General features: G+C 44.9%; 1 protein-coding gene across 7 annotated transcripts; it reads left to right on the forward strand.

Annotated features, from left to right (window-relative positions):
* The first annotated feature begins 1,493 nt into the window (after positions 1 to 1,493).
* Positions 1,494 to 57,686, forward strand: ACCS (1-aminocyclopropane-1-carboxylate synthase homolog (inactive)). Of its 7 annotated transcripts, XM_030200812.1 has the most exons (16): positions 1,516 to 1,576; positions 26,904 to 27,020; positions 33,565 to 34,154; positions 34,775 to 34,834; positions 35,441 to 35,511; positions 36,320 to 36,389; positions 38,183 to 38,249; positions 41,601 to 41,698; positions 42,314 to 42,391; positions 45,298 to 45,398; positions 47,749 to 47,838; positions 49,365 to 49,410; positions 51,370 to 51,511; positions 52,097 to 52,239; positions 54,091 to 54,244; positions 57,127 to 57,684. In XM_030200812.1, the coding sequence occupies exons 2-16, from the start codon at positions 26,945 to 26,947 to the stop codon at positions 57,402 to 57,404; spliced, it is 2,064 nt and encodes a 687-aa protein (XP_030056672.1). In that variant the 5' UTR covers positions 1,516 to 1,576; positions 26,904 to 26,944; the 3' UTR covers positions 57,405 to 57,684. The 7 variants fall into 7 exon arrangements, with proteins under 7 accessions (XP_030056673.1, XP_030056672.1, XP_030056675.1 ...); XM_030200813.1 differs by lacking the exon at positions 26,904 to 27,020 and having other exon boundaries at positions 1,494 to 1,576; XM_030200815.1 differs by lacking the exons at positions 1,516 to 1,576; positions 26,904 to 27,020 and adding an exon at positions 1,734 to 1,784 and having other exon boundaries at positions 57,127 to 57,683.
* Positions 57,687 to 72,089: the final 14,403 nt, after the last annotated feature.

The raw sequence follows: 72,089 nt of genomic DNA on the forward strand, positions 1-72,089 counted from the left end.
AACCCTCCATTATCTCAGGTGTAAATTTAAATTGTGAGCCCTCCTGGGACAGAGAAATATCCAGAATGCCTGAATGTAACTCACCTTGAGCTACTACTGAAAAAGGTGTGAGCAAAATCTAAATAAATAAAATTACCCAGCTCCAGGCTGGAGATTTTGGGACAGCCTTGGTTTTGAACTTACATCCCAAAGCAGTGTGGGATTTGTAATATCTGATCCTGCCCATTGAAATCAGTGCTGCAAGTCCCATAATGCACCAGGATGGTGTGGCCAGAAATCCAGGACTGTCCCAAAATCTCCAGCCTGGAACTGGGTAGCTTGGCATCTCTGACACACAATATTAAACAAATATCCAAAGTGAGTAACCTGGAACTGGCTACACCCTCCATCCATGAAACTGGAATATAAAGAAAGCCTTTGGAAACTCCTGTCTCCCCCCTCCCCCCCCCCCCAATATTCAGCACTTGGCTGATGGTGTTTTTTTTAAATATCAAATGCAAAAAATGTCCAGATATTCAGCAGCAGTATCCGGATAGCAGCTGCCACTGAATATCCAGATATTGCAGTGAGGGCCGGCACGATCCAGGTAGCGGATGATATCCAGCTGCTTTCTGGATACTTATCCGGAAACACTTGGGTCAGCTTTTTTTCTGTCTTCAGTTATTTGGATAGCGATCCGGGATGGGTAGTGGTGCTGAAAATGAAAATTGCCCTACCTTTGCTCTCCATTCTGAATCCGCCTCCAGACCACTCCAGTGCTTTCCAGACATAAATGCTTTTGAATATTGAACCCTTGGTGGATGCCAAAGAAAACACCTTTCATATTTTATTTTCTTTCTTTCTGTCTATCCTCTCTGTCTCTGTTCATTATATTTGACACCTTCGGTGCTGTTTTCATGTTTTATAAACACAATATAAAATGCTTTCTTTATAGTTAACTTGAAGTTTTCTTTAATTTGCTAATGTGGTGGTTGTTGTTCATTATTTCATAGAGTCTACTTTTTGAAGAAAAAAAAGGCTTATGAGATGATTATATTTGTGTGGATTCCTAATAGCATTTTGTTTGAGGACTTATTCATGCCCAAATTTCACGACATTTTGCAGGGGGGAGGGAGAGACACACATGAGGTCTCTGACAAGCATTCAGATTTACTAATCAATGAACACATCCTAGAAAGTCATTCTGTATGGAATTTCTTAATTTTCTCTTCTCACCCCCACTCTTTCTTTCTTTCTTTTTCCTCTGAAATTCTGGATCAATCTATTTCCTCTGTTCTTCATTAATAGGTACTAGGTTTCAGCATACTGAACATTTTATGCCTGATAAAAACATCCCATCGCAGCCTCCTCCTAGTGCATGTGATGCAGATGATAATCAAGTAGCAGAGTGCCCTCTCCTGACAGAATCCTGCCATGACAGCTGGTGTCTCCTCACTTCACCCCGGATACTGTGACAGGTGAAAGGATCCTGCCTCTTGCTCTCATCTTGCTAGAAGCAGTAAGAGTTGCAAGGTCTCAAGCTGCAGCATGCTGCCACTGGGAGAGTTACTTAATGCTATTGAATCAACTAAACCAGGTACTAATCACTAGCTATCAGAATATGTATACCTCTTTAGTCTGGAGCACTGGACCTGCTCTGGGGTGCCCTCCCCCCACCCCCAGTGCAAAACACTATCTCTCCATTCCAGGACAAGGTAATTTTTTTAACAAGTCTTTCTTCTGTAAATTGATGGATGCCACACTTTCAGCTGCCTTCTAATACCCATGCTGGAACTGCCAAAAAGGTAAGATACATCTCAGTTAACTATTGTGACATATTCACCTGCCTTGACTGCAGGCTAGATACTTTAAAGCTTCTTGGAGGTGAGATGAGGGATGGATTGGGAGGGGGGGGATTTATCTGATTGTTAGATGTTATATTTAAAAATGTACAAAACTGACCATCTCCTACCATGTATTAATGCACCCAAAGTTAAACTCACACATTATGGAGAAGTAACAGTGCATAACACCAGCAAAGGTTTTCAACCTCGCTAACTCTTTTGAGAAAAGGGGTGATTTAAATGATTTTATTCTGATGACCTCCAGTGCAAATCTACCTTCTATTGTTGTCAGAGCATTTTCTTCCCCCACCCCACACATTCTTCCAGTAACAGCTAGGACCCCTTATACATACAAAACAGAGCAAATAGCAGATAAAACCATCTACTCCAACTACTAATCATTGCTATCACTCTTTTTTTTTTTGGTTACATTTGTACCCTGTGCTTTCCCACTCATGGTAGGCTCAATGCGGCATACATGGGGCAATGGAGGGTTAAGTGACTTGCCCAGAGTCACAAGGAGCTGCCTGTGCCTGAAGTGGGAATTGAACTCAGTTCCTCAGGACCACAGTCCACCACCCTAACCACTAGGTCCTTACAGATCTGCAGTTGTCCCATGCTTTCTTGAATTCAGATACAGCATCTCCACCAGGTGGCCATTCCTCAAATTCACCACCTTTTCCAAGAACAACTATTTACTCCTGAGTCTATCCCCTTTCACCTCCATCCTATGACCCCTCATTCTAGAGCTTCCTTTTAATTGAACGAGACTTGTCTTGTGTATTTATGCCCATAGGCGCCGACTCCGTGGGTGCTGTGGGTGCTCGAGCACCCCCCAATATTTTCACCTGCCGGAAGTCGGAAGTTGTCAGCCCCGACCTGCTCGGTGCCCGCCCTCTTCTCCCTCAACAGTCCTCCACCAGTCCACCCTTGCCTTCCTGCGTGCTGCCCAGAATTTTAAAAGCCATCTTATTTCGGGGTCTCAGTGGCAGCAGTGAAAGGCAAGCAGGCTCGGCGCTTCAGCCTTCCCTTCTCTCGTCTCAGCTCTGGTCCCGCCCTTATTTCCTGTTTCTGCAAGGGCAGGACCAGAGCTGAGAGAGAAGGGAAGGCTGAAGCGCCGAGCCTGCTCACCTTTCACTGCTGGCGCCAGGAACCCAAGGTAAGACGACTTTTAAAATTCTGGGCAGCATGCAGGAAGGCGAGGGCGGACCAGCGGAGGACTGTTGTGGAAGAAGTGGTCGGGCTGGGGTCGGACTGGCACTCGGAGGAGGGGGGGGGCCTGGAACTTTGAGGAGAGGAAGGGGGGCCTGGAACTTTGAGGAGAAGGAGGGGGAGGGGGAATGCACCACTTGTAAAAAAAAAAAAAAAATTCAGCACCTCCAATCATTTTGAAAAGTTGGCTCCTTTGTTTATGCCGTGTAGGTATTTAAACTTTTCAATCATATCTCCCCTCTCCTGCCTGTCAGGTTCTCAGGTTCAGAGCCCGCGGGGCCGGGCTCTGGAGCAAACGTGAGCCCTTGGGCTGCTGACGAGGAGCGACAGCAGCAGGCAAAACCCACCAACCAACACTGGGTAAGCACACCGGCAGGGACTGCAGGCACTGCCCAGCGAACCGGAACACCTGGATTGGAATCCCCCGGACTGGAGGACACAGGACTGGAACACTGGACTGCAATCCCCCGGACTGGAACACACACCGGACCGGAACACACTGGACTGGAGCTCACCAGACTGGAACACACACCGGACTGGAGCACACTGGACTGGTCCCTCGGACTGGAGGACACAGGACTGGAACACAGGACTGGAGCACGCTGGACTGGTCCGCACAGCTTCACCTGTACTTAGCTACTAAGCCCCCCAGGAGTTGAGCTTCTGGGTTCGAGTAGCCGACAGGACTTACTGGATACCGGGTGACATAGGGACCAGGACTGGAAACAGAAGTGCTCCTAACCCTAAACTGATCTACGTGCTCCCAAGCCCTAAACCAGCAGGAGTGTTCCTAACAGTAAACTGACAAAAGGACTTCCTAAGCCCTATACTAAACAGGAGCTCCTAATCCCTGCTCAAGAAAGGAACTTCCTAAGCCCTAAACTAACAGAGCAGGGAACTAAACACAAAGCTAACACAGGTGCTACTAAGCACCAAGCTACAAGCAGAGCTTTACACTAATAAGCTGAACACAGAACTAACCAGCTACCTAAGCACTGCTCTAGCAAGCTAGATACAACTAACAAGGTGCTTCCCAAGCACTACTCTGGCAAGCAACCAGAAGAGCTCCTAGCACTAAAAGGGAAGACAGGGGAGCCACAAGGAGGGAAGCTAACACATAAGCCAAAAGTGCTTCTAAAGCACCAAACACCAACAGCAAAGACTGCAATGCTCCTAATAGCACAAACACCAGAAGTACTTCTAACAGCAAACTCTGCAGTGTTCCTAACAACACCAAACCCTGAAGTACTTCTATCAACAACAGAGCTTCCAAAGCCCTACACACAGCAATGCTACCAAAACCAAGAGGGAACAGAAGGGAACCAAAAGGGAAAAGCAGGAAAGCTAAACACACAGTCACCAGTGCACACTGCACTAACACTAACCTGGCCCTTAGCAAAAGCAAGCAGGGAAACTAGACACAACGTCAGAAGTGCACACTGCACCACCCTACCCACAGCAAACACCACTGTTGCAAAGGCCCTGAAGGAAACAACACCACTTCCTTATCAAGGCCCTCCCTGATGATGTCACACTCCCTAGACCTAGGCAAAAGCACACTGACCCAGAGAGGCCCAACCCACACCAATGCAAAACCGTGAAACCCTTGAAGCCAGTACACCCAAAGAGAGTTAGAGCAACTCAGGCAACACACAGCTGTAGTAAAGTAAAACAATTAACCCCATGCTGCTGGAAGCTGCCAGCACAGAGAGACAGAGCCAGCTCAGAAAGGACAGAGAAAAGAAACAGAAGCCAGCTAAGAAGCTGACCCCCAGGAAAGAGGTAAGTTTGAGAGGGGTTCAGACCCCAATCATAACAGCACCTCCCCCTCAAGGCTCCCGTGTCCCCACGGGAGCCCCAGGTCTCAAAAGACAATTTAGGTCTCCATGGGTAGCTGTGATGAAATCTCCCAATGGGTTTCACAACATAAATCTGGGCGGCTGGGCAGGACGTGACAAGTACATCTGGAACTAGGAAACCAGAATGGCTTTGGCCGCCACGAGGCTCTTTAGAACGGCTGCTAGGCAGGATCAGAGTCTTGGATGCAACAAGTGGAGTTCTATTCAACAGGAACCATCTCCTGAAGGAGTCCACAACTTCCTTGACTTCCTGGCACTCCACTGTAGCAGCCAGAACTGGGCTAGAGCCCACACCCATCCTGGAATCTGAAGCCAGACAGGAACTTGAACTGGACTTCAGACTAGACCTTGCCCCTTGGCTGGAGCTGGAACTCAGAAGGAGTTCAACATCTTGGCTGAAATGGGAACTCGGAGTAGACTCAGCATCTTGCCTGAGACTGCAATCTGATCCGGCCTCAGCATCTTGGCAGGAACTGCCACTCAACTCGGACTCAGCATCTTGACCGGAGTTGCAACTTGACCCGGACTCAGCCTCTTGCCTGGGACTGGAACAACTTGACCTGGACTCAGCATCTTGACCGGGACGGCAACTCTCACCGGACTCAGCATCTTGGCCAGGACTGTAACTTGACCCGGACTCAGCATCTTGCCCGGGACTGTAACTCAATTCTGATTCGGCATCTCGGCTGAACTCTGCACTCGGTGCAGACTCAGCACTCATCGTGGACTCGTCATCTTGGCTGGGCTCTGCACTCGGTGTAGACTCAGCACTCATCGTGGACTCATTATCTTGGCTGGACTCTGTACTCAGTGCAGACTCAGCACTCATCGTGGACTCATTGTCTTGGCTGGGCTCTGTACTCAGTGCAGACTCAGCACTCATCGTGGACTCAGTACCTCGGCTGGCCTCTACACTCAGTGCAGACTCAGCACTCATCGTGGACTCATCACTCGGTGTAGACTCAGCATCCCGGCTGGGACTGCAACTCGCTCCAGACTCAGCATCTTGACTGGAACCACCACTCGCTCCAGACTCAGCATCTTGACTGGAACTACCACTCGCTCCAGACTCAGCATCTTGACTGGAACTGCAACTCGCTCCAGACTCAGCATCTTGACTGGAACTGCAACTCAATCCAGACTCAGCATCTTGACTGGAACTGCAACTCGATCCAGACTCAGCATCTTGACTGGAACTACAACTCAATCCAGACTCAGCATCTTGACTGGGACTACAACTCGCTCCAGCCTCAGCATCTTGACTGGAACTACAACTCAATCCAGACTCAGCATCTTGACTGGAACTGCAACTCAATCCAGACTCAGCATCTTGACTGGAACTACAACTCGATCCAGACTCAGCATTTTGGCTGGAACTCCAACTCGATCCAGACTCAGCATCTTGACTGTCAATGCTGCAACTCACTCCAGACTCAGCATCTTGACTGGAACTACAACTCGATCCAGACTCAGCATCTTGACTGGAACTGCAACTCGATCCAGACTCAGCATCTTGACTGTCAATGCTGCAACTCACTCCAGACTCAGCATCTCGGCTGCCACTGCTGCCACTCGATCCAGACTCAGCATCTTGGCAGGCAAAGCCCTTCAGGCTGGACTCAGAAGTTTGGCGGGAAAAATCAGGAAGCCACCTTCTTTCAGCTTGGGCTTCCGGAGTATCTCGTAGGGTTGGCTCCGAGAGGAGTTGGAAGCGGTAAAAGAACAGCTTGGTAGAGGGATCAATAGCAGAAACTGGGTTTTCTTCGAACCCTAGCCAGGAGACACGCCTTCTTTCCGCTGCAGCTTCAGGAGTATTCTTCAGGGCTGGATCAGACAAAAGTGCAACCCGGTAATCCTGGAGTGTCAGAAACGGATCCAGATCAAAAATGGGGTTGGAACCGGGATCCAAACTTGTACTAGGAGGCTTGGTTTGAAGCGCCACTTGAACTGGACTCCGAGGCTTGCGTGGAGGCTGGACTGGCACCGGAGGCTCGGTGAGAAGCCCCTCTCGGACTGGAATCGGAGGCTCGGCCAGCAGCTTCCCACGGACTGCACTCTGAAGCTTGAGTGGAAGCGCCACTTGAACTGGCATCGGAGGCTCGGTCAGAAGCGTCCCTCGGACCGGACTCTGAAGCTTCGCTGGACGTGCTGCTCGGACTGGATTCAGAGGCTTGTCTGGGCGCGCTGCTGGGACTGGACTGGACTCCAGCTGAGCCCATAGCGTAGAATTCCCCAGACGTCTCCTCTCAGCGACCGCTTCAGGAGTATCCCACAAAGCTGGATTCAAGACAAGGCTGCGGCGATACTCAGCGAGCGTGATAAAAGGGTCCATATCTGAAACTGGGTTTTCAGTGATTCCAAGCCACCGGACACGTTTTCTCTCAGCTGCCGCTTCAGGGGTCTTCTTCAAAACAGGATGAGACAAAAGCTTCCCACGATACTGACGAAGAGTCATAGAAGGATCAAGAACAACGATGGAGCTGGACCCCAGCTGGGTCAGCTGGGCGGGGGTTCTTGCCGGGCTCATGGCCTTTGCAATCTGTCAGGTTCTCAGGTTCAGAGCCCGCGGGGCCGGGCTCTGGAGCAAACGTGAGCCCTTGGGCTGCTGACGAGGAGCGACAGCAGCAGGCAAAACCCACCAACCAACACTGGGTAAGCACACCGGCAGGGACTGCAGGCACTGCCCAGCGAACCGGAACACCTGGATTGGAATCCCCCGGACTGGAGGACACAGGACTGGAACACTGGACTGCAATCCCCCGGACTGGAACACACACCGGACCGGAACACACTGGACTGGAGCTCACCAGACTGGAACACACACCGGACTGGAGCACACTGGACTGGTCCCCCGGACTGGAGGACACAGGACTGGAACACAGGACTGGAGCACGCTGGACTGGTCCGCACAGCTTCACCTGTACTTAGCTACTAAGCCCCCCAGGAGTTGAGCTTCTGGGTTCGAGTAGCCGACAGGACTTACTGGATACCGGGTGACATAGGGACCAGGACTGGAAACAGAAGTGCTCCTAACCCTAAACTGATCTACGTGCTCCCAAGCCCTAAACCAGCAGGAGTGTTCCTAACAGTAAACTGACAAAAGGACTTCCTAAGCCCTATACTAAACAGGAGCTCCTAATCCCTGCTCAAGAAAGGAACTTCCTAAGCCCTAAACTAACAGAGCAGGGAACTAAACACAAAGCTAACACAGGTGCTACTAAGCACCAAGCTACAAGCAGAGCTTTACACTAATAAGCTGAACACAGAACTAACCAGCTACCTAAGCACTGCTCTAGCAAGCTAGATACAACTAACAAGGTGCTTCCCAAGCACTACTCTGGCAAGCAACCAGAAGAGCTCCTAGCACTAAAAGGGAAGACAGGGGAGCCACAAGGAGGGAAGCTAACACATAAGCCAAAAGTGCTTCTAAAGCACCAAACACCAACAGCAAAGACTGCAATGCTCCTAATAGCACAAACACCAGAAGTACTTCTAACAGCAAACTCTGCAGTGTTCCTAACAACACCAAACCCTGAAGTACTTCTATCAACAACAGAGCTTCCAAAGCCCTACACACAGCAATGCTACCAAAACCAAGAGGGAACAGAAGGGAACCAAAAGGGAAAAGCAGGAAAGCTAAACACACAGTCACCAGTGCACACTGCACTAACACTAACCTGGCCCTTAGCAAAAGCAAGCAGGGAAACTAGACACAACGTCAGAAGTGCACACTGCACCACCCTACCCACAGCAAACACCACTGTTGCAAAGGCCCTGAAGGAAACAACACCACTTCCTTATCAAGGCCCTCCCTGATGATGTCACACTCCCTAGACCTAGGCAAAAGCACACTGACCCAGAGAGGCCCAACCCACACCAATGCAAAACCGTGAAACCCTTGAAGCCAGTACACCCAAAGAGAGTTAGAGCAACTCAGGCAACACACAGCTGTAGTAAAGTAAAACAATTAACCCCATGCTGCTGGAAGCTGCCAGCACAGAGAGACAGAGCCAGCTCAGAAAGGACAGAGAAAAGAAACAGAAGCCAGCTAAGAAGCTGACCCCCAGGAAAGAGGTAAGTTTGAGAGGGGTTCAGACCCCAATCATAACACTGCCTTTCTATCAACATGCAGCGGCTGCATCTTTAAGCACCTAATAGGACATCACGTGACCTTATCCAGCATGGATGCGTAGGGCTTTCTCTGTCGCCAGCTTCACTACTAAGCAATTCATAGTAGCCTGCACTATCATTTTTTTCTCACCTTAATCGCCACGATTTTTATGCCTTAGCACGATTGTCGTCAAAAACCAACAGAAATGACGGTTTATACCCACTTCATTCAGCTTCCAAGCGAAACAAGTCTGATGTCTCCACCCCTGAGAAGGCTCTTCAGGGGCCATTGCCTCATTGTAAAGCGGAGTCTCTCGCTGATGATATTAAGGCGCTACATATTCTTATGCAGCAGAATCTCACTACTACTTCTGAAATCAAATCGGAATTAGTTACTATTTCTACTCAACTCACCCAGTTTAATGCGCGAATTGAATTCTTCGAAGATCGTATGTCAGCTTATGACGCACTTCATCTGGAGACAAGTCGTAAGTTAAATAAAAATGATCTCCTGCAGCGGGAAATAGAAGATAAGAAGGAATATAAGAAGGAATAATATACGAATACTAGGGCTTCCTGAACAATCTGAGGGTAAGGACATGATTCAATTTTTTAAAACACTCTTCATAAAAATCGCAGTACTTCCAACTGACTCCACTATTGATATAGAACGTGCTCACCATATTGCACTGAGGCCAATCCCTGGGAAAAACTACCCGAACCCTATAATTGTTAAATTTTTGCGTCATGATAAGCTGATGTTAATTTTAAACACTATTTGGTCTAAGTCTCCTGTGCTTTATGGCGGGGCAAAACTCCTTCTAGTTCCTGACTTCTCCAAAACCACTACTAAAAAGAGGAAAATGTTCTTGTCAATGCGCCCCAAGTTGAAAGCCATAGGAGCTCAGTATGGTCTTCTATACCCTGCAACCATGCGTGTAACCTTTCAAAATACTACTAAACACTATAGCGACCCTGCTGACTTACAGAGATTTCTTGAAAGTGATACTTTTGCTGCAAGTTGATATTTTGAAGTTGACTATATTTACAAATGTTTATAATTCTTTTCTTTTTCAAAAAGATATATTTACATTGCAGTTATGAGATTCTTTGTTATCATAATATTAAGTGCTGGCTTAAGCTCTCATCTGGTGTCTATACTGGACTCATGTGCCCCATAATGGATTATCTTATTTCCATTCTTTCTTCTCCTCATTGGAACATGTTTTTTCTCCAGCATTGTTGCTTATTGAAATTTTCATCTTATTATCTTTGTCACCTTTTTTTCTCCTTTTTTGAGGATTTTATGCTTGCTAATTATCTCCAATTTTTTGTCTCATGCATATGCTATTTGGTTTGGCATGATATGGTTGGTTACATATTTCAAAAATTCTATGATGAATCTACAAATACTTTCGCTTAACACTATAATTGGAGGTGATTTCAATTTTCCAATAGATCCTTATCTAGATACATCTTCAAATTGTAGACCTGCTAAACTCAAAGTCAGAAACGCACTAAACAATCTTATACAATCCAATGGCTGGTCTGATCTATGGAGATTACTTCGTCCAACATCTAGAGACTATTCCTTCTTCTCTGCCCCTCATCGTACATATTCAAGAATAGATTATTTTCTGGGCACCAAGGACTTGATTCCTATGTTATCCAATGCAACGATTCATGAAATATCAATCTCTGACCATGCAGCAATATCGTGTGACTTTAATTGGTCTCCTAATAAAATCAAATACCACCTTACTATCGGATACTCTGTTTTTACAACATATCTCTCAAAAATCTACTGAATTTTTTGACAATAACAAGGACTGTATCTTCTTTTGTAACAGTCTGGGAAACATTTAAAGCCTAGTTGAGAGATGAAATAATTAGTTATGCATCTCATCTTCATAAAGCTAATAATGCTAAAATATCTACTCTTGAAAAGGAAATTCGTCAACTTGAAACAACTTTGTATACATCCTCGCCTAAATTTACACTTCAAAAACTCAGATTGCTCAAAATGCAATATAATTTTCTATTATCAAACTTCTCTAATGTAATTACTTTTAGCAAAATGCCGTATATTATTCAGAAGCTAATGAAGCTGGTAAACTACTTGCATCTTATCTTAAAGGCAAGAGAACAAAACAGCATATAACTGTTATCCAGTCATCTACAGGATCCTCCTTGACCTTCTCTTCTCAAATTCTTGAGGCTTTTGAATCCTTTTATACACCACTCTATTCTTCAGAAACCATAGCTCAAGATTTTGAAATCTCCAATTTTCTTTCATCATTGCATTTACCTCACCTCTCGGAGCAACATATCAACCAACTTAATCAACCTATTTCTCATGACGAGATTGTCTCTGTAATCAAAAAGCTACCTTTAGCCAAAGCACCGGGTCCAGATGGTCTACCAGCGGAGTTTTACAAATCCTTCTCATCTTCTAAATCAATTCATTTAATGACCTATTTCCAAGCTTTACTTGAATCATCCTCTTCAGGTCATTTTTTGGACGCTAACATTGTAGTGTTACCTAAGCCCAATAGAGACTGTACCCTTGTACAAAATTATAGGCCAATCTCACTTTTAAACACAGACTATAAAATCTCTGCAAAACTTCTGTGTTGTAGAATAGAGAATATTATTCATTCACTCATTCACAGAGATCAGTCTGGCTTCATTAAATCCAGATAAGGTGCTGATAATACTAGATTATTGCGTCATATCACTCACTTTGCCTGGTCCAAGGACTACCCTGTATTATCTGTTTCTCTGGATGCTGAAAAAGCCTTTGACCGGGTAGAGTGGAAATACTTGTTTAACATTCTTGAGCAGTTTGGTTTTCCTGAACTCTTCATTCATATGCTGCATTTATTATAGTCATCACCTTCTGCACGAATTGTAACAAATGGAGAATTTTCTAATTCATTTGTTTTGCACAGAGGCACCGGACAAGGTTGCCTTATTTCTCCATTATTATTCAATCTGGCTCTTGAACCCCTTTTAGTGGCTATTCGTAAATCAAAAAATATAACTGGAGTTTCTTTGGGTAAAGAGGAGTTCAAACTCTCAGCATATGCAAATGATATACTGTTATACCTCACTAGCCCACAATCATAATTGAAATCCCTCATTTAGTTAATTTCTCAATTTTCAAAAATTTCAGGTTATAAATTTAATTGGGACAAAACAGAATTGATGCCTTTGAATGATGTTTGTGCTCCCTTTTCTATTCAAGGCTTTCCTCTTAAATGGGTAGTTTCCTCTATTAAATATCTTGGTGTCTTCTTTGATAGAGATCTATTAACTACTTTACAAAACCAGAACACTGTACCAGTGACGTCATGGTAAGAATCTTCAAAAGGAACTTGGAGGAGTGGCCTAGTGGTTAGGGTGGTGGACTTTGGTCCTGAGGAACTGAGTTTGATTCCTGGCACAGGCAGCTCCTTGTGACTCTGGGCAAGTCACTTAACCCTCTGTTGCCTGCCGCATTGAGCCTGCCATGAGTGGGAAAGCGTGGGGTACAAATGTAACAAAAAAAAATAATACAGGAACATAAGACCTTTGAAGTCAGAATAATTAAATATTTTGACACCCACTAGACAGGACTTAACAAAGATCTGGGTTTTCTAGCCCACTATAAACCATAAAATTGTACTGCTTTGAAAATTGTACTGCTTTGTCACCCTCCTGTCTCCATGCATATCCCCCCCCCCCCCCCCCCCGTCCCTCTTCCTATCTCTCACCTATCCACCCCCATCCTGTTAGACTGTCACTGGAATGCTTTGATGTTTCACTTATATATACTGTCATCTACCAACATTTGCTTATTTCCGATCTGATGAAGGAGGGCAACCTTCGAAAGCTAATCAAGAAATGTATTAAGTTAGGTCCAAAAAAAAAGGTATCATCTTATTTTCTTTTCCATGTTTTATTTTGTTTTATTTCTATTGATTACCTTTAAAAGTGGACTAACACGGCTACCACACCTCTTAACTACTATCAAAATTAATTCTGACAACATTTTTACAAAAATTGAGACCTCCTTAACATCTTGGTCCCCACTAAATTTAACTTGGTGGGGAAGACTGGATACTATCAAAATGATGATAATACCCAAGATCACGTATGTTCTGAGTATGATTCCTCTTCTTTTTCCTTGTTTTTTCTATAGAAAGTTGGAGAAACTAATCTTTAATTTTTTATGGAATCTTAAGTTACCCAGAATCTCCTTATGTAAGTTAAAACTGCCTAAATTGCAAGGTGGATTTAGATTCCCTGATCTTCTATTATATCATAAAGCTTTTATTATACGTCAGGGTATGGAATGGATTACTCCTCTGAATGCTGCTTCTCTTCCCAGATGGCTAATATTTGAACAATCCATTATAGATCCATTATTACATTCTCATCTAATTGGCGCCTTCCTAAAAATATTAGCTCCAATCCGATCATGAATATTACTCATAAATTATTGTCATCTTTTGATAAATCACTAGACACTCCTTGGTCCATTACAACATTAGCGCCTATATGGAACAACTCTAAATTTAAATTGACAAAAACAAGTTTCTTGGTCTCATTGGCAGCACATAGGAATATGGGCCCTCAAGGATTTTATTGACTTAAAAAAAACAAACATGGAAATCTTTCTCAGATATGAAAACTGAATTTTCATTATTAGATTCTCAAGTTTATCAATGGTTACAGATTAGCTCTATGCTGAAAAAAAGTAATTCACAAATTCAACAAATATCTCAAAACCCAGAGCTTATTGATATAAATTTGCGACTCCACCGTACAGGTCATGCTGCTTCTCGCATATCTACTATAATAAAACTCACCCTCAATGTTCTGAAGACAACGTTCTGAAGTCACTCAGTCACTCACTGAAGGGTTCATGGATTCATGGTGGTGAAGCCACAACACTGACCATGTCTCTCTGCCCCGCCCTCGCATGACGGACCAATCAGAAAAAACACCCTCAACATTCTGAAACACAAAGGACCATCACAACACCGTTCCCAGGCAACACTAGGCAACGTAAGACAGACCAATCATAGGAAACTACGTGACAATAAGGGAGGAGCATTCCCCAGCAGAATGGCTCATTATCTGTGCAGCACGGAGAGCACAGAACCACTGCTGGAACGAGAGAAGAATATTCCTGCTGTGGGTATGTGCAAAAATAGACCGGAGGGGGGGGGGGGGAGAAATTTTTAAATGCCTAATGCCAGTACTGAAGAGTGCCAGAGGGCCTATAGCACAGACTATATTTGGGATCGCTTGACATGGAGTCAGAGGAGCCGGAAAACAACGTGCCCGTCACCATCTGGGACGTGCGCGAACAGGACAAGCTGCGGCCCAGCTGGAAGGATTACCCGCGACCCAGCCAGCAGCAAACAGCGACCAAGGAAGGGGGAGGAGTACTCCTTCCGTGCCTAGGAATCGCTGGAGACTGGCTGCCAAACTAACAAAACAACCGCACACCGACGCACCACCTCCATCATTCGAAAGGCATCCACTCTTTCTTCAACAGAAATGCAAACTAATAATACAAAACAAACAAAGAATACATGGTTTCTCAGGCGGCTGCAGGTAACTCCCCACCCCCTTCCTCTTCCCCTTTTGCCAAAGCGGCCAAGGACGTGCCCAACCATCCCCAGCCTCAGGCAAGCTGTCTCCCACCTCGGGGATTCCCCGAGCACCCGGAAAAAGACGGCGCTGATTCCTGCAGTGCATAAATGTTCCAGCATTCCCCTGCAGCCAGCCTGAAATGAACCAAACATACCGGATCACCCCCCGACGGCCCGAGACCGTGCTCTTCTCCCTTCCGCCAACTTAAAACAACCATCCCCGTCCTCAGGCAAGCCGTCACTCACCTCCAGGATGCCCAGAACCCCAGCCCAATGGAAAAAGATGGCGCTGCTTCTAACAGCACATTTCTCTTCCAGCATTCCCCTACAGCAGCCCTGAAACGGCCAAAAAAAACCGACAGACAAAGAACGTGCTCCTCTACCTTCCGCCCATCTAAAACAACACTGCTGCCTCAGCACAACACAAAAAAAAAAACATGGAAAAAAAACAACAACACTCAACAAAGGCTGACCCCCCTATAACCACATTTACCTTTCACCAACAGAAAGACCCCCCTCCACAAACCTCCTTGACAGACAAAACCACACACACACAATACAAGAGAAACACACCCTCAAAGCCACACACCAATCCAATCCACTTTGCCAGCACAGCACAGCACATCCCCCAACCCCCAAGCAAAAAACAAAACAAAACAAAAAAAGACACACATCAACAACCTGCACACACACCGCACCCTCACACACACACAAAATAACTCTGTGACACATACACACACACAAAAAAACCCCACATGCTAGCGCCCGTTTCATTGGTTTCGGAAACGGGCCTTTTTTACTAGTATAAATATATTCTAAGTAAATTCCCTATTAAATGCATAGGTTTACGTAAATGTTGGGAGGAAGACATTCAGCAGTCTATTTCAGATACGTTATGGGAGCAGATATGGAGTTCCTAATTTAAGAGTTCCAAATCTTCATCAACATTGCAATCTTTGTACTTCTTTATGCATAGATCTATATGGACACCTCTTAAATTGCATATAATTGATCCCTCTAATTCTAATCTTCGTTGGTCAACAAGGCAATATTAAGCATCTTATATTTGATTGTGTACATATTCAAAAATATTGGAAGGATATATGGTTATTAATGGTTGATATATTCCATCTTCCTGGTTCAATAACTTATAAGTATGTGATACTTAAAGACCAATGTTTTAAAAACATTCTAAAATCTAACGAATACTAGCCGTTGAGCCCGTTAAAATGGGCTAGTGGGTCGCCGCTACCCCCTCCCCCCGAGGTCACCGCTGGCCCCTCCCCCCGAGTTCACCGCTGCCGGTACCCCCCAAGTCGCCGCCACCCCTCCACCCGGCCCGTCTCTTTGCTATTCAACTTACATCTCCGCAGCAGGCAGATCAGCTGAGCTCCTGTCGGCCTTCCTTCTCTGCCTGTGTCCCGCCCTTGTGTGACGTAACGTCGGCGAGGGCGGGACACAGGCAGGGAAGGAAGGCCAACGGCAGCTCAGCTGATCTGCCTGCTGCGAAGATGTAAGTTGAATAGCGAAGAGACGGGCCGGGTGGAGGGGTGGAGGGGTGGTGGCAGCAGCGACTCCGGGGGGGGGGGGGGGGGTACCAGGGGTGGCGACCTCGGGGAGGAGGGGGAGCGGTGGCGACCTCGGTGGTTCCTCCCCTTCGCGCAGTTTCCCTCTCTGTCCTGCCCCCCCATCGTCACGTATTGACGCGGGAGCAGGACAGAGAGGGAAGGCTCTACTGCGCAATTGCGAGTGAGTACAGTCACTCGCCGTTTATATGTTTGATATCCTTGTTAATACCATGCTGATCCTAGCTCTGAAAGTAACTTTTTCACATTGGAAGACCTTATATCAGGTTACCTACCAAGAATGGTGGAATTTATTGTTTCAAACATAAATATGAAACATATCTTGCTTAAAAATCACTTCATTTTGCTTTACATGAGGAAAAATGGTTTCCACTTCCATCTTATTTTTAAAATGTCTAATGTAAAATGCTATATCTATTTATCTACTGTATTTCGTGTAACTTATGGCTCATGCATGAACCATGATTAGCTATATATCCACCCCCCCCCCTTTTTTTTCTCTCTCTCTTTTTCTTCTCTTTTTAGATTCGCAATCAAATTTGTTCAATGCTTCTTGTTTCATGCCTGTTAATTTCTTGTCTTTCCCTTGTAATGAAAATTAATAAAAATACTAAGACATAAACCTAATAAAGGGGGGCAGACTCAAAAAGATGTCAGGAAGTATTTTTCACGGAGAGGGTGGTGGATGCTTGGAATGCCCTCCCGCGGGAGGTGGTGGAGATGAAAACGGTAACGGAATTCAAACATGCGTGGGATATGCATAAAGGAATCCTGTGCAGCAGGAATGGATCCTCAGAAGCTTAGCTGAAATTGGGTGGCGGAGCAGGTGGGGGGAAGAGGGGTTGGTGGTTGGGAGGCTAGGATAGGGGAGGGCAGACTTATACGGTCTGTACCAGAGCCGGTGATGGGAGACGGGACTGGTGGTTGGGAGGCGGGAAATACTGCTGGGCAGACTTATACGGTCTGTGCCCTGAAAGACAGGTACAAATTCAAGATATGAGTTTATCTTGGGCAGACTAGATGGATCATGCAGGTCTTTTTCTGCCGTCATCTACTATGTTACTATAAAGGTATTTTTCAAGACCAAAACGCCACTCACAAGAGAGTCTTGAGCGCTTTGTCCATTAACTTTTCAAGAGAAAGCATTCAGACTCCTGAAGAAGGCACCTCCCATGCTGAAACAGGGTGCCTTGTAGAGTCTTCTCTCAAATAAATTTTATTTCAAATACTGGACATCTCTGGTCTGCTTTTTGAAGAGCCTGGTTCTGTTCCCACTCCTGTTCTTGTTCCTTTCTTCCAAAGTATACATATTGAGTTCTTTAAGTCTGTCCCCATACGCTTTATGATGAAGACCACTGACCATTTTAGTAGCTGCTCTCTGGACCGACTCCATCCTGTTTATGTCTTTTGAAGGTGTAGTCTCCAGAATTGTAGACAATACTCACCAGAGACTCATATAAAAAGGCACTATCACCTCCTTTTTCCTGCTGGCCGTTCCTCTCCCTATGCACCCAATCATCCTTCTGACTTTTGCCATTGCTTTTGTCTTATCTGCAAGGTAGGTGAGCCCTTAGGTCCCGCAAGGCCCTGAGGGACCTCAAAGGACAGCCGTGTAAACCCCAAGTCTTCACCCGCGGCGACCGCCGTTCACCAAGGGTTGCGCCCCCAGCTGCAGGCGGTCAACAGGACTTCAGGAACCGCGGGGTGCCGAACTGACCCAGACAGGGACCAGGAGAGCAGAGGGCATGTGGAGAATGAGGACATCCAATAACAGGCAATAGTTCAGGGCCGGCAGCTAACAGCGTAGTCAAGGTCAGGCAAGAGGTCGAGGCAGGCGGCTAGCAGGGAAAACCAGGAACAGTCCAAAAGTCAAAACCGGAAGTACAAGGAAAACAACGGAGCACAGGAACCAACGAAGACTGGCCTCGGGAACAGAACCTGAAGCAATGTTCTAGCTCAGTCCCCTTCCTTAAATACTGTACAGCATCAGCCGCCCCGCCCCCGTAGGTATAGCCGACCAATCCGAACCTGGTTACCGACAGAGCCCTTCTGATTGGCTCTGTCCGATTCCCCAGACGGGACCACCAACCTGGCCTCCCAATCCAGCACCTCAGAGGCGGAGCTCCGGTCCCCCGCGCCCGGGAGAGAAAAATACGCCGGCCATCACGCCTCGGCGCCGCCTCCTTCAGTGGCGTAAACACAGCCCCCACTGCCGGTGACTGAGAGACCGGTGGCCGCAATCGCCGGCCTCTGGCCTCGGCCCCGGACGGAACGGCCATCACCGCGGCGGGCCCCAGCTCCCCGCCGTGGCCTCCGGACCGCCGACCCTCGCCGAGGTGGACGCTGGCTCCCGTCCCCCGCAGCGGAGGAGCCAGAGGGAGCGACGGACGCGACAGATTTTACTACCTGTTTGGCCACCTTTAAATCATCAGATACCAGCGCCCCCATCCCACTTTTTTCTGGGGACAGGCTTACGGCTCTTAATATGCATACTTTGGAAGAAAGGCGGAAGAGAGGGGATATAATAGAGATATTTAAATACATTGGTGGCATTAATGTACAGGAGGTGAGCCTCTTTCAAATGAAAGAAAACTCTGGAACGACAGGGCATAAAATTAAGAGGTTATTGGCTCAGAAGTTATCTAAGGAAATACTTTTTCATGGAAAGGGTGATGGACACGTGGAATTGGCTCCCAGTGGAGGTGGTAGAGTCGAGGACTGTGTCTGAATTTAAGAAAGTGTGGGATAGGCATATGGGATCTCATAGGGAAAGGAGGAGATAGTGGTTGCTGTGGATGGGAAGACTGGATGGACCATTTGGCTCTTATCTGCCATCATGTTTCTATGTTTCTGCCCCCTATACTATACTGCTCCCTTGCATTTTTGCAGCCGAAACGCATGACCCTACATTTTTTAGCATTCAATCTTAGCTGCCAAATTCTACACCATTCTTCAAGCTTTGCTAGATCCCTCCTCCTGTTATTCACCCCATTTGGAGTGTGTACCTAGTTGCAGATTTTGGTATCATCCCGAAAGAGGCATATTTTATCAGAAAGCCCTTCTGCAATATCATTTACAAAAATGTTACAAAGAACTAGACTACGAATTGATGCCTGTGGTATACCACTGGTAATGCCCTTATCCACAGAGTGAACTCCATTTATCACTACCCTTTGTCGTTTTCCACTCACTAGTTTCTAATCCAGTTAGTCACTTTAGGACCCACAGAAAAGATGTACTATTTACTAAGAGGGGCATAATTGAACGGCACCAGCCAAGTAGATGGCCGGCCATCTATTTTGGCGGCGCCGCAAAGAGCTGTCCAGAACCATATTATCGAAAGAGATAGCCGGCCATCTTTTGTTTCGATAATACGGTTGGGGCCGGCCAAATGCCATAGATCGCCGGGTTTGAGATGGCCGACTTTGTTTTTCAGCAATAATGGAAACTGGAACCGGCCATCTCAAACCCGGCCAAATCCAAGGCATTTGGCCGTGGGAGGGGCCAGCATTCCTAGTGCACTGGTACTTCTGGATATTTAGATCTTGCTGATCAGTTATGTTAAAATTTACTTGTTCTGGAGTGCTGTATTTTGTGATACTGTTTTGAGAAATGTTCAATAAAGACCATACAAATTTAAAAAGTCCCTGACGTGCACTTCCCTTAATGGCCGTCGTTCTCTTGATGGCTGTCTTTCTCCCTGAATGGGAACATCAAAACTGTTTTTGCTCAAAGCTTTTTTAGTAATAACACTAAGATTTGAACCGGCCACCTCTGCATTACAAGACCAGTGATGTAACCACTTGGCCACAGCTCCACTTACTTGGATGTCCCTCCCTTTTGATTATGCCCCTCCAGGTCTCTCTCAGCCACTCACAAACAGCTAAATGTGCTGTGATTGGCCGAGAGAAACCTGAAGGGGTATAATCAAAAGGGATGGACAGCCAACTAAGTGGAGCTGTGGCCAAGTGGTTACATCACTGGTCTTGTAATGCAGAGGTGGCTAGTTCAAATCATACTGTTACTACTAAAAAAGCTATGAGCAAAAACAGTTTTGATTTCCCCATTTGGGGAGAAAGACAACCATCAACAAAATGACGGCAAAGTGCACGTCAGGGACGGCCATCAAGGGAAAATGCATGGCAGGGACTTTTTTAATTTGTATGAAGTCTTTATTGAACATTTCTCAAAACAGTATCACAAAATACAGCACTCCAGAACAAGTAAGCCATAACATAACTGATCAGCAAGATCCTTTTTTTTTTTACGAGCTGACTGACTGGCTTCCCCTCCTAGGGAAGGAAATTTGCGTGCAAATGAGCAGCTCATTTGCATGCGATTTCCTTCATGCATGCCCTTCCCTTACCGATTTGCTAAGGGATCGGTAAGGGAAGGACTCTTCCGTGCAGTTTAGTGCACCTGGCTTTAAATCTGCTCCAGGGACCTGCATACTGCTGTCATGGAGCTGGCTGGCATAGAGGCTGGCAAAAAAATGTTTTAAAGGTTTTTTTGGGGGTGGGAGGGGGTTGGTGACCACTGGGGGAGTATGGGGAGGTCATCCCTGATTCCTTCCGGTGGTCATCTGGTCAGTTTGGGCACCTTTTTGAGACTTGGTCGTGAAAATAAACAGACCAAGTAAAACCGGCCAAATGCTCGTCATCGCCGGTTTTCTTTTTTCCATTATCAGCTGAAGCCGGCCATCTCGTAAGCACGCCCATGTCCCGCCTTCGCTCCCTGCCGACACGCCCCCTTGAAGTTTGGCCACCTCCGCGACGGAATGCCAGCGAGTGTGTCCAAAAATCGGCTTTCGATTATACTGATTTGGCCGGTTTTAGGATTTGTGTCGGAAGATCGCTGGCGATCTCTTTCGAAAATAAGCCTGTAAGTCACCTATGTGGAACCGTGGCAAAGGCTTTGCTGAAATCTAGCGCTCTTCCTCAATCCAAGTCTCTGCTCACCTAGTCAAAGAAATTAATCAGCTTCCTCTGCCTCGGGTTCTGCAAATCTGCTGGATTCCGAAAACAGTGCTGTCCTCCGTTTTAGAAACATTTTACAGAGGTCAGACTAACCAGCCTCCTTGCTTCCAATTTTGTGGAAAGAGACCATATCTGCATGGACATGGGGGAAACCACTGTTTGCCCTGGGACTGGTAGCACGGAATGTTGCTACTATTTGGGTTTCTGCCAGGTACTTGTGACCTGGATTGGCCACTGCTGGAAGCAGGATACTGGGCTTGATGGACCATTGCTCTGACCCAGTATGGCTATTCTTATGCCCTTCTGCAGTGTTCTGGGACCACTTCCGACATTTAAGAATGGAAATCAATATATGGTTGTTCACTTTTGTACTTCAGCACTCTTTGCGTATTTGGATCTGTTAATGCTGTTAGTATGCCTGGAGGCTTATATTAGCAGCTCTTTATGTATAATTTATTTCTAGAAGGCCTGAATTGCCTTCAGCTCTTGAATGTATAATCTGCACGTACTCTGGTTCTGACTACCTCACGAGCATCCAACTGTTCAAAATCTTTGTGGGCAGTCCACAAAACCATAGGAGAGTGTGGGGATTGCAAATTGATTGATAACCTATATCGTGTTCAGTGCAATTAAAGCACTTTTCAGGCAATTAATTAAGCAAATAAATTAAACAAATACTCGTTTGTGTTTCACTCTCTCGGGGGGGGGGGGGGTGCATGGTCCAGGGCTGCCAAGAGACTGAGCAGTGTAGGTATGCTGGGCCCCCTCCCAGGATCGTCGCCACCACTGCCGGGCCTCCCCTCCAAGATCATCACCACCGCTGGATCCCCCCCCCAGGATTGTCACCGCCGCCATGTCCTCCCCCCCCAGGATCATTGCTGCTGCCACCACAGCTGAGTCCTCCCCCATGATTGTCGCCGCCACCAGGTCCTCCCTCCCCAGGATCATTGCCGCTGCCGCCACTGCTGGGTCCCCCCCAGGATTGTCATTGCCGCTACCACTGCTGGGTCCCCCCCCAGGATTGTCATCATTGCTGCCAGGCCCACACAGGATTGCTGCCGTCACTGCTGGGTCCCCCCCTAGGATCATCGATGCAGCGGCTGTGGCGCCCCCCAGGATCGTTGCCGCTGCCGGCCCACCCTCCCTGATCTCTGCTTCCACCAGCCCTAGGTACCTTGGCTGGCGGGGATCCCAAGGCCCTGCCATCAGAAGGGTTCGTCCTGCAGCGCTGCTCTTCCTCCTTCTGCCGCATTGCCTTCCCCTGTGGCTGCTTTTTCTCTCAGGTCACGCATGCGCGTCCTGAGGGGAAAAGCAGCTGCAGGGGAAGGCAATGTGGCAGACTGTGAGAAGAGCAGCCTGCTGTGTCTGTTACCCCAGGTCCTCCCCAGCCTCCAAGGGTGGCCTGGTGCCGGAGTTTTCTCTCTCCTGCTCCTGTCGGGACACGATCACCTGAGTCCCATCAGGAGCAGGACAGAGAGAGAGACCCCGGGGCCGGGCCCCCCTTGGAGGCCTGGGCCAAGGGAATTTTGCCCCCCCCCCCCGCCTCCCTCTCGTCAGCCCTGGCATTGTCTCCAAATGAGTGATTTTTGCACATACTATGAGAATATCAAACCTCACTCCTATGCCAGGGTATGTGGAGTATGATTTCTGTCTCTCAATTTACTTTTAATGCTCACCATAGTATTTACATTGAGCCAAAGAAAATTTCCTTCTGAAGTTCTGTATAATAAGCAGTCAGCGAAACAAAATGTGATCGTTTAAATAAATGATACCTTCGTCATTTCAAATGTCGATGCACAACCCCTGAAGAAGCCATTAGAGTGAAATGGTTCTGGCCGTCGTCGGGTGTCAGTTAAGTGCTGGGCTTTTTCTGCTATTTTTAGAGACAAGTACATAGTTGCTATTATATTGTTAAAGGAGAATGATTTTTGTGCCAAAATTGAAATAAGAATGAAGAAAATTATTTCAACAATGGACTAGTAAATAATAAATTAAATAAAGCAATTAAAAAAAAAATAGAGTGCTACGAGGATTTTTAGACCTGTGATGAATACCACAACCTCAGTGAAAGACGCTGAAATTGTAGTAGGTGTGTGGGTGTTTTGAGGTCTTTTCCTCATTTTACTTTAAATAATACCATATATCTAATACATACAGAGGCAAAGAAATCATGGGCTTATTATAAATTTCAGTTTTATAAGTTTGCAAATAAGGGTAGCGCTCTCCTGGCTAGATTAGCGAAGGGTAGTACGGGTCGGAGTAAGATGGCCACACTGGTGGATTCTAGAGGGAAGCGAGTGAATGACGACAAGGCAATCAATAAAGTGCTTCGGGACTTTTTTACTAAACTATATGAGTCACAGCAATCTCAGTTGGTAGATAGTGACATTTATTTGAATAGCATAGAGCTTCCTAGAATAACGAGTGAAGAATTATCACAGTTGAGTGCCCCAATAGACACAGAGGAAGTGGCAGGGGTAATCAAACAAAGTGCTCTTGGGAAGGCGCCTGGTCCCGACGGGCTCCGCAATGAGTTTTATAAACTATTACAGGACGACATTGGTCCGGTCCTGACAGAAGTCTTTCAGAAATCTGTCCAACAAAGAGCTCTCCTGAGGCACTTGAACACAGCACAGATTATAGTATTAAGGAAACCTGGTAAACCTGAGGATCAACCAGAATCTTACCGTCCCATATCCCTACTTAACACCGAGGTCAAGCTCTTGGCCAAGATACTGGCAAACAGACTGGCAAGAGTATTACCATCCTTAGTAGCTGAGCCCCAAGTAGGGTTTACACGGGGAAGGGTTATAGCCAAAAACATAAGACGGATCCTGGCGGCTTTGGAGACAATCAGATTGGAAGGACACCCAGCACTACTTATCAGTTTCGACGCAGAAAAAAGCGTTTGATAGAGTAGACTGGGGCTTCCTGTTTGGTATATTAAAGGCTTATGGGATAGAAGGCTGGTTTAATGAGGCTGTGCGAACATTGTATGAAGACCCTGAGGCATGTGTGTACGCAAATGGTATAACTTCAGATAGATTTAAGATTAGAAGAGGGACTAGACAGGGATGCCCTCTCTCCCCATTACTGTTTGTTTTAACTTTGGACCCGCTGTTGCGGGAGCTGCAGCTTAATTCCGATGTGAAAAGGGTGCATGTAGGGGATTTTCTCTTTAAAACAGCTGCTTTTGCAGATGACTTATTGGTATTAATAACTGAACCTAGAGATTCCCTGCCTTACCTGATGGAGAGTCTGGCGGAGTATGGGGCCTTCTCTGGTTTCCGATTAAATCTTTTAAAATCGGAAGCGTTGGCTAGTTCAGACGATTTGCGGAGGTCGTGGGGAGCGGGGTTCCCATTACAGTGGGCAAACGAATCATTTAAATATCTGGGGATCCAATTGGCAATGAACCCGATGAAGATATATGAAATTAATGTGCAAAGGTTCCTCCGGGAGACAAAGGAGCAACTGATGAATTGGGCTAATTGCCATTAACTTTATTGGGACGATTACATTTGTTCAGAATGATGGTTTTCCCTAGATGGCTTTATCTTCTACAGACCCTTCCTCTGTGGTTACTCAAAAAAGACTTAGAAGTCCTTAGGAAATTAGTGATGAAATTCTGTTGGGGGGGGGTGGAAAATCTAAAGTGAGGTGGAAATATTTATTAGGGGCACAAAAGATGGGTGGCTTAGGACTCCCAGACATTCGGAAGTACAACCAGGCGTGCCTGTTAAGGCATTTGAGAGATTGGTTGATGGATTCAGATATCTATACACATGTGGAACTTGAGCGAGACCTCTTCAGGCCTTGGCACCTGGTTTCCCTAGTGCATTCTCCAAGGAGAGATTTGCCAGAAAAAGTAAAAGGAAGTATACTGTTAAAGTCAATGAGACATGTGTGGAAAACAGTGCTCATGTATTGGGGGCAGGATAGTAGAGGAAGTGTATGGTTACCTTTGAGGGGAAATGTGTCATTTAGGCCGGGAGATGAAAATAGGATTTTCCGACTATTAGAGAATAAGGGAATCCATTCGATGGATGAGCTGGTAATGGAAGACGAATCCTTGCTCTCGTATACTGACTTTTTGAAGAAGTGTGGGCAGGCGACGGCTGTCTGGTTGGCATACAGGCAGTTGTCTCATTATGTGAATACCCTCCCATCGGATAGCCTGCACCCACGGTTTGGGAGGCAATTAAGAGAATTATTAGAAGGAGATGCAGCGGGGCAAATCTCAGTGTCCTGGTTTTATGGTAAATTGGGTAGACTCGCAATGGAACGGGACCTGACAGAGGTAGCAAATAGATGGAGCATAGAGTTGGGCAAAAACATCTCTACACAGCTAATATCGTCAGCTCTTCAGAGTGGGGTAGCCATAGTACACAATGCAGAATTACAGGAGTGTCACTTTCGCACTATCCATCGGGCGTATTTCTCTCAGAGACAAGCTTTTAGAGCAGGAGTATCGACTACACAGCACTGTAGGAAATGCTTTAGGTTGGAGACAAACTTCTTTCATGGGATCTGGCAATGTAGGTCGCTATTTTGGTCGGCAATTGGCAATTACTTGACCAAAGTGTTGGGGCGCACAATAACTTTAACTTTTGAAAGAGCTGTATTCAGTGTGCCTAGACTCTGGATGGGAACCACAAAGGGGGAGAAATTGTTTCTTAGCAAGGCCTGCATCTTGGGGAAAAAATGCATCCTACTTCATTGGACCAATGATTGCCCACCCTCCTTTTGGCACTGGAGGAATCGACTTCAGGAATTGCTGACATGGGAGTCTAGAGGGGCAGGACTGTCGCCGGGAAGGCAGCGGAGGTTCCTAGGAATATGGGGGGCATACATAAACACTATATCACCTAAGGCGAGAAGTCATATCTTGAATAGACTTCCCTGGAACCAGTAAAGAGAACTTGCCTGTAAGCAATGCATGGGGAGGGGAGGGGAGGGGGAGGGGGAAGTTTGGGGAGATAAGGAAGAAGAGATTTGGGTTAGGAAGATTAAAGACTAGTTTTGGCCCTGTTTATCAGGATCTCTTATTGTATATGTTAACTGAGTTTCAATATGTATAATGGTTAACTTTTGTTACAGGGAAGTGTCTGGATGATATAGGCTAATATCATTATGAAGTTAGTAAAGCATACCAACCTGAGAAGGGGGGGACGGGGGGTAAAGGGGAATAGGGGGGAGAAAAGTTACTAAACCATAAATCTGATAGCTGTTTTGCACTGTCTTTAACCCTGCTACGTGAGAGGTTATTGCCGCAATGTTAAGTTTACACTTATATGGTTTACTGTCTTTGTATTATGTTCTTAATAAAAATATTGAAATATAAATAATACCATATATCTTTGTATTATTACTCGACTCTTCATTTACTTTATTATATCTAACAGAAATTTAGAGCCTCAGTTGTTTTCATCAATTTTTATCCCAATACAAAGTATTTCTGAATCTTTCTGCCACTTTTTCTTAGTCTCGGACTGCGTTTCTTGGTACTTCAGGTTCTTCTCTCTCTCTCTCCACACAATTAACCGCTTGGGACCGACAGCTCTATGATCAATGTTGTTCTAGTGTTTTTCTGTTATACCACTATGTCCCATTTCCTGGCATCCAGCTTTTAGCAGTTGGGTTGGGGATGTCTCAAGTTATCATAACTTTTCATTCTCCACATTTCTCTTAGGGTCATGATCTCAGTGGCTTTGCAGTACAGCAATTTTAGTAATGTTTACAAAGTTTCCAATGGATGAGACATGCCACCCTTTTGTGCCTTTCTATATAAAACGAAGCTTGCAGCCAGGTATGACTTTTTCCAGATCTTTCTTAGACAAAGATATTTGTTTCATTTATCCATCTCCTGTGTAGATTCTTTGCTAATCTTTTCTCTCAGTAATTTGTGTTGGATTGTACCTTCCTTTACTGCTACTTCATTTTATACATCTTTCTGTGCAAGTTCTTTTATACTGAAATCTTCAGTCAGGGAAACGTTTTCAGGTTGCTTAGTTTTCTTTTAAGAAAGGGGGAAAGGGAAATGGGACTTGATATACTGCCTTTCTGAGGTTTTTGCAACTACATTCAAAGCGGTTTTTACATATATTCAGGTACTTATTTTGTACCAGGGGCAATGGAGGGTTAAGTGACTTGGCCAGAGTCACAAGGAGCTGCAGTGGGAATTGAACTCCCTTCCCCAGGATCAAAGTCCACTGCACTAACCACTAGGCTACTCCTCTGCTAGGTTGCTTTAGTGCATTTGTCAGTGCCCTAATGTCATCTTGAGTCTCTTCAATACTTAATAGTTGTGCTGCTAAGAAAAAAAAAAATGAAGGGTAACTGCCTGAGAAAGCCAATGAGCCTCATCAGGGGACAGGTAAGGCAGGGGCTTAGCCAGACAACTGATTTTGGGTGAGCCTAGACAAGAAGTGGGTGGGCACCAAGTGTTCTCCCCCTCCACCACCACAAAAATATCCCAGCTGGTGGGAAAACGCTTCTTTCCACCTTGGCAGTCTGCAGCAGACATACGCTGAAAACCGAGCATGTGCAGGTGCCGGTATCATGGAGAATAACGTTTTCGTTACCATCAGGGGGAAGTCTTCAGCTGGCAGAGCCTGGGATCCCCAGCAGCTACTGCTAAACATGTGCTACTGTTGGGTGGGCCTGAGCCCTAAGTGGGTGGGCCCTGGCCCACCTGTGGCTACGCCACTGGACTGCTCTACACTTGAGCATCGTTCAATCCCTAGCAAGTCACTGGGGGAGGGGGGCTGTCTTGTGGGTGCTGAGGATGGGCATCCAGTGTATCTGTGCACTGGTAGACCCTCCTTTATCTTCAACTGCTCTGTCCTATCAACTGTTGGGAGTTCATTTGCAGCTCATTATATTTTGTTTTGTAAACGTCTTGACATTGTGTTATGAAAGGTGGTAAAGCAAGCGCCAGAATAAACAGACACATTTCTGGCAGGCCAGGGGCATCACTGGAGGGGGTTCCCTCCCCCATCCCCCAGTGATTGGTCTGGTCCTCCATCCCCCTTGGACCGTTTGTGGCAGCTCTTGGTCTGATTATCTGTGCTTCATGAGTGTGTCTAGGATACGACTAGAGCCCCAGGATTTATTATTTTCAGCACTTGATATATCGCAAGTGATCCTTGAGGCAACTATGAGGTTTACGACTACTTTTAATAAGAATACTCAGAGTGAGGGATCCAGAAATGCACTCGGGCTCCCCTGCCCTAAGCCCTTTCACTTGCAGGATCCCCCCGATTCTCCCTGTATCTGGAGACACTCACCCCTTCCTCCGTGGTGACAGAGCGCAGGGTCCTCGGCTTGGGCCGGCAGAGGGCGCTGCGGAACCTGCTGCAGGGGGGAGGGGGAGGGAGGACTGGCCCAGCCCGGCCGCGAGCGATGACTGACACGGACCAAAGTTATCCCGGAATAGGGATAGCACGCATGTGCCGTCAACCCGGATGTGAAAGGCAAGAAATGCCGCGGCGCTGGCCCGAGACGGCTCTTTCTTCAGCTGAGCCGAGCCGTTCCGTGCCGAGCCGGGCTGGGAAAGGAGGGTGGCGGAACCGGGCCGGCCCGGGACGCAGCAGGGCTAGTGTGCTGTGCACGAAGCCTTATTAATAAACTCCGAGCAAATAGTATCAGTTCTCGGTTAAACATGTAGCTGAGGATTATTCACTGTGCAACATTAAATAAAATTGGATAAGCAAGAAAATTTGTGCAGGATAGTGCAGTAAATTTTCTTTTGCCCCAGCTCTGCATTGTCCCAGCCCCAGCATTTCTTTTGTATATGGGTATTAATAACTTTTCAGTCAGAAAACAGCAAAACCCATTTTTACAGTGAAACGGTGCAGTTTTTGCATATAGTTAACTTCTTGTGATGGAGAATCTGGAATTTTGGCATTGGTGAAGTAACTCTTCAGCCTTCACCTCCTCCCTGGCATGGATTTCCGGGGTAAGAAGTATGAGAGGGGCAGCAACTGGTCAGATCCAGAGGTTGTGGAGCTCCTCCAGCTTTGGGCAGATGATTCTGTGCAGATGGAGCTGGAGAGCTGCCTGAGGAACCAACATGTCTTCAACCGCATCGCTGAGGTACTACGGGAGAAGGGCATTCACCGCACAGGCGACCAATGCCGGGAGAAGATCAAGAAGATGAAGCTGGAATATCGGCGGATCAAGGACAATCACAAGACGTTGAGAGGGGGTCGCACCTGGAAGTTCTTTGATGTGATGGACAGGGTGCTGACTAACCGGCCCTCCATGTCATACAGTGCCCTGGGTGGAGGTGTGGTCCCACAATCAGCTCTGGTGGCAGGCGGTATGGTGGATAGTGTCTTCCACCACCACTTTACTCCCTCAGCTCTTCCTTTTGGGCACTCCCAGCATCCAGAGCTCATGGAGATTAAGTGCGAGGAGGTGGAGTCTGATGGGCAGCGCCTGACTCCTGAGTTGCTGCCAGCCATGACCTACCAGCAGTGTTCTGTTGATGAGGAGGAAGAGGAGGAGGAGGTGGAGAGGACCTTCCAGGATGGAGGTGAAAACGACTCTCCTGGCTCCAGGGTAGATATCGGCATCGATACCAGTGTCTCTCCTTCAGGTATGCCATGGCAGGTGTGGAGGGGAGTAGGTGGCAAACACAGCTATGGTGAGGAGGAGGAGGGGGGAAGGTTTGGGAGTCCAGCAGAACACTTACCATAGGACCCAGAACATGACATTGGGCAAGGATGGCGTAGGGAACTGGCAAAAGGTTTCAGAGCCTTTCATGTGGCACAAGCACATAGGATATCCAAAGGAGAAGAAGAGATGATAGACACTATGGATAGGCAGACTTGGGTCATATAATCTTTGTTGACATCATTTTATATGTCTCCTTGGCTTTGTCACTGATTCACATCCAGTTCAGGCTGGCAGTGACCAAAATTTTATTTCCATCAGATATCTGTTTGGTGGCCTATATAAAATGAGTTTGTGGCCTCAGTTCAGGTTCAAGTGCATAGATTCTACTTTGCTGGAAGCACAAATACGGTTTAGCACCAGCTTTTTGTTGAGACATAGGAAGAGTACATTAAATATGGAATTTTGCATTCTGGTTTGGTACAAAGGGGGAAGATGAAAAATAAAACTGCTCTGGATAGGAAGTGATGTTCTCCAGGTAGTCACACTCCATGGCATGTGGCTGGTATAAATCCTTAGTGGGGTGGACAGGAGTAATGAGGCAAATGGGCTTTTTTTTTCTCCTATCATCTATTGTGGTACAGAGTTTGGCACAAACTGGTGCGATTGTGAAAGTATTGAGCCCACAGATTGCACATCTAGGGGGCTGAATTACCTTCAGTAGTGGAGTGGAGGAGTAGCCTAGTGGTTAGTGCAGTGGACTTTGATTCTGGGGAACGGAGTTCAATTCCCACTGCAGCTCCTTGTGACTCTGGGCATGTCACTTAACCCTCCATTGCCCCTGGTACAAAATAAGTACCTGAATATATGTAAACTGCTTTGAATGTAGTTGCAAAAACCTCAGAAAGGCAGTATATCAAGTCCCATTTCTCCTTCCCTTTCTCCTGGGGCAATTCTGCACACAATATTTTAAACATCTGCACAATTCTGCATAGTTTGTATTCTAATTTTTTATGTTCGGAATTTCTATATCATAAGGCCTGACTTTTCATATGAATAGCCATACTGGTACAGACCAATGGTCCTTCTAGCCCAGTATCCTGCTTCCAGCAGTGACTAGTCCAGGTCACAAGTACATGGCAGAAACCCAAAGAGTAGCAACATTCCGGAATCTCAAAGAATAGCAAGATTCTGTACAGAATCCCAAAGAGTAGCAACATTCCGGAATCCCAAACAATAGCAAAATTCCATACAGAATCCCAAGGAGTAGCAAGATTCTATATAAGAAAGGTAAGGTTCTCTTGAAAGCTTATTTTTTAAAAGCAGGCTTATAATCTATGATCCAGGAGTGTAAAGCCTGGACTGTTTCTAGAATATACTTTTTTGTTTTTCTCTTCTTTTAAACTCAATTATTGTATGTCTTTTATGTGCATGAGTGTTTGAGTTCTTGGATGTATGTGGCTAGGTCTGTCCTATTGATTTTATGGTGTTCCTTTCTTGTAAACCACTCTGGTCTGGTAATGGTGAATGGTATATCAAGTTTTTGATATAAACAAACATACCAATCCCAGGGCAAGCAGTGGCTCCCCGTATGTCTATCTCAATGATCTTTTTATTAATTATCACCAAAAATATACATAGTGGATCATCAGCAAGACATATAACAAACGATGACAACAGGATCAGAAGTATGTAAACCCTAGTAAACCCCCCCCCCCCCCGCCCCTCATCCCCCATACAAAACTGTGGCTAACTAGTAGAAAGAATACTTCCCCATGTCGATCTCAATAGCACACAATGGACTTTTCTTCCAGGAGCTTGTCCAAACCTTTTTTAAAATCCATCCTCTGGTTACGAGTTCTGGGGCTTAACTTATTCAGTGAGTGAAAAAATATTTTCTCCTATTCGTTTTAGATAACTTTATGAGTGTCCTCTAGTCTTTAGTACTTTTTGAAATAATAATCTTGAAACCCCCTACCCCCACCTTTTCCCTCCTCAGCTTCCTCACCCACCTTTATCCCTTTAACTCCCAGCAAGGCCCCTCTTCTCTCTGTCCACGGGGTCTCTTCGTCCTACACATATATGCTCCGCCCCCGATCTTTCTCCTACTTGGCATGTACTCCCACAGTGCCTTCTCTCTCTCTGCTCCTGATGCACAAACCTCCACCTCTCCTTCTTCCCTCCCTTCCAAGTGCACCCTCAAACTGGTTCCCCACAGCACACTGTCAAATAAGTTCAATGTGAGAGCCAAGACCATCACCAGACGATGCAGCCCACAACCTGTCAACCTCCTCCATCCTTCTCCACCCCCATCTCTTTCATGCCAGCTCTCCCCCCTCTCCAGTTTTTATGTTTATGCTTATTAAAACTTAATATACAGCTCAGCTTGTAGAGTTTGTGTTTCTCTCTGGAGGTGCTGTGTTGGCGTTTGTGACCTCTGACCTTGTTGAGACAGTGGAGCCCAGGTAAACCATGGGTTTGGTGAAGGAACTGGACTATTCCTTCACTCTATAAACCCCCTATGGAGAGGGAGGTGTCCTTGGAACACAAGAAATTCTGACTTAAAGAGATAAAATTACAGAGTGCTTTTCTCATGTGTTGTGTCTGTGAGCTCAGCGCAGGCAGTGTTCAGGTAGATAAGGCTGGTGCTGGATTCAGAAGGGCACTCCTTATCTTAAAGTTAGTCATTTAAGAATCCAGCTAGAATCAAGTGAGTCCCAACCCATTTGTACTCTCCTAATGCACTGCAGAGCTGGATTTTTCCAAAGTCTCCCAGCACCAGCCAAAATGAAGTGTTGAGTAATAAGTAGAAAAGCTGCCTTCACCATTCCAGGTCAGTCAATAATTTCATTTTCTGCATGACAGTTTTCTTCTTCTGACCCTTTTGGGTTTTGGGCTCAATCAGAGCCAGTTCCAGAGAACAAGCAGCAGTAGTCAGAACAGTGTCATTTAGGGGTGAATTCATCAAGCAGCGTTAGGGCTTTTGCTCGGGCATTAGAGTCTTAAGCGCATATTAAGGGAATTAACGTGCGCTAAATACCAAGAAGTCTTAGCATTTAGCACACATTAATTCTCTTAAGTAAAGCTCTGCAAACCACACTCATAATAATTTAAAAATTTCCTTGAAATAATTCCTGAAGTTTTTACCTCATGGTGGCACAGAGTAAACTGGAGCACTGCACCCTGAGAGTTTCTGGTTAATCCAGTAGCGTGAGGTTGCAGTTAAAGGCGGTGTCAGTTTACTTCTAGAAATGTGGAAGGTCAGAGTGAGTTGCCTACCTGGCAGCATCTGTGTCGCACAGTGTGTCAGAGTTCACATGCAGCTCTGGCCACCAGCATCGAGTGATACCTCAGAAGTTAATCTCACAATAATCAACCGAGGCATTAATTCCCTATCCAAGTGGAAAGAAGACTATTTATGTATCTCCTGGACCTTTCTGCTGTGGTAAGTGCTTTCTAGCAGACTACAGAAGGAATCAGGAGCCTAAACTTTTGTCTGTTTTCTGTTTCAACAAGTCTCTGTCATACAAACTCAAGATCTGTGTGCCATTGATCAGTCTGTGTGCAACCTGCTGACCAGCTGTCTACCAGAGGTGTCAGCTGCGTGGTCCTATGGTATTTCAGGAAATACTGGCTTTCCATATTGCAACAAAAAACATACAGTCGGAATGCAGTTAATTTTCTGGTGAATTCTTCTGCGGAGTGTTTATTGTGTGACTCTTCAATCCCTACAGGTTTCAGCGAGCCCACATTGGCCTCTTCCTCAAGGGTTCAAGCCATAGGTTCGCGCTCTGGGTTTCCCACCTTTCACCGACTGCGGAAGAAGCGAAAATTGCCGAGGGCCCAGGACCCGCTGGATGAGGTGCTGTGGAAGATGTTGAACTCGCAGCGGGCAATGGAAGAGCGCTTCCTGCAGTTGGAAGAGCAGCGGCTACAGCGGGATGCGGAGATGGAGGAGCGGCGGCTGCAGCTTGAGCAGCGCCGCTTTGAACTGGAGCGGGAACACGAGTTCCGCATGTTCAGCGTCTTCTCTCAGATGCTTGGTGTTCTCCGGCAGGGGGGCAGCGTCCTTGCTCCTCCGCTTCATGACCTGCACCTTGCCCAGTCCTTCCCAGATACAGCTCATTTAGGGTCACAGGAAGTCAGGGGGGTGCCAGTGCCGAGGCAGAAGCAGGACATGACCAGCGTTTACTCCTGCAACCAGTTCCAGAGCAGTCCCTACCTGTCCTCTAGGGGGAGCTTCCTGTCCAACTTTCGAGGATCATCCGAGAAGGGTTATGGAGCATACCACGAGGATAAGTATGATGAAGATAAGAACCCGAATGTGAGTTCCAGTCTTGCATTTGCCAGTGGCACCAGTAGCTTTGCAGACTGCGAGTGTATTTTAGGCCATCCTCAAATACGTCTAGTTCACACATAGTTACTGCAGAGAGTCCATGGATTAAGATGATCAGGATGTGGTGTTCCGATTGCCTGAATTTGTTCCTTCTCAACAGACTGAGCCAGAGCTTTGCATCTCATGTCAGGGATATTTATGAGGACAGGAGATAATTAAAGTGAGCTTCCAGGAGCAGTGGCATAGTTCAGGCAAATAAATAATGCCACATTTAACAGGGGCAGAATGGTGCAGCCACCAGTGGACTAGAAGGGAAGCAGCTGTTTGTACACCAGCATTCTCCAGTGGTGCTTATGATGGGGATGACAGCAGGTGGCATAAGGGTTTAGCTGTAAGAACTGAATGGTAGTTAAAAGTTCCTCGGGACAAGGATCCCAGAATACAGTGTCCCCTTTTCTTGTTGTCATCTTGTGTCCCTGCAGTCCAGTGCTGGAAAATCAGAAAGGATACAGAGAAAATCATATTTGAGCCTTGTCAGTGAAGTAGCTTTCCCTTTGGCAGCTGGTAAACCTTTTCCCTCACTTTTTTACTGTTTCCCTTTTCTGTAGGGGATCATTAACTTTGGCACTAGCGAGAACAAGCTCTGCTTCGATCTGATGTCCAAAAGGGTAAGTGCAGTGGGGTTGGGTCAGGTTGCATTGTTTTTTCCAGACTTGGCAATTTCCTTTTGCCATGGGATTCAATTCTAAATGTTACGGAAAGGGATAGGGATTTTGGATTTAGCTCATGCCTTTCTCAGTAGTTATTTTCCTGTCCCTGGAGGGATTACAATATAAGCTTGTTCTGGGGGAGGGGGTTTAAGTGACTTGTCCAAGATTACAATGAGCATCAGTGGGATTTGAATCCTGGTCTCCCTGGCTCTCAGCTCATTGCTCTAACCACTAGGCTATTCCTCCACTGAAGCCCAGAAGAACAAAGAGATGGTTGTTCCATTAAGTCCCTGAGTGTTTATCCACTGTAAGAGCGATGCCATATACTGTCTTTGCATTCAGCAGCTCCCAGCACTCACACTGCCAGGAATTTGTCACTTTGTTGACGGGCCTTATCCAGATTCATTCTGGAGAATATCTGTCTTGCAATGGCTCCATAAGTGCATTAATTCACAGACTTAAAGCCTTCCCCTAAAAACAAATAACCCAAAATTCCTGGCTGAGGATCTCCTGTTAGCTCTGGAGTTTAATAGATGCTCTTTCTCCCTTTGCCTTTGCTGACAGCTGACTCAGAGTGACATGAATCACGTTGATCCTCCAATGCTGCAGTATCCTGACTGGAAGGGACACCCATTGTAAGTAACTGTTCTCCTAAAGAAAACCCACAAAAATGTCCTGATCTAGAAGCTGCACTGCCTGTGATGCTTCTGTGGGTATGGAGTTGCCCTCATGCAATTTGGGGAAGAGAACAGAAGAGCGGCGCTCCACCCTGGCCTGGATCTCCTCCCCCCCACCTCTTCCTTTGCAGTGCCATTTACCATGCCATACAGCTCCTGCCATTTCTGATTGCCTTATTTAATTTTATTTGGGTGCTGGTGAGAGATTGACAGCATAGGATTCTCAAATGCTATTTGTCATAGACAAGATAAGTACTGCAGAGCATGGGCCTTGCTCTTCAACAGGAGTTTTCAACCCACTTTTTGGGACACACCCAGCCAGTCAGAATATCCAGAATGAAAATGCAGGAGATGAATTTGCATGCACTGCCTCCTTGGTATGCAGATCTCACTCATGTTTATTCATTGTGGATATCCTGAAAACCTGAGTGGCTGGGTGTGTCCCAAGGTGTGGGTTGAGAACTTCTGCTCCTTAACCAAAGGATTTGACTTCACATGTCCAGTTAATTCCTGGCGCTTCTTCCAAGACAACTTTCAAGACTGTCTATGCCATTTCTAATGGAGCATGTGGTAGTTTTGTGGAGAGCCACCCACAGGAAACTGGATTGAAGCTGCTGACTTCAGAGAGACCACTAAGTGGGCCATAATTGGAGCTAAGCTTGAAGCAGCCCTTAGTTGAGAAAGATGCAGTATGTCACTGTACCATTTCCCTGTACTGCCTTGCATCCACCCATGTACTCATTGCATGCTTGCTTTCTCTCCACAGCCTACGGGAGGAAGTGGCCCGGTTCCTGACGTATTACTGCAAGGCTCCCACCCCATTGAAGGCAGATAATGTAAGTAGCCCCCACTCCGGGATCCTTCCTCAATTTTGTCAGTCTAATGTCCAGGAGAATGCTGGGTTTCTCTGTTTAACTGTGGTAGGCTGGGGAGAAGTCCTCTCCAACAGAGGTAGCCTCCCAGATTATAGATAGTTTATAACAAAAGCATCAGCAATAACGAGACAGGTGCCCTACCCTTGGGGATGTGGTTCTTCCATTCCATGGCTTTTCAGGCAGTACAGTCAAATGGGGCAGAGCCTTGTATTCAAAGCATAATTTGGGGAAGAGAACAGTAGAGCAGTGATCCACCCTGGCCTGAACAGTAGAATTCTGCCTTCCTCTCTCCCCCCCCCCCCCCCCCCCCCCCCCCCCCCAATGGAGAGGAGAATTTTGGTCTGTCATAGGTTCTGTGGCCTGTGTTGGACACTGGGATTAATAACCCTATTCTGGCGAAAAGTGAGATATTTACCCCTGGATTCTGTGTAGGTTGTTCAGATTTGGACATGGATCCCAGATTCGTACATACACTAGTCAGTCAGGTACTAACAATCGATTATTGACATTATCAAGCAGTATTGGCACTAATTAGGAGTAACGTGTGGCTCTGCCCTATGCCCTATTCTGTAACATGCATTACTAAATTTCATAGTGCAGAACTCTAAAGGAGGTTTGGCCATGGGAGGGGCATGGGTGGGTTAGGGGTGTTCCTAGAAATTAGGCACAATGTTTTAGAATACCTGCACGTGTGCACCTGCCATCAGTTGAGCAACAGCATTTACTCCAGCCTTTGACAGGCATAAATGCTCGCGCCCAAAGTTAAGCACGAAATGCACGCTAAGCTAGTATTCTATCAAGGATGCTCTGCATGGAGCATCCTTTATTGAATGGCTCATTTATTGAATCTAGCCCTTAATGTCCACAGGACAAACAGGACCTTCACTTAATGATTTTTGCAGTCTCAGTAGAATAATGCTCTGTTGCAGTATGCTGGGGTGGAGCTTTAGTGCTGGCCCAGTGAGTTTCTGCGCAGGGGTGTATCCACGGGTGGGCCTAGGCCCATCCAGTTTCCGCTCAGACCCTCTGAAAATTCTGATACCCATATGGCTTGCAGGGATCCCCAAGCCCCTTCGGCTGAAGATGTCCTTCGGCTGCCAGAACAAGTGATTTTCCTACCTGCTATGGCTGACGGAGCTTTCCACCTGTTGCCGCAGCACCAAACTCCCCTCCCCACCTCATGCGCATGCTTTTTTTGTTTTTTTGCACATGCCTGAAAACTGAGCATGTGCAGGCAGGGAGAGACCAGAACGGCGGCAACAGGTGGAAAGTGCTGCCAACTGTAGCAGATAGGAAAATCACTTGTTCTGGCCGCCGAAGGATATCTTTCGGCTGGCAGGGCTTGGGAATCCCCGCCTGCTCAGGTACTTATTTAAATCTTTGGGGTTGGTGGTGCTGGGCACAGGCAGAATGCACATGTGGGGGGGAGGGGGGGAGAGGGGATTGTTTGCCTACCCTGAATACTGTGTCTGACTATGCTACTGCTGCTGAGTCATCAGTGCCCAGTGCATCCTGAAGTTTACTGCAAATTTCTGAGCCTCTGCATTCTCATTGGATGAAAAGGGATTATTGCGGGTTAAGCCACCTTGGGCAATTTGTTATCTGATAAGGTGATTTGTTATCAGTGGGAGCTAATAAAAGGATATATAAATCAAGGTTGAAGCAAAGTCTTATATTAGACATGAGTTTGTTCCTGATATCTAACTTTTACCTTCCATTGCTGTTCTGTCTCTCTGGTCCATGCACCCTTGTAGGTTGTCATCCTGAATGGTTGTGGCTCACTCTTTTCAGCATTAGCTGCTGTTCTCTGTGATCCAGATGGTAAGAGGACATTACAAGACTTCCTTATTCTTTTCATTGTAAACTTGTTGACGTTGTATGTGTTTTATGTGTGGATGCCGGGTGTCTCTGGTTGGTGTTGGCCACAGAGTGCTCTACAGATGGATGACCATGGGTCGTTTGTTGGTAGGTAAGTGGGAAGGTTGTGCTAGTGGATGGATGTAGGGCTTGACAATTGGAAGTAGAGGCAACAGATGCCCTGTTAAGAGAAAAGGAGTTTTCCATTGGTTCATGGGTTAAGGCTTCCCTGTTAGTGCTGGAATGTGTAATTCTGGTCACTGGTTAGACGAATACAGGATTTTTATTAATGAATACAGACAGGGCTTCTCTGATGATGGAGGAGTAGCCTAATGGTTAGTGCAGTGGGCTGTGAATCAGGGGAACCAGGTTCAATTCTCACTGCAGTTCCTTGTGCCCCTGGGTAAGTCACCTAACCCTCCACTTCCCCAAAAACGTAGCTTGTGAGCTTTAGTTGTACCACAGAAAGGTGGTATATCAGATGCATTACCCCATTTCCATCCTTTCTGGTGGATAGGATTCTTCTCTGTTGGATGGCAGTAGGGTAAGCTGCTCACTGGGTGGTTTGGTGCAAATGCTGTCTTGGGCATTGTACCATGAAAATGTTGTTGCTTCCTGCCCCAAGCGACTACAGGAAAAGCAGACCTATTACCTGCGTTATTACATGTGTGCAGTTCAGTTCCCCTTGGATGCTAACACTTAAAAGGGCAGTTTTTGAGCTGTCAACTTTAGGACAAAGACCAGGTGCACTTTTAACCTGCAGGCTTTACACAAATTCTCAAAGTGAAAGGATCCCTGCATTTTCTTCTCTTTGTGGATTGCCATGTATAGAGAGTACACTTGGTTGCTTGTGGTGGGAGGCGGGGACAGTGCTGGGCAGACTGATATAGTCTGTGCCAGAGCCGGTGGTGGGAGGCAGGGATAGTGCTGGGCAGACTTATACGGTCTGTGGCAGAGCCGGTGGTTGGGAGGCGGGGCTGGTGGTTGGGAGGCGGGGATAGTGCTGGGCAGACTTATACGGTCTGTGCCAGAGCAGGTGGTGGGAGGCGGGGATAGTGCTGGGCAGACTTATACGGTCTGTGCCAGAGCCGGTGGTTGGGAGGTGGGGCTGGTGGTTGGGAGGCGGGGATAGTGCTGGGCAGACTTATACGGTCTGTGCCCTGAAGAGCACAGGTACAAATCAAAGTAGAGTACACACAAAAAGTAGCACACATGAGTTGTCTTGTTGGGCAGACTGGATGGACTGTGCAGGTCTTTTTTCTGCCGTCATCTACTATGTTACTATGTTACCTGTCTGTTCTGTGGGTAAACTTCAGCTTGAACAGATACAGATTTGAAAATGTAGTCTGTATGAGGGCTCTTCCTCCCACAGCCTGAAAACAGACTTCAGCCATATTAATAATTCAATTATTTAATTTAATTTTAATCATTATTTATATCCTGCTCCATACCAATAAGGATCTTGGTGGGTAAGGGAAACTAAAGTAAAACACAACTAAAAAATCCTAATAATCTATATCTTATAATTACAAAAATAAAACTGATTAAAATATGTATTTGATTGACTCCGGAGTCTATCAACACCTCTCCGGTACCATGTAAGCCACATTGAGCTTGCAAATAGGTGGGAAAATGTGGGGTACAAATGTAACAAATAATAATAATAATAATAATATAAAAACATCAAAATCACCATATGCAACAGTTCAAAAATAAAATGTCATAATCTATGATTAGAAATTACAAAACAAACTAAGATATTAAAAAAAAACCCCACAAAACAAAACATTCATGGCACCATTTAATCACAAAAGCAAAACAAAACCATCCACTCCTAATTCAGTCAAAAAATATAAAAAAAAATAGTCCCGTATAGCAACATCAAATACTCGCACAGTCCATCCTAATTATTATAATTACTGTAACAGTTGCTTGAACAAGTTTTTAATTTCCTCCTGAATAAAGATAACTAGGTTCAAGCTTCATCTCAGTTGGATGTTTATTCCAAACTAAAGGGGCAACCTAAATTCCTTAACCACAAAGTGTATTTTCAAAACACTTAGACTTACAAAGTTACTTGGAGTGGCATAATCGAAAGGGACGCCCAAGTTTTTCTGAGGACATCCTCGCAAAACGTCCCAGTGGAGGGGCGGGGAAAACCGTATTATTGAAACAAGATGGACGTCCATCTTTCGTTTTGATAATATGGTCGGGGACGCCCAAATCTTGACATTGAGGTCGTCCTTAGAGATGGTCGTCCTTAGACTTGGTTGTTTCTGATTTTCGGTGATAATGGAAACTGAGGACGTCCATCTCAGAAACGACCAAATGCAAGCCCTTTGGTCATGGGAGAAGCCAGCATTTGTAGTGCACTGGTCCCCCTCACATGTCAGGACACCAACCGGGCAACCTAGGGGGCACTGCTGTGGACTTCAGAAATTACACCCAGGTACATAGCTCCCTTACCTTGTGTGCTGAGCCCCCAAAACCCACTGCCCACACCTGTACACCACTACCATAGGCCTTACGGGTGAAGGGGGGCACCTAGATGTGGGTACAGTGGGTTTGTGGTGGGTTTTGGAGGGCTCACATTTACCACCACAAGTGTAACAGGAAGGGGGGGATGGGCCTGGATCCGCCTGCCTGAAGTGCACTGCACCCACTAAAACTGCTCCAGGGACCTGCATACTGCAGTGATGGACCTGAGTATGACATTTGAGGCTGGCACAAAATATTTTTAAAGATGTTTTTTGAGGGTGGGTGGAGGTTAATGAGCACTGGGGAGTAAGGGAAGGTCATCCCCAATTCTCTCCGGTGGTCATCTGGTCATTTAGAGCACCTTTTTGTGCCTTAGTCGTAAGAAAAACACGATCAGGTAAAGTCATCCAAGTGTTCGTCAGAGACGTCCTTGTTTCTTTCGATTATGGGTCAAGGACGTCCAAGTGTTAGGCATGCCCAAGTCCCGCCTTTGCTACGCCTCCGACACGCCCCTGTGAACTTTGGTCGTCCCCGCGACGGAAAGCAGTTGGGGACACCCAAAATCAGCTTTCGATTATACTGATTTGGGCGACCCTGTGAGGACGCCCATCTTCCAATTTGTGTCGAAAGATGGGCGTCCTTCTCTTTTGAAAATGAGCCTGATATTCACCTTGAAAATTGCTCCCAAAACTCCTAGTAAGACCTGGAATAGTTTAAACAGTAGGTACTGCAGGTTTCAGCTTCTTCTTGCATAGGGCGGAATTGGACATTGAAATGCCCTTCACACTTTTGAGAACTTTAAACTGTGTTGTGGCCTTTTCTCTTTGTATGTTTCAGATGCCATCCTGATAGCTACCCCGTTCTATGGTGGCATCACTCAAAGTGTATTCCTCTATAGTAACGTCAAACTGGAGTATATACACCTAGACAGCAAGGTAAGCATGTAAACCTTCTGTAGACAGTCTCAGCAGAGGAGATCCTGCAGCTCTCACTGGCATGGAAGATCAGTGCACAAAGCTAAGATGTACAGAGAAGGGTGACCTGAAGTACGTCACTTAAACTCCCTTTGTTCAAAACATGGTTGTAAGAGCTCTGAGGCAGTGAACTCATTGCCATAGGACTTATGCTGTAAAGTGCTATGGAAATGATTGACTGTCATTAGCAAGTTGGCACGGCAGCCAATACATTGAAAATCTGGCATGAGCAGTGAAGAGAACTTCCAAAATTGCCTTTCTCCAGACTGGCTGATTTTGCAGGTTGGTGTTACAGATGTAGAATGAGTGGGACTCCTGTCACCCTGTGGGATAGTCACAGCCTGACATGCCACCTCTGCCTTCTGCAGTAGAGAACTGGTAACTGGGATGTGAGTCTCGAGTCCGCCTCTGAAAACCGAGGGAGAGGGGTGCCTTATTATGTGTGAACACTGGGGCAGAGTCTTCTGGAATGACAGAGTTATGTTGGATGCGCTCTACCCTGCACCTTGCAGACTTCTGCTGCTGTACGAATGCTGGTGGTCACGTTGTAAAACTTTGTTGTTTTCTCACTATTAGGTCACTGGCAGCAGCAAACGACCCTTCCAGCTCACCGTGGAGAAGATGGAGCGGACTCTCCAGAATGCAAAGTCTGAGGTGAGAGGTCTTTATCTGTGGTAGCAGCAGACAGACTGAAGCAGATGACAGAAGCAGTGAAATGCTCACCCTCCTACTGAATAGGACACTGTGATCCAAAGTGGCAGTTTTCTTGCAGTAGCATACCAAGGGCGGGGTGGTGGGGGTGTTCCGCCTTGAGTGCAGGCAGCAAGAGGGTGCACGGAGCAGGCGTGCAGCTGTCGGCTCCGCTAGTCCCCTGCCCCCTCTGACGTTGCTTCGTGCTCCAGGACAGGGGTCTAGCACAGCCGACAGCTGAATGCCTGCTCCATTCACCCCCTTACTAGGAGGAAAGGTGGTGGGGTGATTCGCTTTGGGGGCAGGGTGACGTGTCTGGGGGTGGGGGAGTGGCAAAAAAGCTAGGTATGCCGTTGTTTATTGTATTTCAGGTAGCAGAGTAAAACCTGTTTCCAAATGCTCCTGTATCCCACTGTTGAGAAAGGTAATGTCTGCTTCTCAATGTTGTTCTTTAGTTCATTGAGTTCAGATCACTTGGTGGTTAAAGAGATGAGAATTAGATTAGTTGGCATTTTCCCAGAGTCCAGAATCTGTGTACTTAATGAGAAACAACCTCCCCTATATACTACCAGGGCTTAAAAACACATAGCAGTGCTATAGCATGGAGACTGGTGATCTGCACTCTGTCCAACTAATTCAGCTGTTCCTTGCCTCCTAGCAATGCCCAGGAAATCTAGGTGCAGGGTAGGTCCCATCCTTTAGTTATGTGAAAGCCAATTCTGTAACTGCGTGCGTGTAGTTATGCACGCCTTGTGCGAGTAAGTGCACTGTTTTGTAAGGCGGTGCATAACTGCATTGGGGAGTGTGGACATAGGCGGGACATGGGTGTGTCCCCCACTTATGTGCAGACCTTACAATAGACTCTGAGTTATGTGCGTGACATTTTTCACTTAGGAACGCTTCTAGTTGGGATACGTGCAAGGGGAGGGGGGGAGAGCGGAGGACTTCTGTTCAACTGTGGCGGAATTCAAAAAGGCGTGGGATGCAGGGCCACTGACAGACTGAACCGTGCCTGTGGCAGGGCCGCTACCACCCCACGATCGCTGCCGCTACCCCCCCCCCCCCCATCGTTGCCACAACAGGATTGAAATACCTTGGCTGGTGGGGATCCCAAGGCACTGCCAGAGAAGACATCTTTCTCCAGCACTGACTGCCTGCCCGTGTGGCTGCTTTTCCTCTCACGGCATGCTTGGTTTCAAAACCAAGTATGCGCACCTGAGAGGAAAAGCAGCCGCTTAGCAAGCAATGTGCAGAAGAGCAGCGCTGGAGGAAGCTCTGGGTCCTCCCCAGCCTCGAAGGGGGGCCCAACACCGGAGTTTTCTCTCTCCTCCTGTCGGGACGCAATCACTCGGTCCCGTCAGGAGAGAAAGACCCCGGCGTCGGGTCCCCCTTGGAAGTTCAGGCCCGGGGAATTTTGCCCCCACTGCCCCCTACTCTCGGCGGCTCTGGAGGGATGAACACAGAGGATCTCTAATTAGAAAATAAATTAAATAAAAAACTTAAAGGGTTGCATATGTGTTTGCATGTGGAGTGGTGCTTAGATGGCAACTCTGGCTGCATCAAGTAAGGCCTGTGCTGGGCTGGCTTGTACGGTCTGAGTCCCGTATATGGCAATCTGGTTTAGGATAGGCTGGAGAGAGCTTTGACAGAAACTCCAGTGGTTTGGAACGAGAAGATAGTGCCGGGCAGACTTTTAAGATGTTTGTCCCACAAATGACAAAATGGATTTGGATAGGCTGGAGTGAGCTTTGACGGCAACTCCAGTAGATGGAACATAAGGACAGAACCAGGCAGATTTCTACGGTCTATGTCCCAGAAACACCAAAGAAAGACTATGATCAAGTAAATAACATCACACATTGTTGATTTAAATCTTGAATTGATAATGAGTGTGACTATTGGGCAGACTGGATGGACCGTTCAGGCCTTTATCTGCCATCACTTACTATGTTACTGTGTAAATACTGTTTTTGACATGCTGAACAGTTTTGTATTTAGCTTGGTATGTTGAACAAAGATTTAAAATTGAAAAAAAAAAAAGGAACGCTCATTTAACCCTGCCATAAATCTGGTGTAAGTGAGCGTTCCTAACTTTAGGTGCGCCAGTGCGGTTTTACGCCAATGGCATACATGTGTGCATAAGCAGTTACAGAATAGGGGCTCGCTGCACAGTATTGGGTTGCCTGACAGAGTGCCCAGTTATAGACTTGCCTCCTTAGGTTGTAAGCTCTTTGGGGACAGAATATGGCTAACCCTCTCTTCCCATGTTTTTGCTAGTTGGGCCATTGGTTCCCTTAGTCTTGGTTCTTTAGTGGTTCACTGATCTTTTCTGGGTGTTGGGCTGCTGTCCAGTGGCATAGCTATGGGGGCCTGGGCCCCCCCCCAATTGGCTCTGGTGCCCCCAGCTTAGCTGGCGAGGGTCCCCGACACCAAACCCCGCCAGCTGAAGTGTTTATCTGTCCCGCGCTGGTCTCGCACGTGCCTCATCTCCTGTTTCCAGTCGCGCTGTGCATGCTCTCGTTTTAATGAAACTGAGCATGCTTGCGCATGCTCAGTTTCATTAACACGAGCATGTAGTGCATGGCATGCTGAAAACAGGAGAGGAAGTAAGTACGGGACCAGCAGGGGACAGATAAATGCTTCAGCTGGCGGGGTTGGGGACCCCCACCAGCAAAGGTACCTTGCAGCGGCGGCAGCAGGCGGGGGGGGTCGGAAGCGGTGGGGGAGGTGGGCTAAAATGTGCCCCCCCACATTGGGCTCTGGACCCCCCTCCCGCTGAGGTCTGGCTACGCCCCTGCTGCTGTCCCCAGCAGTGTAGTATCAAACTCAGATAATTAACTGACTGTGTGTTACTGGTTTTCTATTTTTAGGGAAGAAATGTGAAGGCATTGCTACTGATTAATCCTCATAACCCCTTAGGGGATGTTTACTCCCTGTCAGAGATGAAGGAGTTCCTTGAATTTGCTAAAAGGTAGGTGATGTGTATGGGATTCAGAAGGGCACTCCTTATCTTAAAGTTAGTCATATAAGAATCCAGCTAGAATCAAATGAGTCCCAACCCATTTGTACTCCCCTAATGCACCTCAGAGCTGGAGCATACCAAAGACTCCCAGCACCAGCCAAAACGAAGCGTTGAGTAATAAGACTCAACATTAAGGGGCCCTTTTACTAACTGCGTAGGCCCCTATGTGTGCCCAACGCACGCCAGATTGGAGTTACTGCCCGGTTACCGCGTGGCCCTTACGGTAATTTTAATTTTGGCGCGCGCCTGCTACATGCGTCTGAAAAATATTTTTTTATTTTCTGGTGCAAGGTGGCTATGCACGTAGACCATTACCACGCGAGACCTTACCGCTAGGTCAATGGCTTGTGGTAAGGTCTCCGACCCAAAATGGACGCACAGCAATTTTCATTTTGCTGGATGTCTGTTTTCGGCAAAAAAAAAAAAAAAGCATTTTTTGTAGGTGTGCTAAAATAATTCTTTGCACGCCCAAAGCATGTGTGTACACTACTGCAGGCCATTTTTCAGCGCACCTTAGTAAAAGGACCCCTAAATTACAGCGCTCCCAACCATTATCTAGTGCACAGTGTGAAGACCTGGTAATATTCATTTTTGGAAGGATCGCTTTATCAGGGCCGTGCCAACACAGTAAGCGCCGCAGGGGGGCGCCTGCCTTCAAGGGCGCCGCGCCGTTGAGCTGTATTTTTTAAAAAAACTTACTCCTCCGCTCCATCCCCGATTCCCCCTGCGCTTTAAATTTACCTCGCTCCGCCTCCGACGTCTGCGCAGCGTCAGTGAAAGTGCTGCCTGTCTGACATCTCTCCACCAGCCTTCCCTTTGCTCGTTCGTTCCCTCTGAGTCCCGCCCTCAAGGAAATGACGTCAGAAGAAGGCGGGACACAGAGGGAACGAACGAGCGAAGGGAAGGCTGGTGGAGAGATGTCAGACAGGCAGCGCTTTCACTGACGCTGCGCAGATGTCGGAGGTGGAGAGAGGTAAATTTAAAGCGCTGGGGAATTGGGGATGGAGCGGAGGAGGCTCAGGCCAAACCCAGCCATTTCCTCCATCGCACCCCAGACGGCAGCTTGGGGGAGCAGCGCTCGGCTCTTTGGCACCGCCCAGCTCTTCACGCGCCTTGGAGCCAGGCAGGTCCGGGGGGGGGGGGGGGGGGGGCGCACGCACCAACTGATAGTCTGCAGGGGGGCGCCAAAGACCCTAGGCACGGCCCTGGCTTTTATTGTTCAGCACTCTGTAAAATGATTTGCCACATGTGGGATACATTTTTTACTTAAAAAAAATAATTTAAATGGAGATTTGAAGATCCCATATCAGAAAACCATTTTAACTAAGGGTCCTTCCTCCCTTTTAAATTTTGCCATTACTCTTTTCAAGTTCAAAATTAGCACAGCTCACTTCAGAACCATCAGTGTGGATCATGTTCAGATCACCTCGGAGAGCAGTACATGACTTTTTGGAGCCCTCCCTGACATTCAGGAGCTACTTGTAGTTCTCTGGAACCCTCTAATCTTCCTTTTCATTTCATAAAGCATAGAAAGAAATTTTGTTTATAGTTGGGGAAACTGTCAGGGTTATTCAAATAGGATTTTGAAAATCATCCAAATCTTATCATCCCAGGGTTATGTGTTGCTTATCTGGCATTTGTTTTAGCTTTGTTGTTGTTTTTAAATCCTGTTGTGGGACACACAGCATCATTCTGGCTCCTTTGGGTGTCTAAGTCCTGTCAGAACTCTGGGACTCCAATTCCGCACGTCCTTCATTCCAGCTACCAGGAAACTGTCTCACATTTGTGTTCAATCAATCTCCCTTTGTGATAGCCCAGTTATGGCTTCATCAGCTCTTCACAGGGGAAATACAAACAGCTGCTTCTTGTGCCACCCTGAATCCCACACAGGTGTTAATGGTGTGCAATGACTGGGATGTTCTCTTCTCCAGAGGTTGTGATTATGTCACCTCTGTGTTTAACCTGTTATATCTTTTTTTATTTCCTGCAGTATCTCTTTCAAGGTCCCAGTGCATCTCATCTTGTTTTGATTGACTTGCAGCCATGGTGTATCACCAAAGATTTGCAAAACTGAGGCAAGAGAGACTCAGCAGGAACTGCCTCAGTGGCCATTTTGCATATCTTTGCAGTTGCACCAGACCTGTAAACAAGCGTCAAATTCTCATCCAGCCTTCAAGATCCATGTTCTAAATGACTTAGTGGAGGGCATTTGAGCACCATTAAAAGGAGCTGTCACTGAAAAGCAAGTTCACAGAGATGCTGATTTTGGTTTTGAAGTCTTTTTCTGTCTTGATTTCAGACATGAGTTGCATGTGATAGTGGACGAAATCTACATGCTCTCTGTGTTTGATGAGTCTGTCACTTTCCAGAGCGTCCTGAGTTTAGATAGGTGAGTGACCTCTCCTTCCTGATCAGCAGCACGGTACACCCTCAGGTGTCCTAGCTGCCACATGACAGTATTCACCCTCCTGATTGGTGGGAAGACTTTCATGTGCTTATATGTTACCCTACTAGACCAGGATACAACTGCTCATACTTGGTTATTGTTTTCCTAGGGGGTCTCTCTCTCTTTCTATATATGTATATTTTCTCCCTCTTTAGAAACATCCCCAGAATTAGATGCAGCCCTCCTGTGAAGTTTGACATGGAGTACTGTGTGTAGTTTAGGAGGCCATGTTTCCAGAAGGGTTGAACAGTTTTGGGCTGCAGACAGTGTACCAATTGCAATGAGGGGTTTTTCCCCATTTGGTATCTATGGGGAAAAAATGCTTACTACATTAGGCCCAGCATGTGGAATACTGGGGTCTTTTTATCTAAAATCATGGTTCTTTTCACAAATGTCTGGTACCCTACATCTAAAAAACAAAACACACAAACTCTTAGCCAGAACTCAGTATAATAACTCAATTTGATAACACTCTCCTCTAGTTACCCCTTGAGACAGCCTTAGCAAGCAAGCAGTGCATTCCCTGACTTCAAGCTGAAGTTTCAGTTGGGGAATCATTTATGTTGTTAAGCTAAGTGCTATAATTTTTGTGCCTTAGTATTATTTTAAGATTGCTACAGAATATTTTGGACACTGTACACTATTTTAATTGGCACTATTTGCAATGGTATGGGTCAGTGATGGCTTGGAGGTCGGATTTGTCACTTAGCAGTTTATGTAATGCTTGCAACCTGCATGGTGATAAATATTACAGATGTGACCCGTATTTCTGAGATTCATCCCTCTTACATTATAATTTGATGTGTAGAAAAAGGAAAGCAAGCTATTTAATTTTTTAAATAAATTTATACCCTGCTTAACACTAAGCAGCTTACAATAAAAACATAAATAACACAGGATCCTGTTTACTAAGTAGCGTTATAGGCTCGTTAATGTTTATAATGCGTGTTAACCATGAATGTGCCTACAGTATTACTATAGGCGCCTACATGGTAAAGGTGCACTAAAAACACTAATTCACCTTAGTAAACAGCAAATAGTGTCCACATCACAAAGAAACCTGTAACTGAAAACTACCAAGCCATTCCATTAATCCTTCGACTAAGTATTAACAAAAGCTTGCAAAAAGAAATTAATTTTACAAACGTTCTTAAACTGTTGCACAGTAATACAACATCGAATGTGCCCTGGGAGTCTATTCCACAACATTGGATATAGAAAAGGCACATGAAGATGTCTGTGCATAATGAATTGTGTTCAGTCCGGGTACACAAAGTTTCCTCTCATTCTCTGATCTTAATTGGTGCAGTGGTAAATTCCATTGTATCTTTTGTTTTAAATAACATGGTGCCCCCTGATACAGACTTATATTTATAAATGTGTTATTATATTGAGTTCTGGTTATCAGAGTTGTTGAGATATTTTGACTATTGGCACCCTACATCTTAAAGTTCTCCTGTCTTCTCTAGAATGCCAGACCCCCAGAGGACTCACGTGATGTGGGGAATCAGCAAGGTGAGTGAATGAGACCTGGATATGCAGTGCCTGAGCGCACCTGAACATATTGCTGAGAAAGAACATCCTGCCCTGGATGAGAATGACACGGGGACAAAGTTTGTCACGGTCCCCGCCCCGTCCCCATGGGCTCTGTCCTTATCTGCAGAAGCCTCAAACAATTATGATTTTATATTTAAATCTTTTTATTAAAGTATAAAAAGGAACAACATGCTGTGCAACTGTTGTGTTTGAATTACAAATAAAAACAATAATAACAGCGAGCAGCTATAACCTTCCTCATCACCACCCTCTACCCTTCCAACCCCAACAATAGTTAATTTCTACTACTCCAAGGAATCCTAATCCACCCTATTAAAATGTCCAGGGGTACAAAATACAACCTGTTCTGTATGCCCTAGAGGGGAGAAATATGCCCTATGAAGCACTGTTATGATTTTTTAATCTGTGGATGAATAAGAAGTCATCAATAATCTCAGGATTCAGTTTAGCTCTCCTGTCTTCCACAGTCCTTCCTGCAATAGAAGATGTCTTCTTAGAAGATGTGCTGGTAGCAGGATGTACAGGATCCCCTATGCAGATTTTGCTAGTTGTGGCTAGCATGTTTGCTTGTTTTTCCAAAAAATCAAAATATTGGTGTCTGCATCACTCAAACATAAATAACAGTCTAGTTCATTAACAGGCTTCAAAGCAGAAAATGACATGGGGACAAAGTTTGTCCCCATCCCCACGGGCTGTGTCCCCAACCCCATCCCCATGGGATCTGTCCCCACCCCGTCCCCGCAAGCTCTGTCCCCATCCCCATCCCAGTGGTTACTGCGGGTCCCCATCCTCATGTCATTCTCTATTTGGGGATAGGGGTGGGTTGATCATCAAAAGGATTCTCTTCTCCTCTGATTTATTTCAGGCCACAGGAACCGATGGGCTTAACTTAAATGCACAGCTGCACAAGCCACATGGTGGAAACAATCCAAATATCTGAGTAGTCTAGTGTCTCTGGAAGCCAAAACAATCACATGACACCAATTTTACTGAATTGGTTTCTTCTGCTTTATTTAAACATCCGTCACCAGTGTGGATAAAAACTAGAAGAGTTTTTGCAGCTTAGGCTCAGCAACTGGGAGGAATTAGTCTGAGAACCAGTGCTGCTGTACTGGAATTGGACTGGGGAATTTGCTACAGCTACAGTGGTTCTTTTGCTTCACCCTGGACAGTGATGTAGAGGGAGCTGTTAAGTAACTGGAAGACATTGGACCCTATGGACCACTGGTCTTCTTTTATCCCAGCCAGCTCTAGACACAACAGTGAATGTTTTGTTGTTTCATATTAGAGGGGGGAATGTTATTAATATAATGTTGCAAAGCACTCTTTAACAGGGTTTGTGTATACAGAGTGGTTTATATGTGAACAGCCGAAGGAAGCAATAGGGTATAAGGGGGGAAGGGCATTCACAAAGCCTGTATTAAGCCAAATAATGATGGGCATGGAATAAATCACTTTTGTCCACGTATCAGAAATATGTCCCGTAACATTTTTACAAACTAAGCATGGTTATCAGAGGATTAAAGGGGTTAGACGGTTTCCTAAAGGACAAGTCCATAAACCACTACTAAATGGACTTGGGAAAAAATCCACAATTCCAGAAATAACATGCATAGAATGTTTGTACGTTTGGGAAGCTTGCCAGGTGCCCTTGGCCTGGATTGGCCGCTGTCAGGGACAGGATGCTGGGCTCGATGGACCCTTGGTCTTTTCGCAGTGTGGCATTACTTATGTACTTATGATGTATGTAATGGAAGAAAAGAACTCAGAATTTCTTAGAGACTAAAGGCTTGAAAAGAGATCAGCATCATATCAAAGCCTTTGTTAAACCAAATGGAAAATGCCTGTGAAATGCATGCAGATAGAGCTGGCTTCATATGACTTGCACGTGTCTCATCCATTTCCTCTGACCTGCAGGATTTTGCTGTGTCTGGAATTCGCTTTGGCACACTCTATACCGAGAACCAAGATGTCAGTAATGCAGTCGCTTCCCTCTGTTACTTCCATGGAGTGTGTGGGCCCATGCAGCACAAAATAGCACAGCTGCTTCGCGACAAGGGTGAGGTTGGCCTGCGATGTCTTTTCTCCTTCCCTTTTTTGCCCAATCTTTCACAGGTTTGGTGTAGGAGGTGGTATATAGACTCCCTTCATGCATATTCATTGGAGGTGGCCTGAAAGTGAAAATCAAAATCTTAATACATCTATGTTCCTGCTCCACCTTATCCCCAGTGGTTTCACTTATGCCTGTTTCCCGCACTTTGTGTTCTTAAAACATTCTACGCTTCTCTTTATGAGTTCCCTGAGGTGGTAGGTAGATAGGGATGGGTAACTAGCAGGGATATGCATTCGTGAGCATGCATTTGGTTCATACGGGGACCTAAAACTTTAAAGTGTACACAGATAACTTGTTCGGGCATACAGCTATGAATTAATGTGCATGCACTCGATTTGTGGTTGCAAAGAAAACTAGCATATATATAATGTGTACATAAAATACAAATATTTGAAAAACACACAAAAAAATGTATGAAAATTAACCAGATAGTCTTTTTGGCCATGCATACCCCTCATACCCATCCCTGCCCAGGTAATGTTTGATGCCTGCAAGGATTTTGTGACCCTCATGTTTTGCTTCTGTGTCTAGACTGGATTAATCATGTGTACCTGAAGACAAACCATGCTCGTCTGAGTGCAGCACGGACCTATGTGACAGAAGAACTAAAGTCGTATGGTGTCCCCTACTTGAACCGCAGCGCTGGCTTCTTTGTCTGGATTGACTTCAGGAAGGTGAGAGTGTTGGAGCACAGAGCTCTGAGATCCAGGTTCAAAACCTACTCCTGTCCTTCTCCCTATGAGACCTTCAAGTACTCTGCGGTCAGTGAAATCACCTGCTCAGTGGACATGGGTTCTGTTGGCCATGTCATCTGTCTTACTCAGATTTTTGTACACCGACAGTACCCTAGAAAATAATTAGTAATATATCAATAGCAGTAAGAATAAGCAATCACACATGATTAATATAATCATTTGTACAATAATATGGGTGTGGCATAGAGTGGGATAGTGAAGCTTTTAACTATCTATTTTTTGAAATTTGGATTCAAATCCAGTTATAAAATGTGATATGCTCTGGGAAGCCCCAGGCTAGTCCTTTCTTAATCCTCAGAATTTTTACTTTTACTTATCTTTTCCTTCTTTTGCTTAAATTTCTCATTTTTTTCTAGGCAAATAGAAGCAGGAGAGATAAGAAAGAAAGTGCCATTCCACACTAACAGTAAATAACCCTCCTCTATTTCCTGCTAGTCACCAGTTTCTAACCTAGCTTTTGCTGCAGTGTGATTTTAAAGTATATTTTATGATTGTTTTTTTTGGTGTAGGCGATGACTGAAATGATATGGTCCATTATCAGTTCATATTAGGACCAATGGAGTGAGTGCCTATGATGAGACTAGGGGAGTTTTTCACCTTAGTGTTTTTCTTTTTTTTGCTTAATTTTGTTGAAGCTGTTCTTAGATATATTCATTTGTTTGTGTCTCTTGATTTTATTCTTTTTTAATGAAGTGAGGGTAAAGGCAGAGCTCAGGTCTGTGGTGTTACAACCAGGAGTAAACTGAACAGATTAAAGTGGCCCTTGTGGTCTTTAAGGGGGCAGTTCTATAAGTGTAATCAAACGAGCTGGTGATCAAGTCACGAGAAAACAAATCTCTCAGCTGGAGAACTCTAGTGGTCTGAGGATTTTTGCATGTGTTGCCAAAGTAATACATAAATTGATTAAAAAAAATATAAATAAAATAAAGTTACTGGGTACAGAGAAAACAGTAACTAGTTCAGTTCCCAGGTTTTGGGATCCTGCCAGGTAATTGTGATCTGGATTGGCCACTGTTGGAAATAAGATACTGGCCTAGGTGGACCATTGTTCTGACCCGATATGGCTACTCTTATATCCTTTTAGATGCCCCAATCCTACGTGGTGAAATCCTATTGTATAATGATATCTGGGCACCTATATTCCATTATAGAATACTAGCATAACCCAGCATCAGTGTGTGTAACATATACACAGTTATATCAGTCATAGACCTGGCGTAACTCTGGCACCGAAATGCGACAAGAATGCATATAACTTACTGTATTCTGTATTTTGCAAAAGTAAGTGGGAACCCCGTCCGTGCTGCTCCCACGTGAATTTCCCCTTGCATTGATATGTTATGCTGTCCTTACAAAATAGCGCTTAGTCACTTTGCTACCAATTATGCATATAACTGAGAAGGTGCAGGTGTCTGAGGAGTAGCCTAATGGTTAGTGCAGCGGGCTTTGATCCTGGTGACCTGGGTTCAATTCCCACCGCAGCTCTTTGTGAAATTGGGCAAGTCACTTAACCCTCCATTGCCCCAGGTACAAAAACTTAGATTATGAGCCCTCTAGGGACAGAAAAAGTACTTGCATATAATGAGTACAGCATTGTGTACATCTAATAGCCCAATAGAAATGATTAGTAGTAGTATCTGGTATGTTTATGCATGAAAGCGACACATAAATGCGAGCGCCCACTTATAAATTTCCCTTTAAGAGTCGTCTTCTGTTTGTATGTGCTTTGAGCCTGAGTTCTGGATGGCTGTCTTTCTGACCTCTTGACAGTATCTGAAGAATAAGACATTTGAGGACGAGGTGATGCTGTGGCAACATTTCCTCGATAACAAGGTGCTACTTTCCTGTGGAAAAGCGTTTGAGTGCTGTGAACCCGGATGGTTCCGAATCATTTTTGCTGACAAAACCCATCGACTGCAGCTTGGTGAGTTCTAACTTTTGTGCTTCTTCTGACACCACAGAGTGTTAAAACAATCTGAACATGCCTTCACTTTGTAACTCGGGTGCTTTCATTGGATATTCTGAATTCAACAGAATGAAGTACCTTTAGTGGACAAATATTGTGGCTTTGATCTTTCAGCCTCAGGAACCATATTATAGCACAACCTAGGATTACTGTGGATTAAAGCTGCAGTGTGATTGGCTGTTGAGAATACATTACTTTATTATGTCATGCCTGCATGGCAATAGCCATTGAAATGTGGTAGTGTGACATCACAAACATTTTCAATCTTATTGTAACAAAAACCAGAGTAATCCTTCTGACAAAACATTTGACCTCAGAATTCTTGATTATGATGTCCTGTTTTAGATATCATACCTCAGAACAGCATACATAGAATTCATGCAGTTCAGAGAAGAGCTACCAAAATGGAAAGGATGCACTAGAACAAAGACTCTGAAGGGGTAGATGAAGAGAAATGTCATTAAATATTTTGTTTTTCCTGGAAAGAGTGGTGGAAGTATGAAATTCTATACTGGGGTTGATGGAGGTGTCTAAAACAATAGTCAAGTTTAAGAAAGCATTGGATAAGCACAGAGGATACTTATTAAAATTGGAGAGAGCTGTGTTTGAGCGCTCATAGCACCTTGCACATTGGTGAGTTTTTGAGTTTCTAGAATGTATGGCAAAAGGCTAATATGAAATGTTAAATTTCAGCAATGTCTGGATTGTCTGACAGGCAGAGATGAGAGAATTGAACAGTAACCTAGTCTGTCTGGCAGGCTGCACGTTGTGTATTAACTACAGGTCCTAAGTCATGGCTTCCAAAAACTGTCCTGTGAACCACGCAGCCATTCAGCTTTTCAGGATATCCACAACGAGTATGCATGAATTAAATTTGCATACACTGGGTTTCCAGTGTATGCAGACTTATTTCATGCATATTAATTATGGATAATGTGAAAACTCAACTGGGATTCCAGGTCAGGTTTGGGAAGTCCTGTCCTACTGGAAACACAGATGCTCATATAATTGGGTCTATTAGACAGGCTATACAAGGTACCCTGGAGGCTCAATGTAATGACAACTGCTTAGGTCATACTGTGAGGGCAGAAGTCTGGAAGACTAAGTGGCTGGTTATGTGGATTATTTATTTCCTAAACATTTGCTAGACAGCTTTTCCAGTGTATATATTCATAGTTATTGCAGATTCTTGTGATTAGGTGTTAAAACGATGAGTGCCTGAGGAAGACAAAAAGACTAGGGGGTTCTTTTACTAAAGCTTAGCTCGAGTTACCTGCAGCAGGGCCCATCGGAATAAAATGGGCCCTGCTGTAGATAACTCAAGTTAAGCTTTAGTAGAAGCCCCCCCTAGATTTGTAGATAGTGCAGGATAAAATAAGACTGTTCTGGTTAAGGGGAAATCTTGCAGATAATCATGCTCTGTGACTAATATCTGGGATGTATCCATAGCAGTGTGGACTGACTGGATGGGACGAATGGTCTTTTTCTGCCATCACTATGTTAGCAAACAAAACAAAGGAAAGCATATGAGTGGAGGTAAAAAAAAGAAAGAAAATGCTATCAGATATAAGTAAAACTCACTCCTGGTGTTTTTCAGCACTCGTATATGGTTTTATTCATCTACTTCTTAACACTAAAAAAAAAAAAGTGATTATTTTTAATTTTAAAAAATAAGTTGTTAAATATCCAAGTTATTATTGTATAAAAACAAAAATATATTCCTTCACCCACAGGAGGGTAATTTTGTAACATTTCACTTACTTGCACTTAAATTTACACTAGTTTTCCGAGAAATACGCACATGCTTTCCCTTTGAAAATGAGCTCTCTGGTACGCTACCAGGTTTTTTCTGTGGTAGTACGGAGATTGGACTCTATACATCTGATGTCTAAATTGACAGCCATGCGAACTGGACATTTGGTATCATATCATAAAGTGTGGGACAGCTATGTGAAGTGGTCTTCCTGTCCGGACTCCTCCCTTCTTCTTGCATGAGAGGTGTAGGGAGAATGGGTAGGGATTCTTTTTTGGGGGGAGGGGAAGGGTTGTGGGTTTGGGAAGGGGGAGTAAACGGAATAGTTCTAGTTACTGGCGGGAAGTTCACTATGTCAGTATGCTAACCTGTCTATAGATGATGTGTCTAAAGTGGACTATGGTTTGCTGTGTTAAGTTGTGTTTTCTCAATAAAAGCTATGAAAAAAAATGAGCTCTCTGAAAGCACCTGCTTTCTGTACACACAAACGTTTTCAGTTAGTTTACCTGCATACTTTTGAAACTGTTCATCCAAACTCAATGCCAATTTTATTTATTTATTTAATATCATATATCTCACGTAAGCTATCAAAGTGGTGGCCATTCAGGTACAGTAGTTCATCCCCAAGGTCTCTGCTGGAATTTTTTTTTTTTTGGTTACATTTGTACCCTGTGCTTTCCCACTCATGGCAGGCTCAATGTGGCTTACATGGGGCAATGGGGGGTTAAGTGACTTACCCAGAGTCACAAGGAGCTGCCTGTGCCTGAGGTGGGAATTGAACTCAGTTCCTCAGGACCAAAGTCCACCACCCTAACCACTAGGCCACTCCTCCAATATGATGGGCTGTGGAGGCAGGTGGCTTCTGTTAAGTGTTAGTAAAAGGGGCCCCTTATTTTTTGTTTTTACCTGACTATGACTCACTTTTTTGCTCTCTTATATTTTGCTTTATCTGTAAATGTTTTTCAGGTGTTTAACTCAAAACACCCTTCAGCCTTGTGGCCTCACACCCACAGTGCATTTAGAGTGTGCTAGCATGGCCTGTCTTACTGCTTTGTGCTCAATGTACTCCATTGTTTTCCTCTCCCAGGGATGCAAAGGATCCGTAAAGTGCTAGAAGAGCGAGAAAAGGAAATGCAGGCAGAGGAGGAGCAGCAGTCGGCGCAGGACAGTAAGGCAGACAGCACAGATGAGGTCATCTATATATCCAGCCACCAGGAGCCCTCCAACACCAACCTGGGTGACTTGATTGGGCTCCTGCAACAACAGATGCGCTCTTCCGAGTGGCTGCAGAAAAACACGGCAGAACAGTTCTCCCAGGAGAACCCAGAGGTGTTCCAAGTGTTTACCAAGTTCTTGGGCAAATAGTAAAGAGCCTGAATCAATGTTCTCTCTAATTTCTGCTGGCCTATGTGCACATAAAAAACATTTTGTGTGCAAGTCTTCAGCCTTGACTCAATGTGTGCAGTATAGTCTATGTTCACAATAAAGAAATCCAGCAAAAATGTTGTGCGTGCAGTTGCTAGGCATGTGCACTCCCTTTCTGACCCGTGTGCATGCTCGTACGAATACAGCTTAGAGGGAACACTGGTCTGGATCTCACATCCCTGTGTAGACTTTCTTCTGCAAGAGGCCTTTCTTTTTCAAGGACTGTTTTTTAAACACTTTTTATTTATAAGGTTATATAATAATTCCAAGATAATCAAATCGTATAACAGAAAAAGGCAAATCTATACATTAAAGATATAGTTGTATAATTAAATTATACAAATAAACTTTACAAATAAGAAACAAAAGGGAAAATATTCCTAATAAATCTGCCATTCCAGTCCACAGAGCTAAAGAGAGGACACGGTACTATATACAAAGAGGGGCATTCCGAATAGGAATGAAGGTCATTTTCAAAAAAAGAAAAACATCTGTCTTTTTTTTTCGAAAATACTGTTTCGAACAAGGTTTTGTGCTTTGGACATTTTGTTATTTTTGGTCCATTCTAGAAAAAAAAAAAAACGAACAAGTGCAAAATGTAGAGATTCATACCTTTGGGATGTAGAAGAAGCCATCATTTTTAGTATACTGGTCCCCCCAGAAATCCCAGGAGAGCAATGGGGCACACTTCTGTGCACTTCATAAAAGTATTCCCAGGTACATATCTCACATTTGCTCCCTTATCTTGTCCCCTGAGCCCTCCAAAATCCAGTGTCCCTCACTGTACAGCACTAAAATAGCCCTTATGGGTGAAGGGGGCACCTATATGTGGGTACAGTAGGGTTTTGGTGACCTTGGGAGGGGTCAGTTTCTACCACAAGTGTGATAGGTAGAGGGAGATAAGGAACTGGGTCCCCCACTGTGTACTGCACCAACCACTACAACACTCCAGGGAGGTCTATTATGCTGCTGTAATAGACCTGACTTTAACATCTGCAGCTGTCATAGAGGCTGGTAAGTCATATTTTTATTCACATTTTTGGGGGGTGGGAGGGGGTCAGAGACCATTGGGGGTCTCCCCTGATTCCCTCCAGTGGTCATCTGGTCATTTAGCGCACCTTTTTGTGCCTTATTCGTTCTGAAAACAGGTCTAGACTAAAACGTCTTGGTTTTAGTCCTAGACGTTTTTGTTTTGTTCCATTATAGCTGTAAAACATCCATCTGTTAGGAAATCCCTAATCCCGCCTTTGAAATGCCCGACACGCTCCTTGTGATTTGAATGCACTTCCGATGGACTTTGTAGAAAAACGGCCAAATGCTGCTTTATGCCACTTTTTAGATGTTCTCTTTCAAAAATGAGCCCCAAAGCAACTTATTTTAACAGGAAAAAGAGAAGGAGAAGGATATGTTCCATCATATATTATTGAATGGAGTTGAAGTGGACAAGACTAGAGAAGAATGAGTGACCACAGCAGGTGATTTGAAATCCAAAAAGGATTTCAAGTGATCTGGATCAAAAAAGATTTATTTGCATGGATAATTAATCCAGAAAAGAGCTCCTAATTATTGAACTCACGGTGTTAAGATAACAAAAATTCCTGGCGATGCTTCTGTGTCACTCCCACCACATCTGGGAAAGCCCTCGCTTTACATCCAAGGAAAAGTGAATTGCGATGGTGGAAGAAAAGTCTTAAAACCCAGTCACGGTCCAGGTCCAACATGAAAGTCAATCAAAGTTGTAGGTTTAATATCTGTCACATCAGTTGAGTTAAATTCAAAACATCAAATCAAACATCCAAATTAGTAGCACCCTCTAATGGTCGATCCATTTCTTTTTTAACAAAAAGTAGAACAAAATAAATCTTTGAAACTGGAGGGTAAGAATTTTCTGGAATCTTAAGTATTTCAGTAAGATATTTCTTAAAAAGTAACTAGAGGTGCTGCAATGGAAACCTTAGGAAACTTAATAAATCTTAATGTTTTACACCGTATGGTGGTGTCTAAATTTTCAACTTTTTTTAAAAAATGTATCTTTATTGAATTAGCCAAATAGCAACTATAGTCACAGGACTGGTATCAAGTAATTTTTGTTTTGATATTACATCCTCCCACCCCACCGTCCTTATTTCCAGCTATCCAGTCTCCCAGTTCTGGTGGTTTCTTATCCAGACCTGAGAAACAAACAATAGAATGAGCAATATAACAATAACTTAACAATTCAAAAGCCAGCTGCAAATCCTATGTGACACGTGGGGGCATAATCGAACGGCGCCGGCCATCAATTTGGCCGGCGCGGCAAAGAGCAGTCCCAAACTGTATTATCGAAAAAGATGGCTAGCTATCTCTCGTTTCGATAATACGGTTGGGGCCGGCCAAATGTCAGAGATGGCCGGCATCGGTTTTCGCCGATAATGGAACTAATGCTGGCGATCTCAAACCTGGCCAAATCCAAGGCATTTGGTTGTGTGAGGAGCCAGCATTTGTAGTGCACTGGTCCCCCTTACATGCCAGGACACCAACCGGGCACCCTAGGGGGCAATGCAGTGGACTTCAAAAATAGCTCCCAGGTGCATAGCTCCCTTCCCTTGGGTGCTGAGCCCCCCAAATCCCACTCCCCACAACTGTACACCACTACCATAGCCTTTAGGGATGAAGGGGGGCCACCTACATGTGGGTACAGTGGGTTTTGGAGGGCTTAACATTTACCACCACAAGTGGAACAGGTAGGGGGGATGGGCCTGGGTCCACCTGCCTGACGTGCACTGCATCCACTAAATACTGCTCCAAGGACATGCATACTGCTGTCAGGGAGCTGAGTATGACATTTCAGGCTGGCATAGAGGCTGGCAAAAATATATATATATTTTTTTTTTTGGGTGGGAGGGGGTTGGTGACCACTGGGGGAGTAAGAAGAGGTCATCCCTGATTCCCTCCGGTGGTCATTTGGTCAGTTGGGGCACCTTTTAAAAGCTTGGACCTGAAAAATAAGGGACCAAGTGAAGCTGACGAAATGCTTGTCAGGGCCGGTTTTCTTTTTTCCATTATCAGGCGAAGCCGGCCAATTCGTGAGCATGCCCCCGTCCCGTCTTCGCTACCCTACCGACATGCCCCCTTGAAGTTTGGCCGGCTCTGCGACGGAAGGCAGTTGGCGCCGGCCAAAATCAACTTTCGATTATACCGATTTGGCCGGGTTCAGGAGATCACCGGCCATCTCCTGATTTGTGTCGGAAGATGGCCGGCGATCTCCTTCAAAAATAAGCTGGATGGTTACCCAAAAGGGCTCCCAAATAAGATGAAATTTAGCCCAATGCCCTGGATGGTTCCAGCCTGCTTTATGATGTTCTAGGATCATGAGGGCATATGCCATATTGAGCCAATGTGTCACATTAAGAGGTTCAGCTTGTAACCATTGGAATAAAATTACACGTTTAGCCAGCAGAAACAAATAAAAGAATAATGTAGGTTTAGCCTTATTTGGTCTAACAGAACTATTAGTACAATCGTTGAAAATCTGAGGTGTTAATGTTGAACTGATTGCCAAAATTGTATCAAAGGGCATGTCCAAAACATATGTCCCAATGTAGCTTCTGATTGTGATCATTTAAGACATTTACTGGTTCCACTTTAAAAGGCCCTCTTAGGAGAAAAGTAAATTTGAAACAAGAATTTGTAGTGCTGTTCCTGATGTATTCCAGAAGTTAATTTGACCAATGGCTTACAAATCCACTGCTGCAACATTTCAGGTGATAGTTCAATCCCCAAGTCTCTAGACCATGCAGTTGCTCCCCTTGTGAAATTCAAGGGGGGAAGGTGTACTCGAAAAACCTTATAGAAAAAGGAGACTCTGTGTGTCGTGGCACTGCCTAGGAGAAAAGTTCCTTCCACCTTCTCAGTAGTATCATCTGTGAGTGCCTCCTTGGGTAATGTGGCAACATAGTGACACACTTGTAGATAAGAAAAACATCGAATCTGTGACTATTGGTATTGATCACACAGATTATTAAATGAGACTATTGTCCCACTTTCCTCAATACAATACTTAAGTAAAGTAATCCCATGTTCCTCCCAATCTAAAAAGGATTAATCAGTCATTCCAGCTGGAAAGTCTTGGTTGCCCCTAAGAGGCTACCAAGCTGTAACTCGAAAATTCAAGTTTTTTTTCTTACATAACCACACCCACACCTTCCTTAAAGGGGGGGGGGGGGGGCAACTAAGCAACTATTCTCGATACAGGCAGGTAAACATCGTGGTGCAACATGCAAAACATAGCTAGGGGAGAAGGGCTTTAGGAGTCCTTGTTCATATGTAAAAGGTGTATAGGATGTAGTTTGTTTCTTTTTTTAATTTCTTTATTTATGAATTTTTAACATCAATCACAAGCATTACATCTTGTTAAGGAAAAACAGAAAAGGAATTAAAATTAAGGAATCTTCTTGTGAAGAAAAAGAAAAACAATAAATTTTCTTTCTTAGACCACTAACTTATAGAGGGGGGGGGGGGGGGGCAAGAAACAAAGAGGAGTTAATCTGAAGTAAATTAAAGCATATGGCCTGGATTACACCGCTTACATTATATAGTGAATTACATGATCTAAAACTCAAACTGGTTCTATTTGTTCAATTTTTTTAAATCTATAAAAGATCACAAATGTTCTGGTTCAAGAAAAACATATTTGTTATCAAGGTATCGTATTTGGCATTTGCAAGGGTATGCCAAAAGAAATTTTCCACCCAGAGCTTTAACTTCGTCCCTCAGTGCCAAGAAGGTTCGTCATCTCTCCTGAGTAACCTTCACAACATCTGGAAAAATCCAGAGTTTTTCACCATAGAATGGTTTTTAGCAAGATTTTTAAAATACAGTTTTTTAAGCATATTTAAATCTTGTTCGAACACAAATGAAACAAGAAGAGTTCGCCTTTCAAATATCCCATCATTAGAACTTTCCAAGAACGCTGATAAATCTTGTAGACCTGCTTTCCCATCTTCTCCCTTTTTAGAAATTGGTAAGTAAAATATTTTATTTATAGGAGGTATTAGAGTAGGTGAGACAGATAGGTTTTCAGTCAAGTATTTTTTAAATAACTCCATGGCATTCATCTCTGATGAGCGAGGGAAATTAAGAATTCGGAGGTTCAAACGCCTATTGTAGTTCTCAAAGTTCTCTATTTTCCGATGAATTATCATTTTGTCCTTAATTAATAGGTCCGTTTTAATAGTCAAGGTAATTATATCTTGTTGAACCTGCGTTTTGTTTAACACAACTTCTTGCTTCAACGTGTTGAAAGCTGTTGTTAGTAAATCCAATTTACTTACAATTAAGGACGTCTCCTGCACAGCCTGAGTGACTGTAGAAGTCAAGGTTTGAATCGCTGCCCAAATAGATTCCAGTGTAGGCGCCATGGGGGAAACAATTTCCCTTCCGTTGTTACTTCCCGCCATTCTGGGAGAGTTGCCGCCGAACAAAGAGTCTGGAGCAACGCATTCCGAGAGCTCCTGGACTTCCAAACACTGCCAGGCTGCGGCGGGACATGGCGGTGGATTCACATCCGGCGAGGACAGAGTTGTTTCCGTTCCCTGTGGGTTTGATGCTCCTTCACCTTCCCCCACTGCGGGTAAACTCAAGCCGGTTAGGCGCGGTATACTCGTGGCATACCGGTCCAGCGTTGTCTGCAATTGCGTTGTTCTTAAAGCTGTCGGCGGTAAGCTTTTTACAACGCCCTTTCTTTTTGTATGAGGCATATTGAAAAAAATAATGGCAAAATCTTAAGGAATAAGCGAAAGGACTCAGACACGCTCCGGGAACCATCAAGCCTGATCCGCCATCTTGACACGCCCCCTGTAGTTTGTTTCAACCAATCCTTAATATGATGATGATGGCAAGCTTGTTTATATAGATCTAAATCTGGGAGGCCCAAGCCTCCATGTCTTGGCATGTAGGTTAGTTGTTTGAATGTAAATCTTGCTCTATTTCCCTTCCAAAGAAAGCGCTGTACCATTCACTGTAGTTGCAGTTTGTCACAGAACCTGTAGAAAGTAACCCAGAAAACCAAAAGAATCCAATACATGAAATAAGTTACCCTCAGCTGTATAGACGGCATGAATGGGTTTAGTGCCCAACCAAGGATGAATCAATTTAGAAAGTAAGGTACCTGCTTTATTCCCATGTACATGTAATTTATACTATGTTTGGGCTCTTCTAGAACATTTATGTAACTTAGCATCAAGTGTTTCCTGGATTGACAAAAAACTTTATGTAAAAGGGTGGGAGTACTAATATATTTTTGTCACTCTCAAGCTTGGTCAGTGCCAAGATAGAGCGATTTAATTCTCATCTCCGCTTGATAGCAAAGGCAATAACATCACCTCGCAAAACTGCCTTAGCGGTTTGCCAAAATAATATGGGATCATCTCTATGAATAGCATTAGAAACACAAAAGGAATCCCATTTGTCCACCAGATATTTCTGAAAAGAGGCATCCTTATAGAGATACTTAGGAAAAGTCCACTGAGGCCTATACTGAAATGCCTCTATCCCTTGAACCTCTACCCAAACTAAGGAATGATCTGAGATGACAGGGTCCTCAATCTCCGCCCTTAAGAAATGAACAAACCAAGCACTTGACACCAAGATATAGTCCAATCAAGAGACTACATTATGAGACCTGGCAAAATGGGTAAAACCCTTCTCCATGGGATACAGGGTTTGCCAGCTGTGAACTACGTCTAAATCAGAAGCTATATAAGGCAGCCCCCGAAGAGGGTGAACTCTTTGTGAGGAGGCAGGCAGGCAACCTATCCAATAAGGGGGCCATCACCAAATTAAATCACCCATAAAGAACATGGGGCAATTACCCAAAGACCAACACTGTTGCATCAGAGTTAGTAAAAAAAAATCATGACTCTGCACAACGGAACGATAGATGTTGGCCACTATGAAGGTAGAGGTCTGCCAACGCAATTTAATAATCACATAGTGGCCTGCTGGATCTAATATTTTTTGCTCAGTCACACAAGGAAATGCTTTCCCAATTAGAATGGCCACTCCTGCCCTATGTTCCCCAGAGGAAGCCGCCACAACCTCCCATACTCAATCACTCCTCAATTTAAGATGCTCAGAATCTGAAAGCCAAGTTTCTTGCAAGCAAGCCAACTGTATTTTGTGATGGCATAAGTAGGCAAGGAGCTTCTGGTGCTTGATTGGGGACCCTGTACCCGAAACATTCCATGATGCCATACGTACATCAGCCATCACCCATCCTAGGTAAAGGGATCAAGCTCCAAAAGAACCATACCAGATAATGGGGTGTCCAGCGCCCAGTCCTCGCTAGACCCCTGGGTAACCACAAATCTCAATTCACAACCAAAAAGAGCTCATCCATTCAAAGCAGTGAAAAAGGCCCTACCGCCCACACCACACTAGCATATAAGTAAGCACACAATCCCTCCCATCCCCCACCCCAGCTCAATATCCCAGGCAGTAACAGCCACAGAAATCCCCAATACTGCATTTGCATGGATCACTTGTGCTTACTCCCCACCCCCTCACCCTCCTGGTAAGTTTTCCTCTCCAGTGTCATACAATATCACAAGATAGTGACCAAATATCAGACCCATCAGCTGGTGTACAATCCATACAGCAGAAGTAGTTATCTTCAACCCACATCTTCTGCTGCCAGACACTCCACGGGCTGTAATAATTGCTGAAGTTATTTAGTAGTGTCTTCTGGTGTCTCAAATGTGTGTGGAATGCCATTATGAACAACACAGAGGTGTGCTGGATATTGCAGAGTGAACCACACTTGTTTCTCCACAAATGTCTTACAAATAGTACCAAATGCTCTCCTCTTAGTTGCGACTCCAGCTGAATAATCCTGAAATATCAACACTCGGGTACCTTGATAGCGTAGATCTTTGTTTTGTCGGTAAGTTTGCAGTACCAGCTCTTTATGTCCAAAATGAAGAAAGTGAGCAATGATGGCACACGGTCTATGCTCCCTCTGCAGGCGAGGCAATTGTGCCGCAAATCGGTCAATCGGATATGGCAGGAAACAAACGCTGCTTCCCTCTCCTCTTTGGCATAACGAAGAATTGAAAGGTAACTAAATTAAAGGAAATTTAAAGATGGGTGAGAGTTCACGCCACACACTCCCTCTCAGGATGCCATCTTGTCCTCAGCCAGTGTGACTTTTTCAAGGACTGTTTCATGCAGAATGTCATAAGATCTGGGTGAGGGGTGTGACATGCTGAGATATGGCAGGACATTCTATACCCTGTGTGCTGTGATGTACTGCTATCGCTTCCTTGCAGTTTCTCTGGAAATGACAGACACATAAATGCCAACTTGGACAGGCCTATTACAGCTTGCTAAATGCAGACATTCAAAGTAAAAATGAGAGTTTTATTATTTCATGTAGAATATCAAAATACCTTTGTACAACGTCCTCTCCCAAAAAAAGGACTTCTGAAGTTTAGTTTATTACAGACGTACAAATTTCAGCCTGACTTCACTGCTTCTTATTAGCTTCTTGCCTTGCATTGGAGTTATTTTAATGAACAAGTCTGGCAGTTGGTGCGCTATCATGTTTTTACCTCCTCTGATGAAGCAGGAGAGGGTGGAAGTGGTCCCTTGCATGGTTGGAGAACAGGGAGAGGTAAGAATTTATTTGGAAATGAGACGACATTATAAAGAACATAATTACAGAGCATATACATAAGCATGGATTAATGAGACAAAGAGAACATGGATTTAGTGAAGGGAAATCTTGCCTCACCAATCTACTACATTTATTTGAAGGGGTGAACAAACATGTGGATAAAGGTGAGCCAGTTGATATTGTACATCTGGATTTTCAAAAGGCATTTTACAAAGTACCTCATGAAAAACTTCAGAGGAAATTGGAAAGTCATGGGATAGGAGGTAGTGTTCTATTGTGGATTAAAAATTGGATAAAAATAGAAAACGAGCAGGATTAAATGGTCAGTATTCTCAATGGAGAAGGGTAGATAGTAGTGTTCCCCAGGGGTCTGTGCTGGGACCGCTGCTTTTTAATATATTTATAATTGATCTAGATATGGAAATAACTAGTGAGATAATTAAATTTGCTGATGACACAAAGTTATTCAAATTTGTAAATCGCAAGAAGATTGTGAAAAATTGCAAGAGGACATTACAAGACTGGGAGACTGGGCATCCAAATGGCAGATGACATTTAATGTGAGCAAGTGCAAAGTGATGCATGTGGGAAAGAGGAACCCAAACTATAGGTACGTGATGCAAGGTTCCACATTAGGAGTCACTGACCAGGAAAAGGATCTAGGTGTCATCATTGATGATACGTTGAAACACTATGCTCAGTGTGCAACGGTAGCGAAGTATATAAGTATTGCCATACTGGGACACACCGAAGGTCCATTAAGCCCAGCATCCTGTTTCCAACAGTGGCCAATCCAGGTCACAAGTACCTGGCAAGATCCCAAAAAAGTACAATACATTTTATGCTGCTTATCCTAGAAATAAGCAGTGGATTTTCCCCAAGTCCATTTTAATAATGGTCTATGGACTTTTCCTTTAGGAAGCCATCCAAACCTTTTTTAAACCCCGCTAAGCTAACTGCTTTTATCACACTCTCTGGCAATGAATGGAAAGCAAAAATGAGAATGTTATAATGCCTGTTTTATCACTCCATGGTGCGACCACACCTTGAATACTGTGTGCAATTCTGGTCACCGCATCTCAAATAAAGATATAGTGGAATTGTAAAAGGTACAAAAATGATAAAGGATTTCTCTATGAGGAAAGGCCGAAGTGGCTATGGCTCTTCAGCTTGGAGAAAAGACGGCTGAGGGGAGATATGATAGAGATCTATAAAATAATGAGTGTAGTGGAATGGGTAGATGTGAATCACTTGTTTACTCTTTAAAAAAATACTAGGACTAGGGAGCACACAATGAAGCTATAAAGTAGTAAATTTAAAACAAATCTGAGAAAATATTTCTTCACTCAACATGTAATTAAACCCTAGAATTCGTTGCCAGAGAATGTGGTAAAAGCAGTTAGCTTAGCGGGGTTTGAAAAAGGTTTGGATAACTTCCTAGAAAAGGGAAAGTTCATAAGCCATAATTAAGATGGACTTGGGAAAATCCACTGCTTATTTCTAGGATAAGCTGCATAAAATGTACTGTTTTTGGATCTTGCCAGGTACTTGTGGCCTGCATTGGCCACTGTTGGAAATGGGATACTGAGCTTGAAAGACCTTCGGTCTGTCCCAGTATGGCAATGCTTATGTTCTTATAAGACAAGTTTTAAAGGGATAAGCACTGCTTATAAGTTTTCAGGATGCACTAGGAGGCTGTGTCAGTGAACTTCCAGCTGTCTAAAAAAGCAAAACTCTTCACTGTTAGAAGACAGAACTGCTGCTCCATGCTGCAGGGAACAAAATATGTCTGCAGGTGTTTAAATGAGCTGCAAATCATCAGCCTATGGTGTCATTGCAAATGATGGTCTTTTAGGGTTTTAAAAGCATTCTAAGTAAAGAGGTGTGGTAGCCGTGTTAGTCCACTCTTAAAGGTTATCGATTTCTTAAAGGTTATCAATAGAAATCAAACAAAATAAAACATGGAAAAGAAAATAAGATGATATCTTTTTTATTGGACATAACTTAATACATTTCTTGATTAGCTTTCGAAGGTTGCCCTTCTTCGTCAGATCGGAAATAAGCAAATGTGGTAGCAGATAGTATGTATAAGAGAAACATCAAAGCATTACTTTGACAGTCTGACAGAGTGGGAGGGTGGGGGTAAGCATGGGGACATCAAAGCATTTCATTGATATTCTAATAGGATGGGTGTGGGTAGGTGAGAGGAGGGTGATAAACAGAGAAATACAACTTTATGGTTTATAATGGGCTAGAAAACCCAGATCCTTATTAAGTCCTGTCTGTTGGGTGTCAAAATATTCAATCATTCTGACTTCAAAGGTCTTGCGTTCCTGTATTGTTTTAGTTTCAATGTTTTTATTGATGAAGTACCAACGATAACAGCACGTATTCAACATTCTCAACACATTCCCCTGTTAAACAATGACCAAGATTAATGTCATAAAAACACAAGTTCTTCATCTTCATTTTAACATTTCCTCCCCCTCCCCTCTCCTCTATAGCATCTATTGTTACACTGCGAAACAAACTTACTGTATTATAAAACAATTAACTCTAGCAAATTGCAGTAAATACAACTGTCTGACTTAAGCCTGGGGTGCTTGAAGTCTTGTAGCTCTCCCCCAGGCTCGGCTTATCCTTCTGCTATAACCAAATCCCTCCCCCCCCCCCTTCCCCAGTTCTTCCAAAGAAAATGGTTGATACAGACGACCCCTTTAGCTTAGTCCATGGAGGGTACCGTTCTGCTTTGTTTCCAGCCTTTCAACTTATGAAGAATTTGGCGCTTGGACGCAGAGTGGAGCGTGTTCCAATATTTCCCCCATATCGTTCTGAAAGTTCCTGGGTCCTTCTCCTGGTCTGTTAGGGGAACTGTGCCACAAAGCTCCAGATGCAATAATTCGGTCATCTTAGACCTCCACATGTCTCTGGTCGGAGCTTGCTCATCTCTCCATTTAAGCAGAATCACTTTTTTCCCCACCAGGGTCGCTTTCTGCAGAAATCCAGTGAGTCCCGATGGCACAGGTTGCTCTATATTAAAGACATCGAACAACACCAGAGCGTTATTCATTATTCTCAGTCTCCAGTATTGTCCAGATTCTGCCAGTATTTGTGTCCAGAACTGACGAATCTCTGGGCACAGCCAAAACATATGGCCCAAAGTCACTTGCGCTTCTCCACACTTGGGGCATTCCCCTGTGCCAAATCCAGCTCTCAGTGCTCTAACCGGCGCTATATAGGCTCTCAGGAGGAACTTGTATTGTTGCTCCCACTGCCGTATGAAGGTGGATTTACGCAATATCGCCAGTAAAAAGTTCTGAATCATTTCCACAGTAATTACAGCCTCCAGATCTCGCGACCAGCTTTCCGCTATTCTGGCATAGTCGATGTCCTCTGTAGTGTCTAGTAGGTTTCTATGGTGAAAGCGCAAAGGCACTATATTATGGGATCCCAATGTCAGTGCTGTTGTAATTATGTCCTGTACATCTTCACTTAAATTGATCGCTCCCAAAGAATGTGCATAGTGTTGTACTTGTGCATGTGCATAAAAGTCATTGGCAGAAACATCATATTCTCTTATCAGCTCTTCCAAAGACTTAACTTGTCCCTCCTCATCCAATATCTGGTACAAATACTGAATTCCTTTTTGCCTCCAACGCACAAAGGTCTTTTCCGCCATCCCCGCCGGGAAGTCTGGATTCCATTTCAAGGAAACAAAAGGCGTTGCTGCTGCGGAGAAGCCGTGTCTTTTGCACAACCACCTCCACATCGCTCTCGCAGAGCGCACAAACCAGCTCATGGGGGACCTAGCCCCTGACTTCTTCTCAGTGGTGTGCAATAAGTAACTCAGGTGTATTTTAGGTTCCAATGAGGCCTCTAATAATGTGTTTGTGAAATGTTGACTACCTGTTAACCAATCTCTGACATGCCTCATTGTACAGGAAATAGTAAGGTATCTTATGTTGAGCAGTCCCATTCCTCCATGTGCTTTGGGCTTATATAATACCTCTAAAGGGAGTCTAGGTCGTTTGTTGTTCCACAAAAACTGCCTTAGTATCCCTTTCAACTCCTTTTCTTCCCTCCCCTTTAAATGCAGCGGCAACACTTGGAATTTATATAGCCGTTTAGGGACTATTAGCATGTTGTCAAGAGCTATACGCCCTACCAGTGTAAGAGGGCAGGATCCCCAGATTCCCAATAGACGACTCGTTTCTGCTAATAAAGGTCTTACATTTATCTTATAAAGTGTAGACAGCTGTGCCGGCACTTCCACCCCCAGATACTGCAACCGACCCGCCGCCCATTCCTGTATTGTTTTAAAGTTACCTTTAGGATTCTCACTGTGAAATCACTGGTGCAGTGTTCTGGTCTTGTAAAGTGTTGGCCCACAGGGGTGAGGGCCTGACTGGCACCGGCTATTTTCATGTGATGTCTGTGCAGATTGAATCTTGTCTTAAGCATCTGGCCTGTTTCTCCAATATAGCATCCTTCGTTACATTTTTTACACTGAATGATATATACCACATTGGAAGATGAGCATGTGAAAGATTCCTTTATGTTGAATATTTTTCCCTTGTGAATGACTGTGGGGTCCTGTGAAATGTTTTGGCATAGCTTGCAGCTGGATGTATTGCAGGGAAATGTGCCCTTCTCATTTTCAGTCTGTGTTGGGAGTTTACTTCTGATTAGCTTGTGTTTTAAGTTTGGTGGCTGTTGGAAGGCCAGCACTGGTGGGGATGGGAATATCTCTTTCAGTAATTCATCTTCCTGGAGTAGGGGCTATAGGTCTCTTATGATTTTCCTCAGTTTCTCCAGCTCTGGGTTGTATGTCACTATAAAGGGAATTCTGTCTGTGGCTTTTTTTTCTTTGTACTGTAGCAGATTTTCCCTGGGTGTCTTGAGGGAGGAGGCAATATTCTTGGAGATTATTTTGGGGTTGTAGCCTTTCTGTTTGAAGGATGCAGTCAGGGTTTCAAGGTGTCTGTCTCTATCCCCTGGGTCCGAGCAGATACGGTGGTATCTTGTGGCTTGGCTGTAAATAATGGATCTTTTTTATGTGAGGGGTGGAAGCTGGAGTTGTGGAGGTAGCTGCATCTGTCTGTGGGTTTCTTGTATATAGATGTTTGTATACAGCCATCACTAATTGAGACTGTGGTGTCCAAAAAATTGACTTTTTCTGGGGAGTAGTCAGTCAATTTTGAATCTGATTGTAGGATGGTATGCATTGAAGGAATAGTAAAATTGTTTCAGTTTCTTCCTCCTCCATGCAAATCATAAAAATGTCATCGATGTACCAGTAGTATTTTACAGGTCTGGTCTGGTCTGTATTCAGAAATGTCTCTTCCAGCTCAGCCATAAAAAGGTTGGCATATTGGGGTGCTGTCCTGGTGCCCATCGCAGTGCCCATTATTTGTAGATAGATATCATTGTTAAAGCGGAAGTAGTTGTGAGTTAAAATAAATTTGATTAATTTTGTAACAGTTTCTGGTGAGTATTGATGGTCCAGTGTGGATCTTTTTAGGAGTCTCCCACATGCAGCTATGCCATCCGCATGTGGAATGTTGCTATATAGTGATTCTACATCCATCGTGACCAGAAGGGTGTTTGGTGGTAATTGCTTGATATTTTTCAATTTATTCAGAAAGTCTGTGGTGTCTTATATGAAGCTGTTAGTTTTGTGTACGAGAGGTTTCAGAATTCCCTTTATGAATCCAGATATTTCCTCCGTGAGTGTGCCAATACCTGATATGATTGGTCTGCCAGGGTTTCCAGGTTTATGGATTTTGGGTAGCATGTAGAATGTGCCCACAGAAGGCTGGTTTGGTATGAGTTTCTTCAGATGAGGCTGCGCTTGTGTAGGAAATGTTTTGTTAAGGTCTTTTAACTGTTTTGTATAATCCTGTGTGGGGTCCATAATTACCACTTCGCCTCCTAATTACATGGAAAGTTTCAGACATAGGGTTAAATCACAA

Source organism: Microcaecilia unicolor, chromosome 4 (assembly GCF_901765095.1).
Source record: "Microcaecilia unicolor chromosome 4, aMicUni1.1, whole genome shotgun sequence".
NCBI classification, from domain to species: Eukaryota; Metazoa; Chordata; class Amphibia; order Gymnophiona; family Siphonopidae; genus Microcaecilia; species Microcaecilia unicolor.

Bases quoted from the DNA above. Each gene is read 5' to 3' on its own strand.
- ACCS (XM_030200811.1), top strand. From the start codon at position 29,159: ATGGATTTCCGGGGTAAGAAGTATGAGAGGGGCAGCAACTGGTCAGAT. The intron at 38,250-41,600 runs GTAAGAGGACAT...TGTATGTTTCAG, and splicing joins TGTTCTCTGTGATCCAGATG to ATGCCATCCTGATAGCTACC. The intron at 42,392-45,297 runs GTGAGAGGTCTT...TTCTATTTTTAG, and splicing joins TCCAGAATGCAAAGTCTGAG to GGAAGAAATGTGAAGGCATT.